The 72,089-nt window shown below is 37.5% G+C and overlaps 1 protein-coding gene across 5 annotated transcripts; it reads right to left on the reverse strand.

Annotated features, from left to right (window-relative positions):
- Positions 1-15,918: 15,918 nt before the first annotated feature.
- Positions 15,919-53,148, reverse strand: NUF2 (NUF2 component of NDC80 kinetochore complex). Of its 5 annotated transcripts, none has more exons than XM_081493892.1 (14): positions 53,026-53,148; positions 51,353-51,487; positions 49,845-49,919; positions 48,824-48,900; positions 48,263-48,324; positions 38,714-38,811; positions 37,478-37,551; positions 35,270-35,366; positions 34,080-34,142; positions 30,082-30,219; positions 27,974-28,114; positions 26,782-26,957; positions 25,704-25,839; positions 15,919-16,319 (listed from the first exon to the last, which is right to left on the reverse strand). In XM_081493892.1, the coding sequence occupies exons 2-14, from the start codon at positions 51,473-51,475 to the stop codon at positions 16,182-16,184; spliced, it is 1,398 nt and encodes a 465-aa protein (XP_081350018.1). In that variant the 5' UTR covers positions 51,476-51,487; positions 53,026-53,148; the 3' UTR covers positions 15,919-16,181. The 5 variants fall into 5 exon arrangements, with proteins under 5 accessions (XP_081350018.1, XP_081350019.1, XP_081350021.1 ...); XM_081493893.1 differs by having other exon boundaries at positions 53,022-53,148; XM_081493895.1 differs by having other exon boundaries at positions 52,884-53,148.
- Positions 53,149-72,089: the final 18,941 nt, after the last annotated feature.

Here is a 72,089-nt window from a genome sequence, read left to right on the forward strand (position 1 = left end):
TTCAGGATTGTCTGTCCAGTGAATATTCAGGACTGATTTCCTTTAGGATGGACTGGTTGGATCTCCTTGCAGTTCAAGGAACTCTCAAGAGTCTTCTCCAACACCACAGTTCAAAAGCATCAATTCTTTGGTGCTCAGCTTTCTTTATAGTCCAACTCTCACATCCATACATGACTACTGGAAATACCATAGCTCTGACTAGATGGATCTTTGTCATCAAAGTAATAGCTTTGCTTTTTAATATGTTTTCTAGGTTGATCATAGCTTTTCTTCCAAGGAGCAAGCATATTAGTTTCATGGCTGCAGTCACCGTCTCCGGTGATTTTGTGGCCCAGAAAAATAAAGTCTGTCACTGTTTCCATTGTTTCCCCATCTATTTGCCATGAAGTGATGTGACTGGATGCCATGACCTTAGCTTTTGAATGCTGAGTTTTAAGCCAGCTTTTTCACTCTTCCCTTTCCCTTTTTCATCAAGAGGCTCTTCAGTTCCTCTTCACTTTCTGCCGTAAGGATGGTGTCGCCTGTATATCTGAGGTTATTGATATTTCTCCTGGCAATCTTGATTCTAGCTTGTGCTTCATCCAGCCCAGCATTTTGCATGATGTACTCTGCATATAAATTAAATATGCAGGGTTACAATATACAGCTTTGACATACTCCTTTCCTTGTTAGGAACCAGTCTGTTGTTCCATGTCTGGTTCCAACTGTTGTTTCTTGAGCTGCATACAGATTTCTCAGGAGGCCGGTAAAGTGGTTGGTATTCTCATCTCTTGAAAAATATTCCACAGTTTGTTGTGATCCACACAGTCAAAGGCTTTGTCGTAATCAATAAAGCAGAAGTACATGTTTGTCTGGAACTCTCTTGCTTTTTCGATGATCCAACGGATGTTGGCAATTTGATCTCTGGTTCCTCTGCCTTTTTTTAAAACCAGCCTGAACATCTGGAAGTTCACGGTTCACGTACTGTTGAAGCCTGGTTTGGAGAATTTTGAGCATTACTTTGCTAGTGTGTGAGATGAGTGCAATTGTGTGGTAGTTTGAGCATTCTTTGGCATTGCCTTTCTTTGGGATTGAAATGAAAGCTGAACTTTTTCAGTCCTGTGGCCACTGCTGAGTTTTCCAGATTTGCTGGCATATTGAGTGCAGCACTTTCACAGCATCATCTTTCAGGATTTGAAATAGCTCAACTGGAATTCCATCACCTCTACTAGCTTTGTTCATAGTGATGCTTTCTAAGGCCCACTTGACTTCACATTCCAGGATGTCTGGCTCTAGGTGAGTGATCACACCATCGTGATTATCTGGGTCATGAAGATCTTTTTTGTACAGGTCTTCTGTGTATTCCTGCCACCTCTTCTTAATATCTTCTGCTTCTGTTTGGTCCATACCATTTCTGTCCTTTATTGCACCCATCTTTGTGTGAAATGTTCCCTTGGTATCTCTAATTTTCTTGAAGAGATCTCTAGTCTTTCCCATTCTATTGTTTTCCTCTATTTCTTTGCGCTGATCACTGAGGAAGGCTTTTTCTCTTCTTGCTATTCTTTGGAACTCTGAATTCAAATGGGTATATTTTTCCTTTTCTCCTTTGCCTTTAGCTTCTCTTCTTTCCTCAGCTATTTCTAAGGCCTCCTCAGACAACCATTTTGCCTTTCTTTTTCTTGGGGATGGTCTTGATCACTGCCTCCTGAAAAAATGTCACAAACCTCTACCCATAGTTCTTCAGCCACTCTGTCTATCAGATCTAATCCCTTGAAACTATTTGTCACTTCCACTCTATAATCATAAGGGATTTGATTTGGCTCATACCTGAATGGTCTAGTGGTTTTCCCTACTTTCTTTAATTTAAGTCTGAATTTTGCAATAAAGAGTGCATGATCTGAGCCACAGTCAGCTCCTGGTCTCTTTTTTTTGGACTGTATAGAGCTTCTCCATCTTTGGCTACAAAGAATATAATCAGTCTGATTTCGGTATTGACCATCTGGTGATGTCCATGTGTAGCGTCTTTTCTAGTATTGTTGGAAAAGGGTGTTTGCTACGACCAGTGCCTTCTCTTGGCAAAACTCTGTTAGCCTTTGCCCTGTTTAATTTTGTACTCCAAGGCCAAATTTGCCTGTTACTCCAGGTATCTCTTGGCTTCCTACTTTTGCATTCCAGCCCCTATGATGAAAAGGACAGCCTTTTTGGATGTTAGTTCTAGAAGGTCTTGTAGGTCTTCACAGAACTGTTCAACTTCACCTTCTTCAGCATTACTGGTTGGGGCATAGACTTTGATTACTGTGATATTGAATGCTTTGCCTTGGAAATGAACAGAGATCATACTGCCATTTTTGAGATTGCACCCAGGTACTCCATTTTTGACTCTTTTTTTGACTATGTAGGTTATTCATCTTCTTCTAAGGGATTCCTGCCCACAGTAGTAGATATAATGGTATCTGAGTTAAATTCATCCATTCCAGTCCATCTTAGTTCGCTGATTCCTAGAATGTCAACGTTCACTCTTGCCATCTCCTGTTTAACCAGTTCTAATTTACCTTGATTCATGGACCTGACACTCCAGTTTCCTATGCAATATTGTTCTTTATAGCACTGGACTTTTCTTCCATCACCAGTCACATCCACAACTGGGCATTGTTTTCACTTTGGCTCCATCTTTTCCTTCTTTCTGGAGTTATTTCTCCACTCTTCTCTAGTAGCATATTGGGCACCTGCCAACCTGGGAATTTCATCTTTCAGTGTCATATCTTTTTGCCTCTTCATGGTGTTCATGGGGTTCTCAAGGCAAGGATACTGAAGTGGTTGCCATTCCCTTCTCCAGTGGATCACGTTTTATCAGAACCCTCCATCATGACCCATCTGTCTTGGGTGGCTGTACATGGCATGGCTCATAGTTTCATTAAGTTAGAGAAGACTGCCGTCCATGTGATCAGTTTGATTAGTTTTCTGTGATTGTGGTTTTCATTCTGAATACATTCTGAAGGATAAGGTTAAGAGGCTTATGGAAGCTTCCTGATGGGAGCCACATCTCCTGGTGGCTGTTAAAAGGCCTGTCATAGTGCAGGATGACTGTCATTCTGCAAAATTTGTTAAACACCCAGCATGAGAAAGGGCCTGTGCTAAGCATGGTATAATGCATTCAACATACCTCTTGATAATAACTGTGTATAGTTATCCAAGGATATGAATAGGATGCTCTGGAAGCCAGGGATGTGGAGTGTCCCACTCCCTAATTGGTTAACAATGACAATAAACAGTAACTGGTTGTCTCTGTGCCAGGCACTGTACTGGATATTGGAGATTAAACGGTGAATGAGCCCAAGAACTCACAGATGATGATGAAGTTATTCATACAAAGAAATGATAATAAGACATGATGAGGTAGGTAAAGGAGTTACAGGACTTGGAAGAGATAGCTGATGTAATAGTCTAGAACACTATGGAGAGGAGCTGATGAGCTTAGTCCAAGGTTTCAGGCCAAACACCTAACCTTGGGACAGGTTATATCATGTAATTTTAATCTTTATCAGTACTTGAAAAAATAAAGCCCTTAAAACTCCTTACAGTTCATAAAATACTGGTGGGTATTATGAATCTATTTTCAAACACTACAGTAATGAGAGCTTTATATGGTACTGATGCAAAATAGCTTCGGTAATATCAGTTCACTACTACCTGGTACAGGTCAACTGAGTGAATGGTGTCTAAGTTTTAGGGTAGGAAAGCCAGAGACCGCTACTAGGAACTGCTGGTCATTTGCTTCTTTTCCTGAGCTAAATGTGTGATATTAAGCTGCTATGACCTAAAAGTCCCCCATCTGTAATCTAGTTCATGACCTGTGACTACTGAATGTTTTGAGGATGAATGTCATGGTATCCAAGAAGCATATGGCTCAAGATATCTAAGTATTCTTATTACACCTGGTGACACTAATATGTACTTTTAGATTTATTTTTAGGACAGGCATTACATTTGAAGTACACGGGACTAGGCTTTACGTCTTGGGATATCCCTTGATATACTCAACAAATTAGCAACATCATCTGTACCAATCATGAATAAACTTACTGAAGACAAAGTATAACCAAAACTACATTATTGGTGGAGCAAGTCAGAATCCCCATTTGTCTGGGGGACAATATATAGAAGCAGGACTAAAGTTGAGATTAATGAACTGAGATTAACCAGAATCAGGTGATAAATTGAAACTACTTGAGGGTAAACAGCTGTTTTTAGTCCTAACACTGAATATTATTTAAACTGGATAACAATTCTGTTTGATGCCATCATTTTAACACTAAAATATGCCCTTCACATGAATTTTCAGTCCAGACTTTCCAAATAAATCAGGACATCTGTTGATTAACCTCAACATTATGTTTTATTTATTGTTGCACTAATAGCCCACTCAAGTCAATGGTCTTAGTCACAAAGAGAAGGAGATAATGCCAGCTTTGAGCACATAGAAAAGCTTGACAAGGGACCAGCCAGTCTTCATGATATCAGGCAGTAAGCTAAGAGAATAAATGTGAGACTGAAAGTTACGGCATTAGGTGGAAAGTCCACAAAGCATTTAGGATAGAACATGTCCCTAGTAGAGACTGCCCAGTAGAGAGAGGAATCTTCTGCAACTTTTTGAACAGAGAGAGCTCAGATCATCTGTACTGCCCTATGGGCTGAATGTGGAGTTAAGAAGTGTCAGAACAGTGTTCCTCACTGTCCAACTCCTTTGGTAAGAGATCTTCACTGAGCAGTGGAAATCAGGCAGGAAAAGTTTGTTTCTCCTGAGTCCTGGGCTATATTTCTCCTCTGGCTGCCTGCTCATGAGCCATTGGAATCCAGATAAATAGTGGTATGCACTGCTTGTTCTTGGACTTCCCTGGTGGCTCAGTGATAAAGAATCCATATGCCAATACAGGAAAAGCAGGTTCCATCCCTGGGTTGAGAAGATCCCCTGGAGAAGGAAATGACAACTCACTCTAGTATTCTTGCCTGGGAAATCACCCGGACAGAGGAACCTGGTAGGCTACAGTCCATGGGTTTGCAAAGAGTCAGATATGACTTAGTGATTAAAACAAAATCCACAAACTTCTTGTTCTAACAGGTCAATAATGTAAGCCTCCAACAGCAAAACCAAACATTTTATCTAGTACAAAAATGAAGCATTTTACAACATATCTGTTACAAGGTGACCTACCACATTGTGAATAATAATGAACATCCGTGTTCCAAGACAGTTCAGTCGCTCAGTCATGTCCAACTCTTTGAGACCCTATGGACTGCAGCATGCCAGGCCTCCCTGTCCATCACCAACTCCCGGAACTTACTCAAACTCATGTCCTTGTTCAAAAGCCTAACTTAAAAAAGAAAATTTAAAGAATACAACTGAAGCTCTTCCCGGTAGCCCTCCAAATGACAGCTCTCTCACTGCTCTCAGGTCAGCATTACATGAAATTAAAGTGTGAAATGGGTCACCAGTCTCAGTGGGGCAAGATGTGGTATGAAAACTTCAAGGCAGGCCTAGTGCAAGGGCACAGTTTTCCCTGAAACCAGGCCCTCTGAAGGCTGGCAGAATCCCCTCCCACCTCTGTGTAAATCCCTGTTGCCAAGTAATGCCAACGAATTTCAAAAATCTGGAGCAAGCAAGTATAGTTTAGTACATTTTAAAAAATTCAAATTCATTACCATAAAAATGAGCCTCTTCTCTGTCACAGCTTGCAATTCTCTCTGACATTCAATTGACTGATCAGCAGACCTGGGCTTTATAGTAGGAGACTTTTTGCATTCCTCTTTGATCTGATTTCCCCCTATTTAATAGACAATTATAGGCTCTTTAAATCCCAAAGGTTCAGAGACAGCAAATAATTACCAGTAGCAATTTTAGAATAAAGCCAATCTAAATGAGCTCAGTTAAATTATGTAATACTAAGCAGTGGCGTTTTTTTTTTTTTAAACAAGGACAGTGAACCAAAACCCCAAACAATCATTATACTGCCTCAAATTCCTCCTGACAGCTGCCTGTTAAACTTCTGACCTGTTTGTAAAAATCTGCACACCATCTACCAAAGGGATACACACGATTGCAAACTTCTGTTCTAAGGACATTAAATAAATTATTTCTTTAAGATCATATGGCAGATCTATAATTAATTAAACCCACCATGATATTACAGCAAAATAATTTAGCTTTTCTAAAAAGGTAAATGCAATTTGCCGATCTAGTATTTGGAAGAATGCTTTACCCAAAATCAATTCCTTTAGTTTCTAGAGAATAGAAACTAGAGGCAATCTCATTTTAATTATATCTCTTTATTGCTAACAAAGGAATGATTTATGCAATTAAATTAACCGGCTACAAAATTATTCTCAGCTGGGCTGTCCTAATTCTTCGCTTTCTAAATTGCAGGTTCTTACACTTTCCTATGTAGATTAATTTTTCTGATATGCAAACAATGCCTCTTGTGTTTGTCTTTTCTACTTTTTTTAAAATTCAAAAGTCTCCTTTTCTTCTTGCTGCAACATGAGTAATATTTGTTGAACTGCTGGGCTTTGGCTAGATCTTTTTTTAAATATGTTAAAAAGAAAAAAAATCTTTTCCAATCTCATTATTCCAGAACAGAGCAAGGTTTGAGGGATTTCTTATCTGTGATACTAGAACAGCAGCAAAGACAGGGAAAAATTGCAAAAATGTCAAAGGCTGCAAAATTTGAAAATGGTTTCAGCAGCCCTGGGAGTTGTAAATTAGCAAATGCTTTTTGAACCATCTTTTTCCATTGCTTCCCTCTGTTCCTTTTGCCTGCCCCGCACCCATCCCACACCTGTCTGTATGCCACAATTATTTCTTACAAAATATAATCAGGTAAATACAGGCATGCTAGTATCACCAGCCACAAGTCAGCATTTATGGAGTGACCTCATTGAGCAGAACACTGAACAAGGGGCAGATGGAGAAGGGCAGGGGAAGGGGTTATAGAGGAATCTGAAGACATCCCCTCTGTCCTTCAGTAGTTGATGGTCTAGGAGGTAATTTTTGGTAAACATTTTTATGAAATAAGATACATTTCTGTACTGACCGATTAAAGACAGAATGATAACATTACTTTCAGGCTGATAGCATTATTTGGGACCTACACTAATTGAGATTATTTTAAAATATTCTACATAGTTTGCTATTCATTCTTTTAAGATAGGATTAGGTAAGAAGTCATAAAATACAGTCTGGCGATGTGAAGAAAGTGACAGAAAAGAGATGAGGTGCATGTTTTCTTTTGAAGCATAAATATGTGGCTTCCCAAGTGGCTCAGATTATAAAGTATCTGCCTGCAACGTGGGAGATCTGGGTTTGATCCCTGGGTTGGGAAGATCCCCTGGAGAAGGGAATGCCAACCCACTCCAGTATTCTTGCCTGGAGAATCATGGACAGAGGAGCCTGGCAGGCTACAGTCCATGGGGTCACAGAGTCGGACAGGACTGAGCAACTAACACTTTCACTTCATACAGGCATGCTTCTCGTGCGTCCACATTTATTTACCAGATCAGGGGGGTAACCCTTCTCTGTGAAGGGCCAAATAGTAAATATTTTTGGAAATGTGGGTCATATTGTTTCAGAAAGGGGACCCCTTCCAGGGCCCAAAAGGGGGCTCTTGTCTAACACCAGGAAATGAATTGTCCCAGGAGACACTTGTGCTGAAAAAGCAAGAGATTTTATTGGATAGGGGAGCCTGGGAAGAGGGCAGGAGGGTAAGGGAACCCAGGAGGACTGCTCTGTCATGTGGCTCCCAGTCTTGGGTTTTATGGTGATGGGATTATTTTCCGGGTTGTCTCTAATCAATCATTCTGGCTCAGGGTCCTTCTTGGTGACGCACACATTGCTCAGGCAAGATGGACGCCAGTGAGACGGATTCTAGGAGGTGATAGGACGTGTGGAATCTCCTTTAACTTCTCTTCTGGTTGGTAGTGGTTTGTTAGTTTCATGTTCCTTACTAGGACCTCCTGTTGTGAAATAACTCATGAAAATGGTTGCTAGAGTGCCTGGACAGGGTGGGTGGTTTCAGTGTGCTTCCCCTAACAACATGGTGTCCGTCACAATTACTGAACTCTGCCATCTTGGCTTAATCACAGGCATAGACAATATGTAAACAATGAGCCTGGCTTTGTTCTAATAAAACTTAAAAATCAGGGAGCACTTGGGGGAATTCCAACCCAAATCCCAAGGTTTGCTTCTTTTTTTCCTTTTCATATATCTACAGAGGGGAGGGGGTAAGGGTGACTTTGGGGCTGAGTGTGTAGAAAGGAGAAGGGCTTTTACCCTGGAATGCCTTGGCTTCCGCAGATGAACCAGGTGTTGGGGGAGAGAGGTGTACCTCTGAGCAGATGCCCTGTAGTGTGGGTAAGGCATGTGGAGCTGATTTTTGTTCCCCATCCACCTTTCTGAAAAGTTGAAAGAATAATCACTCAGAACATAAAAGTTAAGCAAAAAATAAAGAGAAAAAAGTTATCCCTTCTCTGTATGAGCACAAGGCAGGAGAGTTTTCTTCAGAACTCTCTGGAGCCTGGTAACCTAATTTGTTACATAGCAGTGGATAACTAATAAAGGATTTGGGCAAAAAGGAAAGCATAACATTTGCGTGGAGAGAAAGCTCTTAAGAGTTGACAGTGTCCATGGATACTTCTTGACAGCAGAAACTGTCCTTTTCACTTGACCTCTTCCAGTGTATATACTCATATTGCATGTGGTATAATGACTCTTAGTAAATGACCATTGTATTATTGGTTGAAGTGGACACCTAAATTCTGTGAAAGTAAATGAAGCCCAACCATGGATATGAGTAAGGGAGCAAATAGGGCCACATGTATAGCTATATATACGGGCTAAGTCGCTTCAGTTGTGTCTGACTCTGTGCCCGCCATGCTCCTCTGTCCATGGGATTCTCTGGGCAAGAATACTGGAGTGAGTTGCCATGCCCTCCTCCAGGGGATCTTCCTGACCCAGGGATCAAACCTGCGTCTCATGTTTCCTGCATTAGCAGGTGGGTTCTTTACCACTAGTGCCATCTGGGAGGCCCATATGTATGTATGTATGTATGTATGTATGTATGTGTGTGTGTATGAAGATATATATATATCTTTCACATATTTAGGGAGACCAATCATTCTGGCTTGCTCTGAACTGAGGAGTTTCCTGGAATGTGGGACATTCATGGTTAAAAACTAGGACAGTGAGAGAAATAAAGGAACCCTTATAATAAAAATAGAAAATGGGAGAACCTGAGGGACAAATGATTACACCTTTGAATACAGTAGGGTTTCTCCATTTGTTTCTTCAACAAATATTAGTTTGCTTCTATTGTGTGCTAAATTCTGTAGATTAAAAAATTATGGTCTCTGACTTGAATGAGCACTTATATAAAGTTGCCTTGATTTACATTAGGACAGATTTGCCTCTAAGATAAAATACAATTGATTACTGAGAACTTTTTAAAAGATATTAATATTTTCATAACTTTTTTTTCAAATCTAGTCTAAAAGATGGCTTTAAGCATCTCACTGTTTTCTTTTTTTTTATTTATTTTTTTTCTGAATCCTTTCTCAGGTATGCCTGGTGACATACCTGAGAGCAATAAACATTAGTAGTGGGTAGGTCACAGTCGCGAGTAACACATGTTTTTTTTTCTGGTTAGATTCTATTTCTTTCAAATTGTAAAAGCTCACCTAGCACTTCTGGCAGCTATTTTTGTCATCTCTATTTCTTGGGTTTTACTAGTAATAATAGCCATTTACAAAGAGTGATAAGAAGCTCATATTTATTTTCTGATTTAATTTTACAACAACTAGGTCGAGTAAAGACTACTATAATCCCTAATTTACAAGTGAGGAACCTGAGGCTCCGTGACATTCTATAACATGACCCAGTTCACATGGCTGGTAAGTTGCAAACATGGAATTTCAAAGTCTCTCCAAACCCCACATTCTTCACCTCTATGCTAAATAGCTCATCCTAATAATTGTTAACATAATGTAAGGTGCTTGCCTATGCACAGGGTGCTGTGCCATGCACTTTACACATACCATCACTTCCTTGAAAAGTAAAGGACTTGGTGATATGAACATGGAATCAATGATGAGAGGCAAGGAGTGATATTGACTTTGGTGTTCAAAGTGTTGTCGGGAGGCCCACAACGTGTTTCACCCAGATGCTGTTTAGAAATTCAGGATCTCAGTTTTTTGCATGCGTGCTCAGTAGTATCTGACTCTCTGCAACTCCATGGACTGTAGCCCACCAGGCTTCCCTGTCCATGGGATTCCCCAGGCAAGAATGCTGGAGTGGGTTGCCATGCCTTCTTCCAGGGGATCTTCCTGACCCAGGGATTGAACAAAATCAGAGTCTCCTGCATTGGCAGGCAGATTTTTTACCACTGAGCCACCTGGGAAGCCCTGCAGGATCTCATATCCCACCCAAACCAGCTGAATGAGAATCTGTATTTTAACAAGATTTCTAGGTGACTTGTAAGCACATCAATGTATTTCAATTACTATAGAAGACCTATGAAAAAACCTATCCCCATCTGTGAATCGGAGAAGGCAATGGCACCCCACTCCAGTACTCTTGCCTGGAAAATCCCATGGACAGAGGAGCCTGGTAGGCTGCAGTCCATGGGGTCGCTAAGAGTCGGACACGACTGAGCAACTTCACTTTCACTTTTCCCTTTCATGCACTGGAGAAGGAAATGGCAACCCATTCCAGTATTCTTGCCTGGAGAATCCCAGGGATGGCGGAGCCTGGTGGGCTGCCATCTATGGGGTCGCACAGGGTTGGACACGACTGAAGCGACATAGCAGCAGCAGCAGCAGTAGCAGTAGCAGCATCTGTGAATGGATTTCTCTGTTGCAGTGATTCTCTAAGTGGGATCCCTGACCAGGAGTTTCATCTTCACCAGGGAATTTGAAATGAACATTCTAGAACCCCACCCCAGACCTTCTGAATGAGAAATTTCGAGGCAGTAATATGTCTTAGCCTTTCATGTGATTCTGATGAAACCGGCGATTTGAGAACCATCCTTCAAATGCTGTACGATTCTCACACCTGTGCTCTACTTGGAACGAGGAGTCAGCAGTGACACCCTGTGGAGCCAAGGGAAGCTTGCATGTTTTCTACGAGTGTACTTGCCTTTTTCCCCTGGTAAGATAAAATCGTCATGATCTAAGTTCTTTGTACTAAAAATACAAAGCTGATTTCTTACCCGGTAAACTATATGCTTTAGAATCCTCTGCTCATTTTGGCCAAGCTGACAAGATCCTTTAATTCAGCAAACATTCATTCATCACCAAGTAGGTATAAAAGACTGCAAATAGAGGTAGTGCAGAAAATAGAAAGATTGCTCCCTAGAGCAATCTACTACCAGTTATGTTTATAACAGCACCAGCTACAATGTATTTGCTGTGTAGTAGGCACTGTGCTGTTTTTTTAAAAACTCACTCAATTCTTATGAGCTAAAGATGTATTTATTACTCCCATTTTATAAGAAATATAAATACTGACTCTAAAGTGTATGCTTTTAATCACACAGCAGAGATTCTTAAAGTGATCTCCAAAGATCAGTTATAAGCGCTTAGTGCACTAGTTTTAAGTGTAGCCTCCCAGAGATCCCTCAAGGCATATTTAATAAGCACCCCAGGCAGATGTTATACACAGTATAATTTGGGAACTACTGTGTTACACCACATTGCCTCTGTCAAAGTATACTATCCTTCAAAGTATTATGGATCATATCCTGAAATAAGTTAGCATCAAATATTTGTAAAGCAGTGGCAAAGAGATGATTAAATTTGTATTTTAGGGAGATCTATGTATTGGCAGAATGAATGGATTAGAGGAGGATGGCAGTAGTAGAGAATGACTTTATTATCTTATCATGAAGACAAACAAACAATGTCACACTAAAAGCCAGGTGGTGGTCTAGGTTAATTTCCTGAGTGACTTGTTCATTCTTGTATGGGTATCTCAAATTAGTGTGCAGGAAAGTTCAGTTTTAAGAGCTGCATGGAATCTAAGCTAGAAATCCTGAACCAAGTTCTAGAAGGATAATTTAGGTAATCTAAAGAAAGATAACGACATAGGGTCAGAATTGGAGCTTTGACAGTCATCCTCTTAGCAAACTTTTAAAATAATTTAAAGTTACTATTTAGAACCTACTTCAATTCCTAAATAGATTGTCTATAAATTCTGATACTTTTTTTTTTTTGAGTTGTTACTATCACTTTAAAAATTTGCAGCTCTGCTGTTTCAAATCTTAAAATTGAGTTATTCTATTTAATATCATTGGTTATACAAGTTGTGTTATGACCCCTGGTGGCAATAAGGATAGGAAGATGAGAAGCATATTTCAATCAAAATGAGAGAGCAGACTTAATTGAAACAGGGGACAGGCCCTGAACTTGAAATGGAATTTCATATACGACTTTTCTGGTCTTACTAAAAATAGGAAACATCCCGTTAAAACTAAAATCAGATGTGTTAACTCCTGCAAGGTGTGTATTTCAATTTTCCTTCTTTTGTATAAAATGGATTAGCTCCTTGAAATATGTCAGTTGAACTTGAAATTAAATATTTGCTCTACATATAGCTAATAAGTAGCTGCACTCATAAAACATAACTGAAGTCTATATAGATACAGAATTTCCTTCAAGATCAGACTTTAGCATATGTCACATATACACAATACCATTGCCTTCTTTCAGAGCATTAATTTCCCTCTATTAATAAACTTTTAAAGGTTACATAGGTCCAAGTAGTCATTTTCAAGGTGTTGGAAAAAAAGTTCTAAATTTTATAATTTGCCCTCCAATCAAAACAGCCAAATAATGGTTTTAATGGGGATTATACTGACAGCTTCTTGATTAAGGCTTTTATCTGTTTGGGGACAAAAAAAGATGAGTGAAGATACTGAACTACTAGAACCTATGCTGATGTTTGGTGTGAAAAAAATGCATGAAAGATAAATGTGTCTTCTTGAACTAAGAGAACTTGGCCTTAGTGGATATATTATTTGATCAAAGAGGAAAAAAAAAAAAGCCTTGAGTAAACAAAGTGGCTACCAGGTGCCTGGCACTATACTATCCTATTAGTACTAAACAGAGACAGTCTCTGGTCTCAAGAACATTAAGTCTAGGCAAGTGGAGGATGTGTAAAAAATTACAATATGATACAAATTATAGTGAAAGTAATAACAAAAAAAGAGAAGAAACCTGACCTTTAAAAATGTACTACAGCTATAGTTTGGGTTGGAGACTTGAAAAATGAGTATTATATGTTCAGTTGGACATACAAAAAAAAAGAAAAAAAACAACTATGACAATAAACATGAAAACACATGGAAGTGTGAGGTGCTAAGAAAGTAAAAATAGGTGTTACTTGTGGATAAAGTTCACATGAGAACTGGCAAGAGAAAAGGCATGGGAGTCTAGAGTACGAAAGGTCTTGAAATTCATGCAAATTTCTCCTGTAAGTGACAGGTCCTAAAACTTTCTCAGTTCAAGAAGCTCTTAGTGTATCCGAAATTCTTTTAGTATGCCCCTTGGCCAAGAAAACAAAAACAAAACCCAAAAGCTGAACAGTTCCAGTATCAAGTAGTTAGGTTCAAACAACTTAATAGGTATTGATGCCCTAGCAATGTTCATTTAAACAAAACAAAACTGAAAGAGTATTTTCTTCTGTTGGATAGCAATTATTAACTGAGTGTGCACACCAATTCGGCACTGTACAAATCAGATGGGATACTGGCACTCTCATTTCTTATTCCATAATGATTTTCATGGGATACTTGATTTGTATTGCAGCAAACCAGTGAATGCCAAAAACCAAAACCCAAAACCCAGCTTCGTAAAGAGGTATCATTGAAAGGAATTGAGTGTGATCTAACATTGAAACTGTGAACTACCTTGAGTTAGTAGTTTGCATTGGTGTCCAATAGATAGCAACGATTACTCTATTTCCTTTGCAAACTTAAAATATTGAGTTTACTATGACACCCAAGCACAATTTGAAAATCTAAAAACATTTGTAAAAATAATTGACATAATCTAATTAGCATGTTTAGAATAACCTAATATTTTTGAAGAGGTGGATTAGAGATTGTAAACCTAGTGAAAAAGGTTACTGCAAGTACACCAGCTAAGAAATGAAGATGATATAAATTGCAACATGGGCAAAGATGTGAGAGGAGGAGACTTGGGTACATCAATCCACAGCTCTTGCTAACTAAATGGATATAAAGGAGTGAGAAGTAGTGGCGTAAGAGAGAAAGTTGGCTAAGTTCCTTTTCCAAACATACTTTTGAGTATTTTGATAATATTTAAATTGGTTCCACCTGCAAACCTGTATTCTATTTTATGCACGAAAAACATTACGTTACTCTGAAAAGGTCCGTTAGGCTTCACCAGAATGCCACAAGGTCATCTCTCAGTATCCGCAGGGGACTGGCCCCAGGACCGGTGGTGGTCTCAGATTGTGTCTGCTGATGCTCAAGGGCCATAGTGGTCCTCCGTATCCACAGGTCTGCATCCATGGATTCAACCAACTGTGGATCATTTATTCAAAACTTCTATTGAAACAAATCCATGTAAAAGTAGACCCTTGCAGTTCACAGCAGTGTTGTCAGGGTATACTGTATTGGCTACTGAATACCCAAGTCTGAAATTCAGGAAAAATATGACAAATGTTAATAATGTATATAATGCAGTAAAAGTTGCATGGATGTTTAATTCATGATTGAAGTGGTGGGTGTAGATGAAAGTTTTCAAGGAGGGGTATAGAGGTTGAGAAGAGAAGGAGGGTCAAGGGCTGATGCCTAGAGAACACAAACACTCTAGGGAAGAACAGAGAATGAGACCCTCATGGGAAAACATCTGAAAGGAAACAGACAATTGAGAGAACCAAGAGAGTAGCGTTACTGAGACACAGGGGAAAAAATATTGGACAGGCAGAATGTAAGGAAGATAGATTAAAATGGTCCAGGGAATTTTGATAACTAGTAAAATGATTTTAGAAAGTTCAGTGAACCAGTATGAACAGAAATAACAATACTATTATGGGCAGGGAAAGAAATAAATATAAATTTATTTATATTATATAAATTAGGTTTTCTGGAAATTTGGATGTGGGGAAAAAAAAAAAGCAAGAGCTAAAGGTGGAGACAGGTCTTGGTGGGTTAAAATTTTTTTAAATATAAAATGAGAGACATGGTCATGTCTACGCCTCTTACCCAGCCTCATAAATAGGCCTTTCTATGGGCTGAACTTATTTTTTTAAAAAGCAAGAAAGGGACAGGGCAATAGCTCAATTTTGTGCCCTAACTATTCCTCCCCTGGACACCTAGCCCTTTCCACTCCTCCTAGGACTTTCCCTCTTACTGAAAGCCTACTCTCTACTTACTGTAGTATTTTATATTTCTGTCAAAGAGAAAAATAACTGGAACTCTAAATACCATTAATTAATATGTATTGTCTACCAGGCACTGTTCTAAGCAGTTTGCACATTTTATTTTCCTCATAAAAATGTCATAGCAAAAGAAAAAAAAAAGAAAAAGAAAAAAAAGAAAAAAAAAATGTCATAGCATAAGACCACCACACTCATACTTCCTCTTTGAAATAATTACATTAGGAAGTATGGTATAGTAAAAACATTCCAGACTTCAGTATTATACAAAGCACAGTTCAAATTTTGGCTCAAGTATTTACTCTTTCAGGACCTTCATAGTTACTTCACCCATCAAGTAGTTATAAAAATGTCTACCTAGAGCTGCCTGAGTGAAGATCAAATGAGATCCCACAATGCTTAGTGTAAAGTCAGGGCTCAATAATACTATACCTCTGTATGTTGACAAACAAAGCGACAAAAGCCATGAAAATAACAGAAAAAAAAAAAAATTTCAAAAGCAATTGTTTGTTTTATTTCAATCACTACTTACAACAAGGAGCAGAGACATGAATATCTGCACAATTTAAGTTCATAGACGTCTACAATAAATGTATTACCATACAAAATAATAATCTATGAGAGTATATAAAAAACGACTGAGCCAACATTATTTGGTATTTTCGATACTTTCATTAACTTCAACTTAACTGTTCCCTTTCAGAATATAAAATTAAAAATTGACAAGCTATTTATAAAAAGATGTGTAATTCTGTTAATCAGGTTGAGTTCTGAACATTTTCTTCTTCAGTTCAGTTGTTTTCTCATCTATTTTAGCATGACAGTCCTCTGTTGCTTTTTCAATGCCTTCGTGGTATTTCTCCAAAGCAGCTTTCAAGCTGAGAAATATTTCCTAAGTAGAAAATGAAATACAATAAGGATTATTCCATGCAATGACCAAAACTAAAAGTGAGTTATAAGAATTCCAACAGTCTCATTCATATTTATTCATATTTTAAAGCCTAAATTATCTTATGCACATGCACATACAGACACATGTGTGCCTACTCTTATTAAGTCACACAGATGCATCAAAAAGTCAGCTACTTAGAAAGAACAAAGCAGAGACATTGACAATGGCTTGAATTCTAAGACATTAAGGACATATTTTTAATAACCAAAGAAAAGTTTTTACTTTGGAGCTTTTCATGTTTACCAGGCAAATACCTAGATTTCTGTAAACAGCTATATCCTCTGCATTTGACTCTGATCATCATTTAAATTACATGTAAACAGGTTTAATAAGTAATCTACAGGACTGAAAAATATACCAATAACTTTGTTTTAATAAACTGATCAGGCAGTCCTACTATAAGCAATAATGACTTTTCATATAAACCTATATGGATATGTTAAGAATTAAGAAAAAACTACAAAAAAATTTTTATAGATTGAATAAAATAATAAACCAATTAGTCTGTATGCATTATCTTTTATCTCATGCTTATCAAATACAATTTTGATCCATTTATTATTGATTTTTCTTACACAAAACAATTCTCAAATCTTGATACAAGAAAAAGTAGTATTCTGAAGGATTATAAAATGTGTTCTACCACTGAAATAAAACAGTGGAAGGAAAAAGCAATAAATGGGTATAATGGTTATAAATATTCTCAATTTTAACTGCTGCTCCCATTAAACTTTTCTTAAATCCATAGTATGGCTAGTACTTATCTTAGTTTAAATTCTAGTGTAGATACTATCTGATTTTGAGCAATTATATAGATCATAATTAAATATAGTATGAATTCAAAATGTTTCAAAAAAGAACAACACTATTTCCAGAGACTGCCACCCATGCAAATTTGAGAACTATTGCTCTAGATTAAGTGAATATACATAGATGGTGAAGGCTAAACACTTTCCTAAAATCTAAACATGGATCATTATTAAATCATAATACAAAAATAGAAGAGTATACTTAGATTCCCAACATCTAATCAGACATAAAATTACTACAACTATTATGGAATATAAATCATAAGGAAAATAAATAAAAAAAATTTGACACCTTTATTTCTTAAAGCTTATACGAAAAAGAAAGTGAATTAGTTGCTAGTTTATGTAAACACCATTTAAAAAAAATTGGCACAATCAGCAGCTACAGATCAATTTAATTTCATGGTTCTATATAGGAATATGCATTTATTCATATTAAAAGAAAGCTGAATAAATTTGGTAGAAAGACATCACTCAGGAGAAACTATTAAAATGAAGTGTAGCTAAATAAAGATATATAATCTGTAAATATCTAAACCAACCATTTAGACACACTCAGAGGAACAATTTTCTCCTGAGGACAACTACATTCTCAAGGAGGAACCAAATCTGGCAGGTAGAGCCACAATGAATGAATGAAATATTAAAGCCCAGTTCCACCGGCACATCCACAGAAGCAAAGGAACATCTGAAGTTCTAAGCCAATCCTCACAGGATGTTAACAGCAACAGATCAGAGCCCTCACAAAAGCTACTTATTTCAGTTTCCAATTAAACTCCGTATCCAAGTGGAATTTTATATTAACTTGCATAATAAGTAAGTCTTACTGTGATGGCTTGGCTGAAGTTAAATACTTTTAAATTCAAACTCTAGTTCTACAGTGTCTAACATGACAACCACTAGGAACATGCGATTATTTAAATTTAAACAGCTGCATGCTCTTCAGCTGCATTAGCCACACTTCAAATGCACTGTAGCTACATGTACCTAATGGCTACCATACTCAGTAGCACAGAACATTCCCAGTAGTAAGTTCTATTGGACAGCATTGGTCTAGGTAATTATCTCACTTTCCAAATCAGAGATATCAGTATTATATAATATCCATGGAGTTTTATGGCCAATATAGCCATTTATCCACCAAGTATGTATTAACTCATCAACCAACATATTATTGAGTGCCTTCTACAATAGCACTGTAAGTAGCATAACAGTACAATGGAACATGAAGTTATGCTTTTCTACCTGATGAAACATACAATCCAGACTAGTTTGGATACTCAGCACTTGAAATATAGCTAGTATAAACCAGGAACTAAATTTTAAATTTTATTTCATTTTAATTAATTTAAATGTAAGTGTAAATAGCTACAGGTTGCTAGTAGCTATGGACAGCACAGATCAGAATAGACTAATAATGCTGTAGTATTTGAGGAGAGAAATCAACGATATCTGAAAGGAGCCACAGAAAGTTATACGGAGAATATATTTTTCATTAAACCTTAAACAATGAAAACGATTAGCTTAGATACAAAACTTTAATAATCTTAGAAGGTAGAGATCATAGCTTCTTTGTTCACACTTATTCTCTGAATCAAATATAAAGGCTACTACCTAGTAGATCCCTTTCATGGATCAGAGCTTTGTCACAGCACAGAGGCTTAAGTAACTCAAAGAAGCTATGAGCCATGCTGTGCAGGACCAAGATGGATGGGTCATAGTGAAGAGTTCTGACAAAATAGTTCAATGGAGAAGGAAATAGCAGTCCACTCCAATATTCTTGCCTGAAGAACACCATGCACGATATGAAAAGGTAAAAAGATACTATGCCAGAAGATGAGTCCTACAGGTCACAAGGTGTCCAACATGTTACTGAGCAAGAGCGGAGAACAATTACTGATAGCACCAGAAAGAATTAAGCGGCTGGGCCAAAGCAGAAACAATGCTCACTTATGGATGTGTCTGGTGGTGAAAGTAAAGTCCAAGGCTGTATATTGTCATCCTGCTTATTTAACTTATATGCAGATAACATCAGGTGAAATGCTGAGCTGGATGAATCATAAGCTGGAATAAAGACTGCCAGAGGAGAGGGTGAGATGTATGGAAAGAATAACATGGAAACTTACATTATCATATGTAAATTAGATAGCCAACAGGAATTTGCTGTATGGCTCAGGAAACTCAAACAGGGGCTCTGTATCAACCCAGAGGAGTGGGATGGGAAGGGAGATGGGAGGGAGGTTCAAAAGGGAGGGAATACATGTATACCTATTGCTGATTCATGTTGAGGTTTGACAGAAAACAGCAAAATTCTTTAAAGCAATTATCCTTCAATTAAAAAAAAAAAATACTGCCGGGAGAAATATCAACAACCTCAGACATGCATATGATACCACTCTATAAAGAACAATACTGCACAGGAAACTGGAATGTCAGGTTCACAAATCAAAGTAAATTGGATGTGGTCAAGTAGGAGATGGCAAGAGTGAACATCAACATCTTAGGAATAAGTGAACTAAAATGGACAGGAATAGGCAAATTTAATTCAGTCGATCATTATATCTACTACTTGGGCAAGAATTCCTTAGTGAAATGGAGTAGTAGCCTTCACAGTTAACAAAAGAGTCCGAATAGAGTACTTGGGTACAATCTCAAAAATGACAGAACAATCCTGGTTTGTTCCCAAGGCAAACCATTCAATATCACAGTAATCCAAGTTTATGCCCCAACCACTAATGCAGAAAAAGCTAAAGTTGACTGGTTCTATGAAGACCTACAACACTTTCTAGAACTAAAAAAGACATCCCTTTTCAACATAGGGGGTTAGATTGGAAGTAGGAAGTCAAGAGATATCCAGCATAACAGGCAAGTTTGGCCTTGAGTACAAAATGAAGTAGGGCAAAGCTAACAGAGTTTTACCAAAAGAAGGCACTGCTCATAGCAAATACCTTCTTCCAACAACACAAGAGATGATGCTACACATAAACATCACCAGATGGTCAACACCAAAATCAGATTGATTATGTTATTTGCAGCCAAAGATGGAGAAGCTCTATACAGTCAGTAAACAAAACAAAACAAAAAACCCGGAGCCGACTATGGCTCATTATTGCAAAATTCAGGCTTAAATTGAAGAAAAGTAGGTAAAACCACTAGACCATTCAGGTATGACCTAAATCAAATCCCTTATGATACAGTGGAGGTGATGAAAAGATTCAAGGGATTAAGTCTGGTAGACAGAGTGTCTGAAGAACTATGGACAGAAGTTTATAACAATGTATAGGAGGCAGTGACCAAAGCCAACCCAAAGAAAAAGAAATGCAAGAAGGAAAAATGGTTGTCTGACAGCTCTAACAATAGCTGAGGAAAGAAGAGAAGAGAAAGACGAGGGAGAAAGGGAAAAATATACCCAACTGAATGCAGAGTTCCAGAGAATAGCAAGATAAGATAAGAAGGCCTTCTTAAATAAGCAATGCAAAGAAATATAGGAAAAGGATAGAATGGGAAAGACTAGGGAGCTCTTCAGGAACATTTCATGCAAGGATGAGCACAATAAAGGGCAGAAATGGTAGGACCCAACAGAAACAGAAGCGATTAAGAACAGTTGGCAAGAATACACAGAAAACAGAACACAATACAAGAAAGGTCGTAATGACCCAGATAACCACAATGGTGTGATCACTCACCTAGAGCTGGACATCCTAGAGTGTGAAGTCAAGTGGGCTTTAGGAAGCATTCCTACGAACAAAGCTAGTGGAGATGACAAAATTCCAGCTGAGCAATTTAAAAATCCTAAAAGATGACGCTGTTAAAGTGTTGTACTCAGCATGTCAGCAAATTTGGAAAACTCAGCAGTGGTCACAAGACTGGAAAAGGTCAGTTTTCATTACAATTCCAAAGAAGGGCAATGTCGAAGAATGTTCAAACTACTGTACAATTGCGCTTATTTCACATGCTGTCAAGGTTATGCTCAAAATCCTTCAAGCGAGGAGTCTGCAGTATGTGAACAGAGAACTTATAGATGTACAAGCTGGGTTTAGCAAAGGCAGAGCGTCAGAGATCAAACTGTGACATCTGTTGGATCAGGGAGAAAGTAACAGAGTTTTTCAGAAAAAACACCTACTTCGGCTTCATTTGACTTTGTGGATCACAACAAACTGTTGATAATTCTTAGAAACGGGAATACCAGATCTCCTTACCTGCCTCCTGAGAAACCTTTTTGCGGGTCAAGAAGCAATAGTTAAAACCAGACATGAAACAACTGACTGGTTCAAAATTATTCAAGTTAAGGTTGTATATTATCATCCTGCTTATTTAACTTATATGCAGATAACATCATGCAAAATGCTGAGCTGAATGAACCACAAGCTGAAATAAAGACTACCGAGAGAAATATCAACCATCTCAGACATGCAGATGATACCACTCTAATGGCAGAAAGTGAAGAGGAACTAAAGAACCCCTTGACAAGGGAGAAGAATAAAAAAGCTGATTTGAAAATCAACATCAAAAAAACTAAGATCATGGCATCCGGTCCCATCACTTTATGGCAAATAGAAGGGGAAAAAGTGGAAGAAGCAACAAATTTTATTTTCTTGGGCTTCAAAATCACTGAAAATGGTGAATGCAGCCATGAAATTAAGACACTTGTTCCTTGGAAGAAAGCTATGACAAACTAGGCAGCATATTAAAATGCAGAGACGTCCCTTGGCTGACAAAGATCTGCCTAGTCAAAGCTATGATTTTTCCAGTAGTCATGTACGGATGTGAGAGGTGGGCCATAAGGAAAGCTGAGTGCTGAAGAACTGATACATTCAAATTGCGGTGATAGAGAAGACTCTTGAGAGTCCACTGGACTGCAAGGAGATCACACCAGTCAATTCTAAAGAAAATCTCAACCCTGAAAATTCATTGGAACGACTGAAGCTGCAGCTCCAACACTTTGGCCACGTGATGCAAAGAGCTGATTCATTGGAAAGGACCCTGATGCTGGGAAACATTGAAGGCAAAAGGAGAAGCCAGGGGCAGAAGATAAGATGGTTAGATAACATCTCCAACTCAATGGACATGAATTTGAACAAACTCCGGGAGATATGGGGCTTCCCTGGTGGCTCAGATGGTAAAGAATCTGCCAGCAATGCAGGAGACCCGGGTTTGATCCCTGGGTCAGGAAGATCCCCTGGAGAAGGGAATGACTACCCACTCCAGTATTCTTGTCTGGAGAATTTCATGGACAGAAGAGCCTGCTGAGCTATAGTACATGGGGCCACAAAGAGTCAGACACGATTTAGTGACTGAACAACAACAATCTTGTAGGTATATAGACCATTTGCTGAATGGTTGACTAAATGCAGGAATAACTATAGGAAAACAGGGAATTTGGGTTTTAAACAAGAAAGTATAGCAATAAGAGTGATATTTTAACAGGATAAATTTGCCCATACTTAGGATTCAGGGCAGATTTGATGCAGGAGAATCTTAAGGAACAAATTTGGCAAGTTTTTGCTGCAATTCATGAATATTAGAAAATTATGTGATATAAACATGATTAGAAAACAGTTGTTATGAATAGTTATCAATGAGTTTTTACAAGTCATGACATTAACTTGGTGACTGTTTGGATATCAGGATTATCTAAAGAAAATCCAAAACTGCAGCTCTTTGTGATATTTTGAAAATGATGATGCCATTGAAAAATATGAGGGAACTAAATGAAAAAGAGAGGGGAAGGGGAAGGAGACAGAGGTAGAGGGGGAAGGAGAAAGTGAGGGTGAGGAAGAGGAAAGACACTGAAAGATGTTGAATTTCATAAATGTTATTTTGTAATGATAAGCTTATCCACTGATCAGGCAGCTAAAATAAGGAGTACAGTTGAGGTGGACAGAATAGGAAAAATAGATTTTTGAAAGCTTTCTAAATAAAGATGACAAGTGAAGCTAGAAGTGATGAAATGTCTATGGAAAAGAATATTTAATGAAAAAGAAGGATAATGAAAAAGAAGGATCATTAGGATCCAACAAAATTACGGAAAGAAAAATTTGGCAATTTTAACACATGCTTCTTTCCTTTTCATGAAAGATGATTATAAGGTAAGCTGCTGCTGCTGCTGCTGCTAAGTCGCTTTAGTCGTGTCCGACTCTATGCGACCCCATGGACGGCAGCCCACCAGGCTCCGCTGTCCCTGGAATTCTCCAGGCAAGAAATAAGGTAAGCTAAAGGGTTTTTTTTTTTCTTTTCTTTTTTTGACAAAATGTGTCTCAATGTCATCACAGGATTTAGAGACTCCCCCAAGCTATTTTGGAACAAATGGATATGACAATGTCATCTGGGTAAAGGTATAGTGAGAACAACTTACCAAGCTGAACAACTAACTGCATCGAAAGTTTTGCTGCTGCTAAAAATCCAACTTGATATTATGCTTCATTCAACAAAAGCATTGTGCTCTGGGGTTGGTGACACCATTACTTGGAAGACTATGAACTGAACTCTATATATTAAGCAGAATAAAAAAAAGCAGGAAACAGCAGAGGACAGTAAACAGAATGAAAATTAAACTATATAAAGCATGGCTGGAAAACTAGCACTAATTAACCTGATGAGAAGGCTAAAAGAACCCATGATCTTTATCCTCAAATATCTTAAGTACAATTTTATTAAGTAGAAGAGATTTGTAGATTTGTTCCAGAGAGATGATCTTGGTCCACTAGAGTACAGAAATGAAAATTTTTAAACTCAAAACAAGAAGTAACATTTTAATAACTAAAGCTGTCCTAGTAAAACAGCTTGCGTGGTGATGAGCTTTATAATACTGAATCAATGAAGCAGAATACATCAGTGGTTCTCAAGAGTCATGCTAAAAAATTTAGGTTCATGGGCCCCACTGCTGATGGTTCTAATTCAATATATTTGGATGAGGGGTTGCTCATCTTTAATTCTTTTGAATTCTTTATTGAATTCTAATACACTGCTAGTTTTAAGAAACAGCATGCTACAAATATTTATGGAAAGCATACTACAATATAAGGCACCATTCTAGGCAGGCATGACATACCAAGGTAAAAAATTTGATCACTATTGTTAAGAAACTTAAAATGTTATTGGTGAGACACATATGCACAAAACTAAAAGAAATTTAAAGCAGGCACAGGTACCTTTTATGACCACAGACAAAAGGTACTTACATTAGTAACTGGTTCATTAATTATATCTGATAGGTGATAATAAACCTGCTCATACAATTTGGTTAAGAAGTAGGATTAAATAAGGTTTTTCTAGCCCCCATTCCTGAGATAAACTGAGGGCCAAAGGCTTGGCAAATATCCAGTTGAAGGAAAGTAGTTGGAATGTAAAAGAAAAGTAATTGGAATGTAAAAAGAAAGAAAAAAATCAGGACAGTGTACTGGGCAGACCATGGAAGAGGAAACCCAACTATTTCCTTTTTCTTTCTTTCTTTTCTTTCTTTCCTTCCTTTTAAAGCAGCCTTGAGATAATTCTCAGCTGTATATATATATATACTTACATGTGCACGTGCTAACAATCTAATGTTTTGGAGGATAAAAATTCCTGAGAACAGGTGTGGGGATTGTTTACTGTGATTCTTTCCTTTAGTATTAAGAATCCTTGCAAATTAAATGTGAATGGTGAAAGGTAATGACAGCATGTTTAAATATCTTTCAGGTTTCAGAGGTTTTAGGACATCAATGTAGGCATGATGAAGCAAAATGAAAAAAAAGAGGCCAAGGGATTTTACCTGATAAAGGGCTATTTTTAGTGTTTCCTGATAGAGGAGTTTGGGACCATCTTGAGGCTACCGGACAAACTTTAAAGGTTAAAGAGAGAATGATAATGTGATAAACAGAGTAGGAATAGACTACTTCTTTGGGTCTTTGGCAGTTAAAAAAAAGAGAGCAACAGGTAACATGTTTGGCAGTATACTGATATTTTGGAAGATAAAAATGTAGAAGATGCCTGTTCACATTAAATTTGAGACTGTTTATGAAACAATAAAATAAATATACTTAAAACAGGCAAAGTAACTTGGAAATTATGATAAAATGATCATAAAAAAAATCTCAAAATACAGGAACAGACCTAAGCTACTTTGTTTCAGGTAACAACTCAAATACATCTAAACTGATCATAAGAAACACTTTTGAGATTATTTTATCAGAAAAAAAGATACAAAAATTTTTTGGAAGACTTTACTTTAAATCACCATCTAAGTTAATTTATCAAAAAAATTCAGAAACTTTATGGAGCTCCTACTCTTACTGTAAAGCACGATTCTAGGTGCTGACAGGGGAAAAAGGTGAGTAAGGAAAAGGTGTGAGGAGACATACATGCAAACTATCCCAGGGTAATGGAAAAGATACTACAAATGGAAATAAAAGCAACTGACCTGAGGGGTCAATTTTTACTCTGAAGAACTGACAAAATCTTCAAAACGAGGGTGACACAATTTACATTTTAAACCCATGAGATTATCTGAAATTATTTCTTATAAACATATACTCACCTGAGACTTCAGTTTCTCCCTTTCAGCAACATCTTTTAGTTGCTGAATCCCAGATTTAATTTTTTGGATTTCTTGATTAATTGTGGTTACTCGCTCATAGACAGCACCTCTTTTTTCTTGAACTTTATTACAGTCTCTAAAGGAAAAGAGAGACGGGTGAAATCATAATTCCACTTAAGCATTTAAACAGTCAAACATTTAACTCTAATTTTGATTCCAAAGAGATTATTTGTATCAATATTTGGCCGACACACCTACATCTCAAGATTTAAAAGCAAGCAGATGAGAATCACAAGGTGGTGCTATAAGCAGGTCTTTGTGTGGAGGAGTAAGCTCTTCCCCACAAAGCTGTTATTTAAAAAAAGTCACCTCTCCTAGCTGCACTCACTCATGACTGTTGGTGGGAGTGTGAATTAATACAGCTTTCCTGCAAGGCAAGTGACAAATTAAAACCCTCAGGTTCTGCCCTTTTTCTTCATCTGCATGAGGAAGAGGAAAGGAAATCTTCAGATCATCCTAATACACTTTTGGAAACTGAAATAGTGTCATCTCATAGACATATCTGGGGCATTTATTCTAAAAACATATATTTAGAACTGATGGGAAGAAGATTCTACCAATGAAACATCCAAACATACTAGCCAACAACCATGATGACAAAATTCTTGCAAAGTACTACTTTGTACTTAAATAAAAAAGTGAGACTTTTTCTCAAAATATGCTATAATGCTATAGACTAGCTGAACAATAACATGAACTAGTTGATTTATTCTAGTACAACTCTAGATCGCTGGCTCTGAAATGCACTGAAATAAGCAATAGCACTAGAACCCTTCTAACGAATTATGCAAAGGATTTAGAATTGTGATTATCAGGAAAATAAATTAAAAAACTAATACCTAAAACATCTCTATACATTTAGATGTAGCAGCATTATGAGTCATAACTAACTGCTCTAGTCACCCAAAGGTGGAATACCTTTTTGAAATTAGAGGAGGTTTGGAATATTAGGGAAGATAAAATGAATTAGGCTTTTCTAATTACTTTCTAATACATTAAATTGAAAATAAGTTCATACTCAATCACTGTGCGTTTGTACTGCTTGACATCCTCATGCTTCTTATTTATTCTGAACTGTGCTGTGGCAAGTTTTTCCTTCTTCACAATCATCAGTCTTTTGAAGGAATTTTCTTCAGTCTTCAACTTCTTCAATTCTGACTCATCACTCTCAATTTGGTCCTCCAAGTTCAGGCTCTATATTTTATGAGATGTATTTAAAGTCAATACAACAGATTAGAATTTACAAACAAAATAAAAGATTGTCTTTGAGGATGAGCTGTAATAAAATACAATTTCAAAATGTGATAAAACTGTTTAAACACTGAAAGCCCAGCACAAGAATGCAGACTCAACAAAAGAGACAACAGGAAGGCTCTAGGGATGCTGAGAAAGAATGTGACACCTGGAGAGGTGTGTTCATTGCGTCACTTTATCAGCAAGGACCAGAGCAGAGGGCCATCAAGACCAGCCAACAGGCTAAGTCTGAGGGGGCGAGGGTCTGAATTAAAGCAGCAGTAATAAAGAGGAAAGGGTAGACCCTAGAAACAATTAAAAGCAGTAGATCGCAATCCTTTTTTTTTTTTTTTTTTTTTGCTGACTCTTGTTGGGAGATAAGGGAAGTATGTAATTGGGAAAGAATATCCTATCCCAGACAATCTCACCTTCCAACCCTTTCTTCCCTCAAAAGAGAAATCTTTCATTGAAATCTATGTTAGTGATCCTGGGGACAGTCTGGATTGGGATGATGAAGTGAAAAGGATTTTCAAGTTTCTAGCCTGAGAAACTTTAAAAAACATTGGCATTAGCGGTCCATCATCACTCAGGGCAGGGTCTGTATCATAAACTTCAAATCTCTATATATCCTAGCTATAGTGTTGGGCAGTAAGTTGGAACTTTATGCTTACGGACTAGAAGATCATTTCCAACTGTCAGAACAAGTTTAAAATTCCATTACTTTTTCCCAAAATATACATGGCAATATGCTATGTTAATTTATTATTCATTTCATCTGAAGGTAATAATGGGTCTACTACTGCTATGTTTAAAAAGAATAGTGTTTTATTCCTGAGCATACATTGCCACATCTATTCTACTGTAGAACGATCCTGCTTTTCTGTAAGAAAGTAGCAACAGAAAGTAAAAGCAAATCCAAGGGACTATAGTAAACTACTACATAATAAAAAGGCATAAAAATTCCACACAATACAAACCTCCTTTAAGATAGTGGTTACTTTTTCTCTATTATCTGCAAGGTCCTGTATTTTCTTTTGATATAAGTGCACTTCCAGCTGACATGAAGGCAGGCAGTCAACAGAGTCTCGATAGATTTCATATTTTTCCATCACTTCTTGCTTTGAAAGAAAAAAAAAAAATACACAGAAACCAGTTTGACACTCTCCTTTATGAAACTGCAGTAATGTCAATTTGTTTGCTCTTAATTTCTGTACTTAATACTGAAAGCTTAAGAGCAAAGAACAATTAAGTTTCTAGGTCCAGTAACAAAGCACTATTACTGACATGTGTCTAAGCGCATATAATTAGGTTTCCTAATTGTTAAATATCCTTGAACAAAGAAAATATGCCATAATTTTACTAAATCACTCATTGAAGTATCTTCCAAAGGTTATTCATAATGATTTTAAAAGAGTTCACTTCTGCTAATACTCAAACTACTTCCAATTACTCCTGGGCAATTATATTACCAATTATAATCTTCCTATTCATTTGTATAACTATTACTACAAGTTATTCTTTCAAAAAGATTAATTCTTCTTCTAAAATTAGGAAATGAGCATATGTTTACCATAAACACTGCAATAATATAAAGGCTTCTTTCCGAGTCTACCCCGTCTTCCCACTTTATACCAGTTGGATTTTGTCTTCAGTGAAATGCTTAATCCTAGCACTGCTCATTTTTCCATTAAGCTGTCTTTTTCCTACTAATTTGTAAATACTCTTTTGTGTCTTTGCATATCATGGATATAATCCCTTTACCTACCATATGCACTATACATACGTTTCACAGATCTACTTTTTTCTGCAGCTTTTGGGTTTTCAATCTTAATTTTAAAATTCTATCTAAGATAATATCAATGTTCACCTAAAACTGTTAAATTTCAGTACAATTAGAATGTATCTTTGTAAATGGTACAAGGTATAGACCCAACTTGCTTGTCTTCTAGATGAACAGCCAATTGAACCAAAATTGCTTATTAAATAGACCTCAAATACTCAGATCTATTTCTGGGCTCTCACTTCTGTTCTATTAATCTTTGTCTATTCTCTGGGATAATTCTCAATTATCACAAATGACTTAAATAACAAATTCAGAAATAACCAGAAACTTTTTCTCAATTAATAGTTTTAAAACCTTTCCTCATAAAGGATGCTAAATTGTCTACCCACTTCTACTTCTATCCCCTCCTAAATCTATCTCACACAGTAACTCATAATCTTTTTAAACATAAATCATACCATGTTCCAACATTCCCGACTCATAAATTAGCCAATGGTGCACTCCTGCTCTTATGGTAAAATCCAGCATCCTGAAAAACCTGCCCGTTGCCTATTTTTCTATCATCATCTCACACCATTCTCCTTCTTATATATCATACTTTCTTCCTTGAATATAACTTCCTCTCTACTACTTACCTCATACAATTGGCACATGCTGTTCCCTTTGCCTTGAATGCTCTTCAAAGTATACATTTACTAAGATAACTTCTGTTCATCCTTCAGATGTAAGCATAAAGTTCTACTTCCTTCCCATCTTTACCTCTAACTTTCACAATACTAAACTAGAGTACTCTCATTATGCTTTTTTGAAGCACTCTATGCTATTTTTTATTTGTTTCTCTTTTTGGTGATTTAAAAAAAAAACAGTTTTTAGAGCAGTTTTAGGTACACTGCAAAATTAAGCAGAAGGTACAGAATTCCCATATACTTCCTGCCTCCATACATGCATATCCTATACTTTTTCATAGTATATATTACAATTTAAAATTATATAACTGATTATAAAATTAACACCCTTCTCCCTTAAGATATAGTGACTAAGTCTCATGAGGACAAATCACTTCTGTTTTTGATCACCCAGGGCAAAAAAAGTTTGTTGCATAATTTAAAAAATGTCTTGAAATTATACTTCTTTTCTTATATCCACTTTAGAGAAGAGCTGAAAATTAGAGACAAGGGCAAAAAGTCTAAGACAGAGAGATGTTAGATAATTTGGAGATTAGAAAATTAACACATGATTAAACAAGAGTTGCTAAAAAATAAAAGAGGGACAGAAAAGCATTAAAATAAAGAGAAAACTCACTCTGGAATTTTTAAGCTTCTGGACTGTATCTTTCATTTTTTCTTTATAATTCTTAACTTTCTCTGGAGAATCCACAATTTTTGTTTTCAAATTCTCTTGTATTTCTTTCAAAGAAACCACTGACAATTTTAGTTCATTCTGTTGAAAAAACATTTAAATATATTAGATATAATTATAAAACTAGTGATTTGCCACTATAATAATGGAAAAGAAAAAAGAAATTGGGTCTGTTTTTGCTGTCGTCAGAACAACATATTAAATTCTGACCATATCACATTCCTGCTTGACTGCTCACATTTGTCTACAGGCCAAAGATCAGACTCCTGTGCACATTACATAGCTCTTACTCTCCTGTCCAGTGTCATCTTCCACCAGCTTCCTACTATACCCTACAAGCTGGTAATTCTAGTCTGCCTTATGTCTGGACAGTTACAAGTGATCTCTTTCTGATCTCGGAATACTACCATCCGATTCCTGTACTGCAAATGAATTTCCATTAAACTTTGAAAATCCTGTTCCTACCTACTCTGTATTCTTTCTATAAACAGCATAATCATGTACATGATAATTACAATTATGTATTTAATATGTGTTTCTGAATCAACTGAGCAACCTGGGGTTGTATACAGTTATTTTTGCTCTCCCACAACCCAAAGAAAGTAATAGCACTGAGAAGGTACTTGGTATATGGCTATTGAACTAAAACAAATTTCCTTCTCCTGAATTCCAGACTATCTGGGGAACTGAATGAACGGTCTCTGAGAACTCCCTTACATAACACAAATTCAGTCCTATGAAATCAGAACAAAACAGCAACAATTAAGTATATGCATCTATGCATGTACATGTAATAGCATAGAAAAAGGACTGGTAAGGTATAACCACTAGGTAAGGTTGGCTGAGAGAAGAGGGTCTTTCATGTCTCTCTCTCTCTAAAGATATATATATATATATATATATATATACACAACAGGAATGTATTACTGTATCACTTGTATAATTTGTCTAAATTATTTTTAACTAAAAAATTTTTTAAAAGTTCTTACTTTTTCATCAACTAACTCAGAAGCCAAATTCAGACTTAAATTGAAGAAAGTAGGGAAAACCACTAGACCATTCAGGTATGACCTAAATCAAATCCCTTATGATTATACAGTGGAAGTGACAAATAGATTTAAGGGACTAGATCTGATAGACAGAGTGCCTGATGAACTATGGACAGAGGTTTGTGACATTGTACAGGAGACAGGGATCAAGACCATCCCCATGGAAAAGAAATGCAAAAAAGCAAAATGGCTGTCTGAGGAGGCCTTACAAATAGCTGGGAAAAGAAGAGAAGCGAAAAGCAAAGGAGAAAAGGAAAGATATTCCCATCTGAATGCAGAGTTCCAAAGAATAGCAAGGAGAGATAAGAAAGCCTTCTCAGCGATCAATGCAAAGAAATAGAGGAAAACAACAGAATGGGAAAGACTAGAGAGCTCTTCAAGAAAATTAGAGATACCAAGGGAACATTTCATGCAAAGATGGGCTTGATAAAGGACAGAAATGGGATGGACCTAACAGAAGCAGAAGATATTAAGAAGAGGTGGCAAGAATACACAGACTGCTGTTGCTAAGTCGCTTCAGTCGTGTCCAACTCTGTGCGACCCCATAGATGGCAGCCTGCCAGGCTCTGCCATCCCTGGGATTCTCCAGGCAAGAACACTGGAGTGGGTTGCCATTTCCTTCTCCAAAGCATGAAAGTGAAAAGTGAAGGTGAAGTCGCTCAGTCGTGTCTGACTCTTCGCGACCCCACGGACTGCAGCCTACCAGGCTCTTCTGTCCATGGGATTTTCCGGGCAAGAGTACTGGAGTGGGGTGCCATTGCCTTCTTCCAGAATACACAGAAGACCTGTACAAAAAAGATCTTCATGACCCAGATAATCACGATGGTGTAATCACTCACCTAGAGCCAGACATCCTGGAATGTGAAGTCAAGTGGGCCTTAGAAAGCATCACTACGAACAAAGCTAGTGGAGATGCTGGAATTCCAGTTGAGCTATTTCAAATCTTGAAAGATGATGCTGTGAAGGTGCTGCACTCAATATGCCAGCAAATCTGGAAAACTCAGCAGCGGCCACAGGACTGGAAAAGGTCAGTTTTCGTTCCAATCCCAAAGAAAGGCAATGCCAAAGAATGCTCAAACTACCACGCAATTGCACTCATCTCACACGCTAGTAAAGTAATGCTCAAAAGTCTCCAAGCCAGGCTTCAGCAATACGTGAATAGTGAAATTCCAGATGTTCAAGCTGGTTTTAGAAAAGGCAGAGGAACCAGAGATCAATTGTCAACATCCAATTGATCATCAAAAAAGCAAGAGAGTTCCAGAAAAACATCTATTTCTGCTTTATTGACTATGCCAAAGCCTTTGACTGTGTGGATCACAATAAACTGTGGAAAATTCTGAAAGAGATGGGAATACCAGACCATCTGACCTGTCTCTTGAAAAATCTGTAAGCAGGTCAGGAAGCAACAGTTAGAACTAGACATGGAACAACAGACTGGTTCCAAATAGGAAAAGGAGTACGTCAAGGCTGTATATTGTCACCCTGCTTATTTAACTTATATGCAGAGTACATCATGAGAAACGCCGGGCTGGAAGAAACACAAGCTGGAATCAAGATTGCTGGGAGAAATATCAATAACTTCAGATATGCAGAGGACACCACCCTTACGGCAGAAAGTGAAGAAGAACTAAAGAGCCTCTTGATAAAAGTGAAAGAGGAGAGTGAAAAAGTTGGCTTGAAGCTGAACATTCAGAAAACTAAGATCATGGCATCTGGTCCCATCACTTCATGGCAAATAGATGGGGAAACAGTGCAAACAGTGTCAGACTATTTTTTGGGGCTCCAAAATCACTGCTGATGGTGATTGCAGCCATGAAATTAAAAGACGCTTACTCCTTGGAAGGAAAGGAGTGACAACATATCTATGACATAGATAGCATATTGAAAAGCAGAGACATTACTTTGCCAACAAAGGTCCATCTAGTCAAGGTTATGGTTTTTCCAATAGTCATGTATGGATGTGAGAGTTGGACGGTGAAGAAAGCTGAGTGCCGAAGAACTGATGCTTTTGAACTGTGTTGCTGGAGAAGACTCTTGAGAGTCCCTTAGACGGCAAGAAGATCCAACCAGTCCATCCTAAAGGAGATCAGTCCTGGGTGTTCATTGGAAGGACTGACGTTGAAGCTGAAACTCCAATACTTTGGCTACCTCATGCGAAGAGTTGATTCATAGGAAAAGACCCTAATGCTGGGTAGGATTGGGGCAGGAGGAGAAGGGGACGACAGAGGATGAGATGGTTGGATGGCATCACCGACTCGATGGACATGGGTTTGGGTAGACTCCGGGAGTTGGTGATGGATAGGGAGGCCTGGTGTGCTGCGATTCATGGGGTCGCAAAGAGTCAGACACAACTGAGCAACTGAACTGAACTGAACTGAAGATAAAAAGCAGCCTGGTGGGCAAATATACATGTACATGTATAGGTGTGTAGCACATATATACTACTGTTCAATAGCAAAAAAATTAGAAGCAATGTGAATGTCTATCAATAGGACACAGGATCAACATTAAGGTGCAGTTATCAAAATAATGGATATCTATATAGACATGATAACTATTTACACTATAAAGTAAAAAAAAGCAGGTTTGAGTCACATAGAGTATAATATCATTTATGTAAAATTACACATATATATGTATATTTGCTTAGAGAAATGTAATCTGTGACATGTATCTGATTGTGTGGTGAATTTGCAGGTGATTTTCACTTTTTCATACATTTCTGTGTTTCTGCATTTTTTAAAACAATAGTCATCTAGTCTATTGGAAAAAGTTAAATTAGCTTCACTTAAAGGTAAGAAGGAGAGAAATATTTAATAATAACACACAGTTGAAATACTTCTGCACACAAGATTCAAACCTTAAATGCTAGTTAAAAGAAAAGATGCTTACCAAACGCTTGGTTTTCTCTGAAATATCTGATTTCTTTTGTGAATTTCCCTCTTGCAGCACTATCTAGGGGAAAAAGCAAATAACTATTTTACAGTGATTCAAACAGATTTAAATTTAGTCAATGCTTTTTCACAAAATAGAAGTCATAAAGTAGAGGAATTAAACAGATTAGACTAGATATTCTCAAACTTTCTCTGTTCATTATGACCCTAAGGCAAAACTAAACGCCTAACAGATCCTTTATTCGGTCATTAAACTCAAATAACTGAGTATTTATGTCCTAACAACTTAGTAGCCCTTGAAAAAGTAATACATGCAAATTGAAAGAAAAATACTATTTTTATTTTATTCTTAAACAGCTACAACTACTTCCAAATTAGATGGGTATGGGTATACTGTAAAAACTCAGTACTGGACACATCTAGAATCATGGGTCACAGGCAATCATCATTTCCTATCGCATGAAAATATTCACACAGCACTTGCTTTTTATTATGGCAAAAGCCAAAAAGCCAGGTTCAAAAGATATGAAAGGAAGGTAACATGAGTTCATGTTGAAACTGTGAACTACCTTGAGCTAGATATTCAAGCAGTGCATGACAGATGCTGAATGTTGTTTTTCTTTAAAATTTAAAATGTCCTGAAGCACCCTTGAGGGCTTGCTATAGCACCCCGGGTGCCTCAGTGCACAGTTTAGAAACATCAGGATTAGATACAGGAAAAAATCTTAATTCTAGTCAACAAGATAGCATATACCTTTGACACAATCAATAATCAGTTATTAAAATTCTGTTGACCTGGACAACAGAAATATATATTCATTATAAGGTGAACAAATGGACGCAGTAATACATCCTATTTGTTTAGTAACTGAAAGTAATGTGCTATTAGCCCCTCCACATCACATATAAAAAAACTTTTGAAAAAGATTTAAGGTGTCTAACAATAGACACCATTTTTATTATTTTTTATATATGTAAATATATTAAAAATATATATTTTTTATTATTTATTTAATTGGAAGATAATTACTTTACAATATTGTGATGGTTTTTGCCATACACCAGTATCCATCGGCCATAGATATACGAGTGTCCCCTCCATCCTGAACCCTCCTCTCATTTCCCTCTCCACCCTATCCCTCCAGGCTGCATACCCAGGCACCAGCTTTGGGTGCCCTGCTTAGATACCGTTTTTTGACGAAACTCTTGATTCAGTGATTGCTGCAGCTCCTGAATATCATCTGAAAGCTGCCTGAACTCTGCTTGCTCTTCAACTGGAACAGAACTGAACACAGCAAAGTAAGTTAAAATAAGATGTTTCAAGCTCTTAACCTTGGAAGTCCAAAAAAGGTCTCTGCTCTTCAACAACTTAAATGAAAAAAACTATCTGCTTCCATGTTTCTGAATTCTCATCCTTCCAGATGACAATAATTTAAAATCCATGACCTGGACTCTACTACCCAGCAAAAATAAAAATCAGATGAGCTCTTTAAATTCCTGCCACCAACCTATGTATGGACTCATCTGCATACACATCTACCCTAACTCCACTCCTAATTTTAGTGCTGATTCCATCTTTCTCTGGCTCTCACTTCCTCACATCTCTCTACTGTATCACCCATTTGTTTTGCTCCACAAATCCTTCCTAAGAGCACGTTCACATGTTCTAGTCTCTTCCACATGAATGCTCTCAACTTTAGTATTTGATATGTGGTATAGAATTGTTACTTTAATTTTCATTTCCTTGACTGGTATTGAGTTTAATGATTTTTACATATTTTTAATTAGTATTTGCACTTAATCCTCTGTAAATTCCTTGGCCATTTTTAAAATTAACTTTTCCCATCAGTTTGTAGTTCTTTGTATTTTAGGAATACTACATGGGCATTATTAGAGATAGAAACACTTTGCTGCAAATGTTGCAAATTTCACTTCCAGTTTGCCATTTCTCTTTTAACTTGGTTTATCATAAATTTTGTTGTTGTTCACTCATTAAGTTGTGTCCGACTCTTTGAGACCCCCCTGGACTGTAGAAAGGCAGGCTCCTCTGTTCTCTACTGTCTCTTGGAGTTTGCTCAAATTCACATCTATTGAGTCCATGATGCTAACCATCTCATTCTTTACCATCCCCTTCTCCTTTTGCCTTCAATCTTTCCCAGCATCAGAGTCTTCCAATGAGTTGACTCTTTGCATCATGTGACCAAAGTGTTGGAACTTCAGCTTCAGCCATTCCAATGAATATTTGGGGTTGATTTCCTTTAAGACTAACTTGTTTGATCTCTTTGCAGTCCGAGGAACTCTCAGGAGTCTTGTCTAGCACCATAATTTGAAAGCATCAATTCTTCGGTGCTCAGACTTCTTTATGGCCCAACTCTCACATTCACACATGACTACTGGAAAAAACATAGCTTTGACTTGACGAACATTTCTCGGCAAAGTGATGTCTCTGCTTTTTAATACTCTGCCTAGTTTGTCATAACTTTCCTTCTAAGGAACAAAAATCTTTTAATTTCATGGCTGCAGTCACCATCCACAGTGATTTTGGAGTCCAAGAAAATAAAGTCTGTCATTGCTTCCATTTTTCCCCTTCTATTTGAAATGAAGTGATAGGGTCAGATGCCATGATCTGTTTTGAATGTTGAGTTTTAAGCCAGCTTTTTCACTCTCCTCTTACACCCTTGTTAACAGGCTCTTTAGTTCTTCACTTTCTGCCATTATAGTGGTATTATCTGCATATCTGAGGTTGCTGATATTTGAACACTGTACAAATTTGCCATCTTAAATTTTATTATCTGCCTCCTACTCCCAGTCTTTTCAGTTTACTGCTATTTCTAAAGGCAATTTATGCCAGAGTAGGCTAAAAACAAAGTTTTTAACTGAAACAGAAAAACCCAAAACATCAACATATTAGAAGGGATAAAAAAATCCTTTTGTTCAAAATTGATATTTATAAAGCCAAGAAATTATAACCCTTGAATGATTTCTTCTCCTATCTGACCCTTAAGTCAAAACAAAACAAACCAAACAACCTCCATTGAAGGAATAAAAATTTTAAAGAATTAACTGATCTGAAGGAAGAAAGAGAATCCCGTTAGTTACTGCTTACTACATAAGAGAAATACCACTAGATATAATTTAGGAGAGTAAGTTAATGGCTTTAAACATGTCTGGCTAATGCGCTAACAACAAAAAAAGAAATAAAAGAATACACTATGTGTATATTAAGAATTAAAAGAAGCAAACACTAGCTTTTCTTCTTCAAAAAAGGTCAACTTAAATACTCTATTTAGTAAGGAAGATAAAAGAGATGAAGTAGACTGTAGATTGTAAAATACTCTTTACCTTCATTTTGCATTTTGAAATTGCATTTATTGTATTTGTAAATTTCCTACTTACTCAAGTCTCTCCAATTTCATTAATGCCTCCTGGTGTGCAGTATTTAACTGCTGCATTTTGTCCACAGAAGATTTCTATTAAAGCAATTTTAACAATTTAATATTAGCATTTTTCAATATAATCAGTGATGTGTTTAAAAAATATCTACCAGTACTTGCACATTCTACAACTTTCACCATGAGAATTAAGAAATTTAAGAAAGAATTAGGCTCCTATGATAAATGAGTTAGGCATTTCTTTACTTATTCAACAAACAAATGTTGAGTTCTTAACACAGTTAATCATGGTGCTAGGTACCAGGAATAACTCCCAAGAAGACTAACTTGTAGTTCCTGGACTTACATAGTTCAGTCTCTTTAACGAGTCAGAAAAAGAAATATAAAACTACACAACTTGTCATAGGACTGAATGTAATGACATTCAGCACAACTTGGGTAATGTCTGGGAAGGAGTATCACAGAGGGTTCACAGAAATGATAGAAGTCTGAACCATATCTTAAAAAAAATGAGAAATTAGCCAAGCAAAATTGAATGTCAGTATGTGTCGGCACAATCATCTGTATGCTTTGGAGAGTATTTGATGTTTAGATGGTATAGGTTGATCATGATTTGTACAGGGAAATATTTATCTATGTAGCTCAGTCGTTTAAGTACTAATTCTCTGGTGTTAGCCAAGTGCTTTTCTAAAAGTATGGTACCCCAAACTGAGGGCAAATGGGAACAAGTCACACAGATGACCCAAAATCTTTCCAAATTCTATAAACTGTTGCTAAAAGGAGTTTAAAGTTTAAAGTGATTTACTTGATTCTTACAATGCAATTCTGAGCAAGCAGATGAACAGAACAAAACACCTAATTAGGCCATTATTTAGAAAGCAAATATAAACTTCAAATTTCTCAATTATTTAAAGAACATTACACTATCTATTAAACTCTAAAGAAAAAGAATTTGATTATCACTATTGTCTTCCCCTCCATTTCCTAATAAAGGAAAAGGAATCTCTGGTACAAAATTAAAATAAAAAACCCAGCCTCTCCCTAATGATACCAAATATAAAAGAAATTCTCATTCTGAGATAAGCTTACTAATTTGAAATTTCATATAAATATATTTAAATTTGATTTTAATGGCCATAAAAAATTAGTTATCTGTGACAGCCATTTCAAGACATATTATTGGTACATAAATGATGTTATTGATCTGGTATATGACCCCCAAAATACATTTGAATCTTACATATTGCCAGAGAAATTCCATATATGTCTCACGGCATGCTTCTCGGAAGTGAATAAAGTTGATAATGCCACTTAAAAACCGAGTTGTCCGTTTTGCCTCTAAAAATAGAAAGCAAGCCTCCTTAAATAAATCTTTGAAACAATAAAATGAAAATTTATCTTCTCTAACCATGTATTCTACTTATAGTATACAGAACAAAAATATTTGTATGCTAATTAACCAAAGTACAGAATATCTGCTCTAACTTAATGATCACAATTATCTTAATTAAAAAAAAAATACCTCAAAAAACAAAAAGCATTTCTGGCCATGAGAAAACAGAGACCAGGTATACTATCCCATCCTAAACAATCAGAAAACCAGATAAAAAATATAAAATAACAAGTTTTAGACACTGAACTATAAGTAATATACAATAGCAATTTCCAAGAAAGGTAAATGAGGTGAACCCTACTAATACATTAGCCTACCACTTGAGTCAATTTTCAGGCTGTATCCTGGGGGAGATCACAAACAGAACTCTTGGGTTTTGCTTAGACGTGAAGACAGAATTTACAGTTTGGAGAGAACAAAAAAATTAGGATTTTTAGAATTTAAAGAGGCCAAAGAAGCTAGAATATATAAAAACTCTATCTTCTTGACTCAGCCTTCATGAATATAGTCTATAAATACATTCTGTTTGTTCAGGAAAGTTTAGAAAAGCAACAGCATTATAAGGACAGAAAGGAGAGACCCAAATCAAACTTTTACAGTTGAAAAATAAAATATCTGAAATGAAAAATACACTAGATAGGATTAACGGCAGATTATATCTACGGATAAAAGGATTAATGCAACTGAAAACATAGCAATAAAAGCTATCTAAAATGAAAGCCAGAGAGAAAAAAATGAATAGAGTATTTAGGGACTTAAGGACAATATCAAGCAGCATAATAAATGTGTAATTAGAATCCTACAAAAAGGAACAGTAGAAAAAATTTTTGTAGAATAGCTAAATATTTTCCAAATTTGACAGAAACTATAAACATATCCAGGCTTCCCTGGTGGTTCAGATGGTAAAGAATCTGCCTGCAATGCAGGAGACGTGGGTTCAATCCCTGGGTCAGGAAGATCCCCTGGAGGAGAAAATAGCAACCCACTCCACTATTCTTGCCAGGAGAATTCCATGGACAGAGGAGCCTGGAGGGCTACAGTCCATGAGGTCACAGAGAGTTGGACATGACTGAGTGACTAACACACACACATAAACATATCCAAGGAACTATAAACATATCTAAGGAAGGGGGACAAAAATAAAATCTTCAAAAGCACATGATAATCAAATTGCTGAAAACTTGTGATTAAAGTCTTATTAAAAACAGCCAGACATGAGGAGAATCAAGAGAGAATAACTCCAGGCGCAGTAGGCAATTAGTTTGGATTATTAACTTTCATGAAGAAACAGCTGATCAAACCTTGGACTCACATGACACAGGGCATTGGAGCTGAGGTCCCTATAAGATGTGGGACTCTAGAAAGGCTACATCCTTAGTGAAATGGTAGATTAAGGGGAAAAAATGCAGGGAAATGACCAAGTTAGTAGTTTTTCTACATTGTCTCTGTAAGGAAATAATCTCTGAGAACTCTAACTCTTGGACCCATTGCCATAAGGATTTTTATTTTAAACTATATATTTGATCTAAGAACTATCAAAATTAGGCATTTAGATAAAAAGTCGTCTTTGACCAATGATAATCCTGAAATAACTTCCAAAAACAAAAGATATCTCAGAAGGGGTGTGGCCTCAATTCCTGAAGCCAAAGAGTCACGGGACTACTCTGTTGAAGATAAACTTAAATTTATAATCACAAATACATGTGTGTGTGTGTCAAGTACAGGGAGGATGTAGAGGAATTGAAACTATCACACAAACATCTATAATAAGTTCATGGGATGCAGCTAAAGCAAGGCTAGAGGGAAATTTATAGCACTAAACATCTATGTTAGGAAAGAGGAAAGGTCTCAATTAATGGCCTCAGCTTCTATCTTTAAAAGAGAAGGAGGTAAAAAAAAGAAAAGCAAACACAAAGTAAGCATGAAAAAAGAAGGAATAACAATGAGCACAAAAACCAATAAAACAAAAAACAGAAATAAAATACCTAAAAATTAGTGAGACAAAAAGCTGGTTCTTTCAAACGATCAGCAAAATTGATAAACCTCTAGCCAGATTGATCAGGGAAAAGTAAATGAATGAAGAACAAATTACTAATGTTGAAATTAGAGAGGGGACATCACTACTGACCCCAAAGACTGTTAAATGATAAAGGAAAAATATGAGCAACTTTATGTTAATAAATTTGCCCATTTAAAGTAAATAGATGAACTCTCTGAAAAAGGTAACATACAAAAGCTCACTTAGTAGCTGTGGAAATAACCAGCATAATCATTTATTAAAAAAATAAATTAATTAATAATTCACACCTTCCCACAGAGAAAACTCCAATCCCAGAGGGATTCACTGGTGAATTCTGTCAAACATTTAAGAAATAATACAAGTTTTGCATAACTATTTATGGAAATGAAAGAGGGAATCTCTCTAAACTCATCCTGAAAGGCCAGCAATATCTTGATATCCAAATTTGTCACTGCAGTGACATTACAAAAAAAATACAGACCAATAGCTCTCATGAACATGATCACAAAAACACAACAAAATATTAGCAAATCAAATTCAGCAATATGTTAAAAAGCACTATATCATAACCAAATGGAGTTCATCCTGAATATAAAGTTGACTTAACATTCAAAAATCAAACAATGTAATCCACTAGACTGAAGAAGAGAAAGCACATGGTTTTCTCACTAGATGCAGAGAAGAAATTTAACAAAAGTGAACATCCACTCATGATACAAAATACAAAGAGAAGTTGCTTACCCTGATAAAGGCCATCTAAGAAAATCCTATAACTAACATACTTCCTGATAAAAGCCTAAATGCTTTCCCCTGAAGAATAGGAATAACACAATGATGCATACTCTCAACCTTTGATTCAACATTATGCTAGAAGTCCTAGCCACTGCAGAAGGAAAGAAAAATAAGTAAAATACATCTAGATTGGAAAGATGTAAAACTGTCTTTGTTCTCAAACAATAGGATTGCCAGTGTAGAAAACCCTAAGGAATCTATTCTAAAAATCTATTAGAAATAAGGTCAATATATAAAAATCAACTGTCTCTCTACACTAGTAATGACCAATCAATCCAAAATTTAAACTGAAAGAAATATACAACATCACTAACATATAAATTTAACAAAATGTATATGACCTGTACTCTGAAAATTATAAAACATAGTCATGAAAAATTAAAGACAACCTAAATAAATGGAGGTATTTACACTTGGATTACAATACCTAATATTATCAAGTTGTCTCAATTATCCACCAAACGAATTATACATTCAAAGTAATCTCAGTCAAAAAAAATTCCAGGAGATTATGGAGGGTAGAGGGGCATCAAAGTGACAGGCTAATTCTAAAATTCATATGAAAATACAAAAGACCAGAATAACTAAAACAATTATGAAATAGAGAACAAAGTTGGAGAACTTAAACACTGTCTGATTTCCAGACTTACTATACTATAAAGGCTAAAGTAATCAAGGTAGTATGGTTGGTGCAAAGACAGACATATAGATCAATGGAGCAAAGAGTGATGCCAGAAATATATATATTAACTGACTTTTTAATGCAGAATTTTTAGAGCACGTTAGGTTCACAGAAAAATTAAGCAGAAAGTAGAGTTTCCATGTATTCTATGTCCTGATACAGCCTACTCTGCTATCAACATCCTCCACTTGAGTGGTACATTTGTGACAAAAGATGAACCTACACTGACATGTCATTATTAGTCAAAGTCCACAGTTCACATTAGAATTCACTCTTGGAATGTACGTAGAAATTGTACGTTCTACGGATTTTGACAAAGGTATAATGACACAAATATAACACTGTATAACTACAGTATTATACAGGATAGTTTCACTGTTGTAAAAAACCCTCTCTGCCCTGGGTATCCATTCTTTCTCCTCCCGCAGTCCCTGGTAAACAAGGATCTTTTTACTATCTTCATAGCTTTTGCCTTTTTTCAGATTGTCATAATTGTAATAGTACTGTAAATAGCATTTGCATGCTGACTTCTTACACTTAGTGATACACATCTAAGATTCCTGATGTCTTTCTATTGCTTCATAACTCATTTCTTTACAGCACTAAGTAATATTCCCCTGGCTTGATGTACTAGTTTATCCATTCACCTACTGAAGGATGTCTTGCTTGCTTCTAGGTTTTGACAATTATGAATTAAGCTGCAAAAAGATGTTTGCAGGTTTTTGTGTAGACATGAGCTTTCTAGATGTTTGGATAAATACCAAGGCACATGACTATTAGATCATACAGTAAGAATACACTTAGCTTTGTAAGAAACTGACAACTGTCTTCCAAGTTGCTATACTATTTTGCATTCCCACAAGCGATAAATGAAAGTTCCTGTTGCTCCATATCCTTCCTCATCAGCATTTGGCATTGTCAGTGTTTTAGATTTCTGCCATCCTAATAGATGTGCAGAATCAATTACTTTTGATAAAAGTGCCAGGGTAGTTCACTGGCAAAAGGATAATCTTTGCAATGAGTGGTGCTAGAATAATTTGATAATCATATGCCCAGAGGAAAAAAATTAACCTTACCCTTTGCCTCACATGATATACAAAAATTTAGGCATTAAATAATAAAGGTTGAAACTATAATATGCTTACAGCAAAATAAAGGAGTAAAATTTAGCCAAATAAATCCTTGAGGCCAAGATTTTCTGATAGAATGCAAAAAATAGTTTTATGAATGACAAAAGAAAAAATATCAATTCGAATATTCAAAACTGAAATATATTTTGTTTTTGAAAAGACATGGTTATGAAACTGAAAAAGCAAGTAACAGCCAAGGGAAAAATCTGTATTACACATATTTTATAAACTACTTGTTTCCAAAATATCTGAAGAAACCTTCCAACTCAATCACAAGACAAACAATTCAATTTTTAAAAAGTAGTTAAATGATTCAAATAGATACTTCACCAAAGATATATGGATAGCAAATAAGAATATGAAAATTTGCTCATTATTATCAAGCCATGAGGGAGATGTGAATTGAAACCATGAAACATAACTAAACAGTCTTTGTGTGCATGCGGGCTCAGTCATGTCCCACTTTTTGTGATCCATGTACTGCAGCCCACCATGCTTCTTTGTCCATAGAATTTTCCAGGCAAGAATACTGGAGTGGGTTGTCATTTACTACTCCAGGTGATCTTTCCTGAACCAGGGATCAAACCCATGTCTCTTATGTCTCCTGCATTAGCAGGTGGATTCTTTACTACTGTGCCACCTGGGAAACCCAGAGACAGCCTTTAGCATGTCAAATTAAAAACCTACAGTATCAAGTAGAAGGAGGATGTAGAGGAATTGAAACTGTCACATATTGCCAATGGCAATGCACTAGAGTTTATGATACAGCCACTTAGAAGAATAGTTTGGCAGTTTCTTAAAAGGTTAACCATGTCCTTATTATGTAAACCAGCATTTCTACATTTAGTATTTATCCCATATGAATGCAGAGTTCCAAAGAATAGCAAGGAGAGATAAGAAAGCCTTCCTCAGTGATCAATGCAAATAAATAGAGGAAAACAATAGAATGGAAAAGATTAGAGATCTCTTCAAGAAAATTAGAGATACCAAGGGAATATTTCATCAAAGATGGGCTCAATAAAGGACAGAAATGGTATGGACCTAACAGAAGCAGAAGATATTAAGAAGAGGTGGCAAGAATACACAGAAGAACTGTACAAAAAAGATCTTCACGACCCAGATAATCATGATGGAATGATCACTCACCTAGAGCCAGACATTCTGGAATGCCTTAGGAAGCATCACTATGAACCAAGCTAGTGGAGGTGATGGAATTCCTGTTGAGCTATTTCAAGTCCTAAATGATGATGCTGTGAAAGTACTGCACTCAATATGCCAGCAAATCTGGAAAACTCAGCAGTGGCCACAGGACTGGAAAAGGTCAGTTTTCATTCCAATCCCAAAGAAAGGCAATGCCAAAGAATGCTCAAATTACTGCACAATTGTACTCATCTCACACGCTAGTAAAGTAATGCTCAAAATTCTCCAAGCCAGGCTTCAACAGTACGTGAACAGTGAACTTCCAGACGTCCAAGTTGGTTTTAGAAAAGGCAGAGGAACCAGAGATCAAATTGCCAACATCTGTTGGATCATCGAAAAAGCAAGCGAGTTCCAGAGAAACATCTATTTCTGCTTTAGTGACTATGCCAAAGTATTTGACTGTGTGTATCACCACAAACTGTGGAAAATTCTTAAAGACATGGAAATACCAGACCACCTGACCTGCCTCTTGAGAAATCTGTGTGCAGGTCAGGAAGCAACAGTTAGAAATGGACATGGAACAACAGACTGGTTCTAAATAGGGAAAGGAGTATGTCAAGGTTGTGTATTGTCACCCTGCTTATTTAACTTACATGCAGAGTACATCATGAGAAACGCTGGGCTGGATGAAGCACAAGCTGGAATCAAGACTGCTGAGAGAAATATCAACAACCTCAGGTATGCAGATGACACCACTCTTATGGCAGAAAGCGAAGAAGAACTAAAGAGCCTCTTGAGGAAAGTGAAAGAAGAGAGTGAAAAAGTTGGTTTAAAGCTCAGCATTCAGAAAACTAAGATCATGGCATCTGGTCCTATCACTTCATGGGAAATAGATAGGGAAACAGTGGAAACAGTGACAGACTTTATTTTTCTGGGCTCCAAAATCACTGGAGATGGTGATTGCAGCCATGAAATTAAAACATGCTTACTCCTTGGAAGAAAAGTTATGACCAACCTAGACAGCATATTAAAAAGCAGAGACATTACTTTGCCAATAAAGGTCCTTCTAGTCAAGGTTATGATTTTTCCAGTAGTCATGTATGGATATGAGAGTTGGACTATAAAGAAAGCTGAGCGCTGAAGAATTGATGCTTTTGAACTGTGGTGTTGGAGAAGATTCTTGAGAGTCCCTAGTTCTGCAAGAAGATCCAACCAGTCCATCTTAAAGGAAATCAGTCCTGAATATTCATTGGAAGGACTGATGCTGAAGCTGAAACTCCAATACTTTGGCCACCTGAGACGAAGAACTGAGTCATTTGAAAAGACCCTGATGCTGGGAAAGATTGAAAGCGGGAGGAGAAGTGGACAACAGAGGATGAGATGGTTGGATGGCATCATTGACTTGATGGATATGAGTTTGAGTAAACTCCCGGAGTTGGTGATGGACAAGGAGGCCTGGTGTGCTGTAGTCCACGGGGTCGCAAAGAGTCAGACACGACTGAGTGAGTGAAATGAACTGACCTGAAAACCTCTGACTGTGTGAATCACAACAAACTGTGGAAAATTCTTAAAGAGATGGGAGTACCAGACCTTACCTGCCTCCTGAGAAACCTGTATGCAGGTCAAAAAGCAACAGTTAGAAGCGAACATGAAAAAACAGACTGATTCAAAATTGTGAAAGGAGTACGTCAAGGCTGTATATCGTCACCTTGCTTATTTAACTTATATGCAGAGTACATCATGTGAAATGCCGAGCTGGATGAAGCACAAGCTGGAATGAAGATTGTCAGGAGAAATATCAATAACCTCAGATATGCAGATGACACCACTCTTACGGCAGTAAGTGAAGAGAAACTAAAGAGTCTCTTGATGAAGGTCAAAGAGGAGAGTGAAAAGCTGGCTTAAAACTCAACATTCAAAAACTCAAGATCATTCCATCTGGTCCCATAGCTTCATGGCAAATAGATGGGGAAAGGATGGAAACAGTGACAGGCTTTATTTTCTTGGGCTCCAAAATCACTGGAGATGGCGACTGCAGCCACAAAATTAAAAGACACTTTCTCCTTGGAAGAAAAGCTATGACCAACCTAGACAGCATATTAAAAAGTAGACAAAACACTTTGCTGACAAAGATCTATATATATATAGTCAAAGCTATGGTCTTCCCAGTAGTAACGTATGGATGTGAGAGTTGGAACATAAAGAAGGCTGAACACCGAAGAATTGATGCTTTTGATTTGTGGTGTTGGAGTAGACTCTTGAGAGTCCCTTGGACTGCAAGGAGATGAAACCAGTCAATCCTAAAGGAAATCAGTCCTAACTATTCATTGGAAGGACTGATGCTGAAGCTGAAGCTCCAATACTTTGGCCACCTGATGTGAAAAATCGATCCATTAGAAAAGACCCCAATGATGGGAAAGATTGAAAGCAGGTAGAAAAGGGGATGACAGAGGGCGAGATGGTTGGACGGCATCACTGACTCCATTGACATGAGTTTGAGCAAGCTCTGGGAGATGGTGAAGGACAGGGAAGCCTAGCGTGCTGCAGTCCATGGGGTCACAAAGAGCCAGACAAGACTGAGCAGCTGAACAACAACAGCAACCTTTATCCATAGATATGAAAATATGTGCATACAAAGATTTGTACGCTAATGTTCACGGCAACTTTATACACAATGGCTAAAACTGGAAGCAATTCAAATGTCTTACCAACTGGACAATGGATAAGTAAACTGTATACTTATGATAGACTGCTACTCTAAAATAAAAGGACAAAGTACTAATAAATGCAATAACATGGACAAATCTCAAAAGCATTATGCTAAGTTAAAGAAGCCAGACACAAAAGACTATAGACTATATGATTTCAATTACGTGAGGTTCTGAAAAGTCAAAATATTATAGTGATAAAAAGTAGATTAGTGCTTGCAGGTTAAATGCATGACCAAAGAAACCTGACTGCAAAGGGATATAAAGGAACTTTGAGGGGTCATGACTGTGGTACTGGTTATATAACTATATACATTTGCTAAGATTTATTCAGCTATGCATTTAAAATTAGTGAATTTTTATTTTGTATAATTTATATGCCAATAAATAACAAAAAAAGTAGGAGATCCAAAATGGGATAAAAAATAAATTTTTATATAGTACACCTAAGATCTTGAAACATAAAATAACTTGATTTGTAAATGCCAAAGAGTCAAATAAATTAAGGGACACAAAATTAGAAGAACTTTACATTTTAATACAATATCATGATGATCATGATTATCAGTGTTAAAAGGTGTTTTCTTCATGGTAAAAAGTAATTATGATATTTGATAAAACTGGTATGATTAATTCATTATGCAACATCACAGCTTGCATATTGTTTGTATTCATAATCTCAAATTTACAGAACATTTTCAAACGTAAGGAGTTAAGAAAAACTGATCAAAAAAAACAGCTTTTATGTGACTTTACAAAGGAAAAATTTTCAATAATGGGATATTAAAAAATTCATCCTTGAGAATCAAGACACACTTTCTAAATCCAAGTTCCTTTAAGTCTTTTCTTTTCTCACATTATTGATAGAAAGGTAAAATGTTAGATTAAGGCCAAACATTAAAAATTATTTTAATTTTCACTTACTTGGATATAGAATATCAGCAATCTCAAAGTCATTCACCCGACAGATGGGCAGAAATGAGTCCCTTGAAGATAAAGTGGAGCAAGCATATTGAAAATTATCTTTTGAATTACATACTAAGTCAAAGAGTATAAACATCTTTTTATCAAAGAAGATTTCTGGATATATTTCTCAATGTCAAAGGACTGAGTCAGAAGTCTACTACAATACATAATCATATAGCACTGAAATCTACTTTTTCTGTATATTACACAATTAATCATGTAACACCATGGTATAGTTATAGATTCTAATAAACAACACACATTCTTGGAGGTACCAGGACTCTCTAAGATGCAAAACTCAACAATTTTAGATTCACAGTATCTTAATCCATCAACTGAAAGAACTGAAGTCGGGGCAGTTAGCTGTGTTTGCTGGAAATGTACAATTTTGAATATTTACGGGAGGGAGCGGAGAGAAAAATGGTAGAAATTCCTTTCCAAAGAAAATCATGTCTTTAAGAAAGCCAAATGTAATGTAAATACGAAATGGGACTAAGAAAATAATGACTCTTTACTTACAAATGAATAAACAAATTGCTGACTGGTAGGAAGCCTTCCATTATATGTGGATACATGACTTCAGAGTTCACTGGCATCTAAACATAATAAATCACAAAATCCAAGTTACAAATTGATTAGACAAAATGAGAAAAATGTTCAACCTCAAGAAAGTTTAATCACAGATTAAAATCAAAATATATTAACTTTCTATCATTAATTTAAACAAACAATGCAGATCCTGGCACAAAACTAGACATGTCATTAATATTAATAATGCTCAGTTCATAGTGAGTGCTCAATAAAGACTTTTTAAATGAGTGAAAAAATAAAGGGGTAATGGTTAGCATTTGCTAAATATCAGGTACTCTGCTAAATTATATAAATACATTCTTAACATATATTCCTTCTTAAGTTTTATAACAACAGTAGGACAGAGTACTAACCTTATTTTATAGACAAAGAAACTAAGCCTTAACAAGGTTTCATAGCAAATAAATGAAAAACCCTTGGATTTTCAAACAATATATATTGAGATTCTACAGATATTGCATTTTTGTACATCTTCAGTTGATGGCCTGATGATTTAACAATAACAGCAAAAAAAGATTAAGAAAAATAATCTTTCTACTAGAAATACTTAGTTTGCTAAAAGCTCAACTGCTTTATTTCAACTGTTTTCAATCTCAGTGCATATCTCTTATTCTAATTTGGAAGTCCTTCCTGAGAAGAGAACAGTATCTGTGACGACTTTGCTATTGGTTATTGTAGTCTCTGAAGACAAGCCTGGAAATCTGTGAATAACTGCAGAGAATCAATAACCTGTGTCATTTAGGTCTTCAGTAGTAGTCTTCATCTTAGTAAAGCTATCAATATAAATCATTACTACACCTAAGATTCCTTTGTAAATGACATTAATTTTAAATAAGCCTTTGATTTTGCTAAAAATAAAGTCAAGAACTTCCTATCCTGAAAACCCATACTCAATGTGAACAGGAGAAATGCAGCAAAAGAACATAATTTTGCTTCATCTTAAACCCACCATGTAAAAATGCTCCAGTCGAATTCCATATACGATCTGTAAAGCTCTCATGTAGATCATATGCAAGACTTCAGGCTATAACAGAAAAATAACTTTTAATACTCTGTTGTACCACTATCACCATTACTGTCCAATATTGTAGTTAATGGATAAAAAAAAGTAACAACATGACTGTGTTTCCCTTGAAATGTTTTTTGCCACTTTATTTTTTAATTGAAGGATAATTGCTTTATAGAACTTTGTTGTTTTCTGTCAAACATCAACAAGAATGAGCCATAGGTTCACCTGTGTGCCCTCCCTCCTGAACCTCCCTCCCAATCCCACCCTTCTAGATTGTTACAGAGCTCCTGTTTGAGTTCCCTGAGTCATACAGCAAATTCCCATTGGCTATCTATCTATTTTATATGGTATTGTAAGTTTCCATGTTACTCTCTCCATACATCTCATCCTTATTTTTCCATATTTTAAACACCTTATATACTCATCAGTTTGCTCATATGTGCTAAGTCATATGTGCTGGTCAATAAGATCAGTTGTTTAGGCTTATACACAGAATGATAACAAGAATATTCAAATCCAATCCAGGCAATCTATCCACATTAGGGAATGGAAGAATAGGTTAGTCTTTCAAAACATGTCATCAAACATACGACAAAAATAATGAGGGTGTATTTTTTTTTTTAAAGAACATGGGAAACCTTGTTTGATGCCTCAGATGTTAAGATGCCTTAGCTGTTAAAGGGACTACTATGATCCAGGAGGTATACATTTAATAGGATACTATGGGATTTTTAACTTTTATCTTCTAAATCAGCAGTTCCCAAACGCTGGCCTACAGAACCTTTTCTCATCCATATACAAACAAGTTTGTTTATTCTGAGATTATCCCTTCCATTTTAAAGAATTAAAGAGTCATCAAGATCAAAAAGTTTAAGTTCTACATCATTAAACCAGGTTTTATTATGTTATCACTTCAAGATGAACACAGGAAAATGGAAGGAGACTTTGGGATTTTCTGTGACACATGAATAGTTAATTTTTCCGTTTAACAACTAAAGACATAAAAAAACACTATCTGTCAAAACAAGTCAATTCCCCGTTGGGGCATAATGCAAGAAAATTAATCTGTAAACTTCCCAAGAAGATTGTTTCTAAGCATTTTTTGTGATTGGAAACCACCTGGAGTAAGTTCCTTCAAGCCTTACCAAGAAATGATACCCTCAGACCACTACTCCAATAATAAAAAGTTTAATATACTGTAATACATGTATGGTTTAGAAGCTTTTATTAGAAGAAAACAACTGCATTAAAGACTTGAATTCCTAATGGGAATGCAGAAGTTGCCCTATATTAAAACAGTGTTATTTTAAAGTAACTCTAGTTGAGAGATTTTCTCCGGATTAAAATTACTAGCCTATATCAAACAGTGATATACATGCTTTTCCCCACACATTACAGACCTAGTGTAGCCTGTATATTAACCACATGCAAAAAGAGCCACATTTTACCTTGGGATTTGGAGAAAGATCATTCTTGGAGAGGTTTTTACCATCAGCTCCTGTTAAGATTTTGTTTCGAATATGAACCACAATTTCAGCTGCATTATATCTGGGAAAAGACAAAGTTTCCATCTTGGGAGTCTCCTGTTGGTTTGAAGGAATTAAAAACAAAGATCAGAAACATGGCGCAACCAGCAGTTCTCACTACCTGGAAGCTGACAAATATAAGGACAAAATTAACAAGCCAAGGTTGAACTAAATTTATGGTAGTGCTCTCATCAAATCATTAAACATCCTAGTACGATGACATTAAAAACAAATATATATACACATATATAGACACACACACACACACATACATATATTCTGAAACAGCTTTTATTCTAAAGCAACACAGTCATTTTCTAATTTAACTAATACTGTTTTCTTTTTCATGGGAAAGAGGACTTAGGTTGAACAGACAGATGAGAAACTATGTTTTGTTTTGTTTTGTTTTAAGTTTGAGAGGCAGAGTTCAATAAGATCCTGAGATTCAATCCCCAAAGTAAAATACGTAGGTAACACTATCAGCAGAATCTATACACAAACAACAGCAACATAGGGTAAATAAATAATAAGCTGTACTGTACTCTGATTTGACAATTCAAATGTTTCTGCTTGGCTTTTAAAAACTTCCACAATTTAATAACCTAATCAATCTTCTGCTACTAGTTAGTCTCCTCCAGGATGTTTCCCAAACTTCCAATGTTTCCTTTTGAAATCACCTCTCCTATCTAACTTCTATCTTTCTTTGATAGTACAATTTCAGTTCCAATTTATTCACGAGTGTGTGGAGAGAGGGAGGGAGAACGGAACAGGGAGGAGAGGGAGAGAAAAAGACAGAGGTGGAGAGGCCTTCCAATCCAGTTTGAGCTCTCCGGTGAGATAAAGTGTATAAATGACCTAATATGCAAAGTACTCAGGCCATTTACTGCTAATCACCTCTCAGTGTCTCATTATCTGCAACACCACAATCCAGCGCACAGTAGGTTCCTTTTTCTAAAATAAACTAGATCGTGGAAATCAAAAGCCCAGGGAGCCGATGCTAAACAAAGAGAAGAGTCCCAACCTCAAAAAATTTAAAGTTTCCTGAACTTATTCAGGGAAAAATGATCGTGCCTTGCATTCAAAGCGCTGTATATACACCGCCCACTTCTTCTGACTTTTGGATTAAGCTTAACGAGCTGCGGTCCAGTTGATCGCAAAGAACACGACCTGGCGACTGAATAACAACATGATATTTTAGCCTTTCGATTTTTGGCTTTGACTTTGGTTAAGCTATGTTTGAGTAACGGAGATTTATGACAGCATCTGGAACCCCATTATCTTCTCAATAAATCGGTTAAAAATATAGAAATACAACCTTCAACTGACCAGCTGGACCTCAAGTTTCTTCTCGCGTAATCTTTGCTGTACCAGACGACAGACATTCGTTGCGTAGGAAATGAGTTCAGATTGTTCTGGGGACTAAAATCTAACAAAAACGACCTATGGAGCTCACCCGCACCACCCAAAGGCGGGCTTCTGCAGCCTCCTCCCCAGCGCCGCGTGTAACGAAAACACTGTCAGGCCCGTGGCTCCAGAGCGAGAGAGCACACACGGTCTCGGACTCCGTCCACGCGCGTTTCTTTGCTCTCACCTACCGCGGCAGCCGCCGACAGGACGGAGGCGAGTCCGTGGAGCAGCTACACGCGAAGTCAAAAGTCAGCAGACATCGACCGTTGTTAATTTTCAAACCAGCCGCCTCCTACTGGAAGTCCCTCCCCGTCCCGCCCACTTCCTGCGCTCCGGTCGCGCCGAGAACCGGCTGGGCTCAATATGCGTGGAGCGTTTGGTGCTGGCGTTGCGAGAGAGAACGCTGGGCTCTAGGCGGAACTATTTTTCGCGGAGTTGACGTCCAGTCGGAAGTGGATTCCGCAGGAAGTGGGAGAGCCACGGTTTGGGGAGGTAGTCGGGCATTGCCGCGGAATTCCCGAGGTCCGTGCGTGTGTTTGGATTCAGAAGTGAAGAGCGAAAGTGAATAGAGGGTTTCTGGAGACTTAAGCTAAGCTCAGGGTAACAAGGAAAGGAGGACTTGGGGCTGTCAATGGGGCAGGGTAAGTCATAGAGTCTGAGTGATAATAATGCTGATGTTTTTTGAGCAGAGCCCCCGGGTTCTGTGTTGGATGCTTACAGGTATTATCTCTTTTCAGTTCACGTCAGTTGATCAGTCGTGTCCGACTTTTTGCGACCCCATGGACTGCAGCATGCCAGGCTTCTCTGTTCATCACTAACTCCCCGAGCTCGCTCAAACTCATGTCCATTCAGTCAGTGATGCCATCCAACCTATCCCATCCTCTGTCGTCCTCTTCTGCCTTCAGTCTTTCCCAGAATCAGGGTCTTTTCCAACGAGTCAGTTCTTCGCCTCAGGTGGCCAAAGTATTGGAGTTTCAGCTTCAGCATTAGTCCTTCTAATGAATTTTCAGGACTGATTTCCTTTAGGATGGACTGGTTGGATCTCCTTGAAGTCCAAGGGACTCTCAAGAGTCTTCGCCAACACCACAGTTCAAAAGCATCAACTCTTCGGCGCTCAGCTTTGTTTATAGTCGAACTCTCACATCCGTACATGGCTACTGGAAAAACTTTAGCTTTGATTAGACAGACCTTTGTCAGAAAAGTAATGTCTATGCTTTTTAATATGCTGTCTAGGATGGTCATAGCTTTTCTTCCAGGGAGCAAGTGTCTTTTAATTTCATGGCTACAATCACCATCTGCAGTGATTTTGGAGCCCCCCAAAATAAAGTCTCTCACTGTTTCCATTGTTTCCCCATCTATTTGCCATGAAGTGATGGGGCCGGATACCATGATCTTAGTTTTTTGAATGTTGAGTTTTAAGCCAGCTTTTCACTCTCCTCTTTCACTTTCATCAAGAAGCTCTTTAGTTCTTCGTGTTCTGCTGTAAGGGTGGTGCCATCTGCATATCTGAGGTTGTTGATATTTCTCCCAGCAGTCTTGATTCCAGCTTGTGCTTCATCTAGCTCGGCATTTCACATGATGTACTTTGCATATAAGTTAAATAATCAGGGTGACAATATACAGTCTTAACGTATTCCTTTCCCAATTTGGAACCAATCTGTGCCATGTCCCGTTCTAACTGTTGCTTCCTGACTTGCATACAGATTTCTCAGGAGGCAGATAAGGTGATCTGGTATTCCCATCTCTTAAAGAATTTTCCACAGTTTGTTTTGATCCACAATATCTCTTTTAGGATTCATTAAAAAGGAAAAGGGGCTAATAGATACCATCATCAACTTAGGGATTAATTCAGGGAAATTATGCCACTGACTTAAAGCTATGTGCAGAAATTCATGCGTGGGTGCTAAGTCACTTCAGTTGTGTCCAACTCTTTGTGACCCTATGGACTGTAGCCCACCAGGATCCTCTGTCCATGGGATTTTCCAGGCAAGAATACTGGAGTGGGTTGCTGTTTCCTACTCCCATGTAGGGTAGAATCCTGGTCTTTCCTTCTGCCTCTCTTCTTTCATGCTGCCACAAGAACCAGGCACTGCTGATGCCTTCCAGCCCTGAACTGCTCCCTGAGCACGCAGGTCTCTTAGTGAGCTCAGTTGATGCCTGAATGAGGGGCAGGCACCTCATACCTAGTCACAGATCAAGGCCTTGCCGCAGAAGATGGGACGATAGGATGGCCTAGTTGTCAGGGAGAGTGGGGGACAACTATTTAGTTTTATTATGTATTGGGACACTGGAAGATATAATAGAACTGGCATCTGACTGCAGGGTACAGTATTAATTAGTGAGGGTGATGTACTGGTCAGAAGTCTGGACTGAATCAAGTGAAAAATAATGCTGGAAAGATTGTATTGACAATAGACACAAATTCTTGTACTTTGCTGTATAGGGGAGTGGAGGCTCTACCTATTAATACAGAAATTTATGCTGATTTGAAGTAAAAGTATGTTTCCTACTCAGTAGTTAACGGCTTTCTTTTCCCCTTTCTGTGTCCATTTACTGATGTAATTCTCAAAAGTCAGAATCTAATAAAACTCAAAAGTTAGTTAGCAAATAGATTTTTTAAAAACATTGAGAGTCTGAAAAAAAGAGACCTTTCTCATTGGCACTTACCAAATCAAGCTGATTACTTGTGAATGCACGTAACTCCACTAGGCCGTATCTTCTTAGAAACAGAGAAAAAATATAGATAGCATAATGGCTGAGAGCTCAGCTCTTGACTCAGAAGAAGCTGTCTTTAAATCCCTCATCACACTGCTTACCATCCTGTGGACTCAGGCAGCTTGCTTAAGTAAACTGGTTTCTGCATCTTTAAAATAGCGATAATATCTGATTTATAGGGTGTCATGAAGATTAGATAGATTTATTCATGTAAATTATTTGGCAGAATAAGTATTAATATTATCAGTTATTTTAACTACTATTATTTATACACTGTCCTAGTAAAATATCCTTCAAATGTTAAGTTCAACCATTGTTAAGAGTCCAGACAAGGAAAGATGACCTATTTGTAAACTAAAAATATAATGAACCATATGGAGAGAGAAAAATGAGGTGAAAGAAAAGCAGAATGACTGTATTTATAGGATAATAATTGTGTATTTGGAGGATAATTTTACTGTAGACATGGCAAATTGATAGTTTATTAGAATTAAAGTTAAGAAAAAACTAATAGGTATTTATTCAGGTTGTCTTGATTATAAGGGTAGGTCTGATTTTTCAAAATTTAGTTGTCTGTTACTGGTGGAGTAGAAGGCAGAACATCAGAAATACAGAAATCCCAACCTAGACTTTCTACAGTTTTGTCATCATTCATAAAGACATTAACTACAGCAGAAAATTAGATTCCATTACTCTTTATGGCTGTAACATCTTTTTCCCCTGCACCTATATACCCGCACATGGTCCATATCTGCTCTTATATTTCATTTTCCCTCTCAACCTTCCTGCCACAACCTCCCTTCCCAGCCTAGACCACATGATTTATCAATATCCAGATGCCCTTTGTTTCCTTGCCTCAGAACCCAGTGCCTGTCAAAACCTTAATCTTGAATCTGTCCCATAAATCTCCAGCCAAGCACCTTGGAGGAAATATCACAAAGTGACATACAACAGATTCTTGGTCTGAAGCTTCAGCTTACCCCAACTCTTGACACTCCTTTACCATTTGTCAGTTCCCTGTCTTATAACTTTCAGTGATAACTACCTCCTCCTTCCTCAGCTTCAACTTCTTTTTTTATTAGAAGGTGACTAGAGTAGTCTAAAAGGTATTTTTCAAGCACTTAACACACATTCACATGTGCCAGCAATTTTTATGCCAGTTCCTTTTTTGATTCGTGTTCTTTTTCTATTATAGATTGCACTTTAGATCCCAGATGACAGACCTGTAAAGACTGAGCAGACCTTTGACTGACAAGATGGGATGCTCAGTGAGACCATCACAGCCTGCAACTAGGACTTTATCTTTAACTCAGGTGGTGTTCCTGTGGTAGCTAGTGGTTTTGGTTAAAATTTTTTAAATCTCTAAGTGACAAGATTTCCAAATTGTTTCTGCTTTTTTTTAGTGGGTTAGTAAGGACAAAAAATTGATTCACTTGGTCTATTGTGGTAGGAATAGGTGAAATACTAAGACCTGGTCTTATGCCCTCCTTGCCATCAAAGACCCACTCATTTGAGGATGGAGATTTCTTAGGGGCCACAAACATTTCCAGCAACCCTGTACCTAGTTACTTGAGAAAATTCAAGCCCTCATGTAACGTATCTTAATTTCCTGTCCACCCCACATTTATCTGCCTCTCTCGTATTGATCTTGGAAAATGAATAGCACCCACTCCATCTGTGCTATTGATCAGTGCCTCTTTCTAGACCTCTCTGTTACCTTTGACACCATTGATCAGACCCTTCTTGAAACCTAAATCCCTTTGCTTCTCTCCTGTTTGTTCTAATTATCTCATGCTTCTTAGGGGCTCTTTCTCTGCCTGTCCTTTAAATAGTATAAGTTTAAACCTTGATTTTTTCTCTCTCTCTTTTTTTTTTTTTTGCATGAATATTCCCCTTTAGAGTACTATCCATGCTCATTGTTTTAAGCTATTGTTTTAAGCTCATTGTTTTAAGGATCCTAAAACTACTGCTATACCTGACTTCTTCCTTGAGACTCAGACTTTTATTTGCCTACTAGATAGATCCATTTGGGAGGGCTCATGAGCCATTCAGATTCTAATTTATCCCTTCCTTTTATTTCAGCTACCAATCTATCTCACTGTTGCCTCCAGCCTTACAACCTTCACCTATATCCCCCAATTTGTCTTTTCAGTAGCAGCCAGAATGATCAGTCTTAAATGTAAATCTGACCATTTTACTGGTCTGCTTAAATGTCTACAACCCTCCCCCACCCCCTGGCACCACCACCATCACCTACAAGGTAAAGTCTACCTCCATAGCCTGTATCCTAGGACCTCCATAATCTCACCACTATTTATGTTTCCACTATCATCTTCCATCACACCCACTTCCCATTCATGATGCTGTTTTACACTTAGAGAACTTTTCCTATTCTTATTGACACTGTCTGGACTGTCTTGATTTTCTTTGCCTAACTCCTACTTTCTTTACTTATTTTTCAGATTTCTTCTAAAAAGCCTTTCCCTAATCCACAGACTGAGCTAGTTGACTTTCCTTCTGACTTTCTGAGTGTTGATTGATTCATCCAGAAAATACTTAGCCACTTATTTTATGCCAGACACTGAGGTAGATATGGAAATATAATAATGAACAAGTAAATGTAAAAATCAATCTAATAATTGACCTGACAAAGCTTATATTCTCATAGGAAAGGGAAACACAAATTTTAAAAAAAAATGTAGTTCAGTCTAAATGGTTCCATGCTTGTGAATAGTCAGGAATTAGCCAGATTAAAGGCTGGAGGGCAAGATAGAGATAACTGTAAAGGCCCGGACATGAGAGGAGAGCATAATCCAGAAACAGAGATTTTAGATGCAGGGCTAGGGAAGTAAACAGGCCCAGATCATGAAGAGTATTGCTGATCATATTAAGGCATTTGACCTTCTTCTAAAGATAATAGTAAGTTTGAAGGGTTTCAACATGATTAGGTTTTTAGGTGATGACTCTGGCTACTGTGAGAAAATGGAATTGAGGAGTGGCAAGACTAATGGAAGGAAAACCAGTTAGGCCATCATTGTAGTAATCCAAGGAAAAGAAGATGGCAGCCCGTACTAGGGCATTGCCAGTGTGGATGGAAATATAAATCCCAGAGGAATTCAGGAAGTAGACCTGGCAAGATTTAACAACTGAATTGGGAGGGCAGAGGTGAGAGAAATAAAGGGTGGAGTTCCATAAACAAGTTTTAGTGAAGACCCTATTTGCTATCATATGTTCATAGCCTGGAAGTCCTTAGGCATTGTAGATGCTTGATAAATATCTACTGAGTGAGAGTTTTCTGGCTTGAGCCTAGATAAATGGAATGCCATTTTCTGATTTAGGAAATGTAGAGGTGAACTCATTGGGGGAGGTGACTGGTGATTGAGTTTTGGATGTGTCTAGCTCAAGATGCCTGTGGGAGATACACGTGAACATGACAGATACGATGCAACTGGGAGAAATCTCAGACATATTCTTTGTATACTTTAAAAAAAGTAAAGGTTTATATTTTATTGAAATGATCTGTTTTGTGTCTGTCTCCACTACTACACAGGACTGATTCTTTTTTTTTAACTTATTTTTCAATTGGAGGAAGGTTGCTTTACAATGTTGTGTTAGCTTCTACTGTACAACAACTTGAATCAGCCATGATTATATATATATCACCTCCTTGGGCCTCCCTCCACCCCACTCCACTGCCTCCCCCATCCTGTCCCTTCAGGTTGTCACAAAGCACCTGGCTGGGCTGCAAGGGCTGATTCTAAATGACTTGATTCCCTAGCACCTTACACTATGTCTGGCACAAACAGGGCACCCAGTCGTTGTTGAACTGAACTACTCCTTTTTAAACACGGTACATTTAACAGGAGAAATTAATAGTAGTAGTCTCTGAGGAGGGAGACTGGGGCTCAGAGTGAAAAGGTTTTATTGTATATATTTTGGTTCTTCATGCCTTTTCCCTCATTTGCTTATATTTCCTATGAAAAATAAAAATGATGAGAAAGAAGTGCTCAATTTATATGAACTTTAAACTGAAAACAATACTCCACCTATGATCTGATACAGAGTAGAATATTAATGCTATATGAAGTCATACTGTTAATAGCGTTTTTTGACCACATCACATTATCAACTTGTTTACAAATTTGATGATTGTATCATTGTTGCTGTTGTTCAGTTCACTTACATAAATAATTAATATTTATGTCTTAAAAGTGAAATTATCAGCACATACTTTATATTAAGGGCATCAGAAAATCTTTGAAACTATGTATTGTGAGGTATAGTTAAAACTTACTAAGCCAAAGGAGTATGGTACTTCTATATCTGCCGAACAATTCATATGAGAGAAAACAGTGCCTCTCTGACCTGTCAGCTAACATTTACTGTTTGCTAACATTACAAGTAGTATCCAACATGCAAAACCCTTTCTTTACAAGTGTTGGAATGTTCCTTTTACACCTTAACTGTAGTTAATTATGAATGAATATGTAATATTGCTTTTATATATTATGAATCGGCATTTTAGTGTATAATTTTATTTAAAAGGTTGGGGTTCTGGTGTACTATAGATGCACTAATATTTAGAGGTAAATTCTAGTAGCATTTTTGTTTCCACAGCATATTCGCTGGGTGGCGCTGTTGCATTAATGTTGACATTACACAATTTAGAAGTTTTCATTTTCTTTTACATAAGTAAATAGAGCAATGAACATTGAACGCAGTGTTCTAGGTGGGAAAGTTAGATTCTGAATTTGTTGGCTTTAAGATACATATTTCAAGCTTAAGAAGACAAACAGGATTGAATTCAAAGTAGGTGTCTGTTTTTGTATTGCCTTTTAGTCATTCCAAATCTGTTAATCTACTTCATTCCTCATCTGTGTCCATCTTTATTAGTAGATTTAGGAACTCTTAGTAGATTTGAGTTACTTTAAACAGTATCTTTGTTTTGGATTCAAATGAAATTCTTAGTCTGAAACCATAAAATATATGTCCTTTGCTAAGAACTCTAAACCAGATGTAAGGAAGCAAAAATTTGGTATATTCTACTTTAACCTCCTAGTATCCTATCCTCAACTTTCACATCAACCTGTATTGTTGTAACATAGCATAGAGAACCTTGGGCTTCCCAGGTGGCGCTGGTGGTAAAGAACTGGCCTGCCAATGCAGGAGACATAAGAGTTGCCGATTTGATCCCTGGGTTGGGAAGATCCCCTGGAGGAGGGCATGGCAACCCACTCCAGTATTCTTGCCTGGAGAATCCCATGGACAGAGGATCCTGGTGGGCTACAGTCCATAGGGTCTCAAAGAGTCAGACACGACTAGAGCAACTTAGTAGCAGCAGCAGACAGCCTAAGAAATCAGTAGGCCATACAAATTGAATATTGATAAAAATATTTGTCTTATGTGACTTTTTAAAATACGATTTTTATACTCTGGGTATTTCTGATTTGGTTATTGTAATATCCTATAGTGCTACCAGTTATTTCAAGGAAGTTTAAGAGATTCTTGGAGGAGGAGGGGTGGGAAACGTGAACACTTAAATGTTAATCATTTATAACAAATTTTGGAAAAGGAAGTTAAAAAATAGAACCAATAATGATAGTATCAGAAAACTCTGGAGATAACTAGCTTTTTTGTCAGAGTTTTAGTGTCATGTCATTCCAATAGATTCTTTTATGCTAGTGACTTCTGTTATCTAGAGTAAATCTTCTAGTACGGACTTTATTTAATGAACTCTTAGAAGAAAGTCACTTCTAAGTTCTCAACATCTTCTTTCCATAGCCCCTAATCTTATTTCTCTCAAAAAGAAGGCTGTATCTGTGTGTTTTATCAAAACATTTCTACATAAGTACCAGGTAAGAGTATCTAATTTCGTCGTTAGTATTTGAAAAAATTACCCTTCAGTTTTCACTGACTGTTAAGCAGGCAACCGATAAAAAAAAAATTGACCATATAAATTCAAAACTGATATCTGAATGTTGTCCCTAGGATAACCCGTTAAGACGATTTCCATTTATATACCTTTTGCATACAGTATTTAAATAATAATAGTTCATATTCATAGAAGATATTCTAGGTGCTAGGTCCATGTATTTTCTCATTAATTCTCATAACTGCATGAAGTAGTTTCCATTCCCATTTTTCAGATGTAAAACCAAAAACTTAAGTCACTTAAGAAAACTTAAACAATTTGTTTATAGTCATATATCTAGAAAAAGAGCCAAACTTTGAACCCATGCAGTCTAACAGTGGAAGCTGTCTTTAGCTACTCTACTGTACTGCCTAATCGCAAACCCTTATAACTGGTAGGGGCAGTGTTAATTTTTGTAACAGACTCCCTTCTTATGTTCCTCAAGTTGTGTCCCTTGGTCCTCCTAGGAAGAACTGTATCCTCAGCTACCTTCCACCCTTTACCACCTCCCTACAATACTCACACAAAAATCAGTGTTGTTTCTGACACTATCTACTTGGCATTAGTGCCAAAGCCCACAAGTTAAGGGGGAGCTCTCTCTCACAAGACTGCTGCTGCTTCAGCGGCCAGTTGCAAGTCCCACATTGTCATCTGTACTTCTGACTGATGGACTATAAATTGGAGTTACCACAATTCTGTCCTCAGGTTTCAATAATTCGTTAGAATGACTCAGAACTTGGGGAAGCAAGTCTACTGGTTGGTTACATAATAAAGGATACAAAGGAGTAGCCCGATGTGAGACACATACGGCAAGGTCTGGAAGGGCCCCAAGCACAAGAGCTTCTACCTCCATTGAGTCAGGGTGCTCCCTGGCACGTGGATGTGTTCATCAACCTAGAAGCTTTCTGAACCCCATACTTTCACCCTGTAGACATGATTGATTATTGACTCAGTCTCTAGCCTCTCGCCTCTGGCCCCTCTCCAAAGAATGGGGATTGCAGCTGAAATTTCCAAGCTTCTAATCATGGCTTGGTCTTTATGGTGATCAGCCTTCATCCTGAAGTTATCCAGGAGCTCACCATAAATTGCCTCAGAGCAAAGGATGCTGGTATTACCCAAGGTGTTTAGGTGCTCTGTGTTAGGAACTAGGGTCAAAGACCAATTATTAGAACAAAAGATATTCCTAGCACCTTTATCAGTTTGCAAATTACAGAAGTTTTAGCAGCACTGGCCAGGAGCCAGGGTCTAAGGTCAAATTTTCTGTTATATCACAATAGCACAGTAAGAAACTACAGTGTCCTTTTATCTGCTCATGTTTAGACTCATTATTTCAATCCTAGTGTGTTTCTCACATCATCCAGTCCACTTTTCTTATTCAACTTATTCTTCCACTACGTGTGTTTTATTTAAGTGTAGTTAATTTATAATGTGTTAATTTCTACCGTACAGCAAAATGACTCAGACTCAGTTACACATATATATGTGTGTGTGTGTATATATATATTCATATATACACTTTCCTTTTTATATTCTTTTCCATTATGGGTTATCCCAAGACGTTGCTCTCTATGCTATACAGTAGGACCTTGTTGTCCATCCATTCATATGTAATAGTTTGCATCTACTAACTCCAAATTTCCATTCCATCACTCCCCCACCTCTCTGACCCAACCTCCCCCTTGGCAACCACAAGTCTGTTCTCTGTGTTTGTGAGTCTGTTTCTGTCTTTCACTATCTTTTAAAACATACCCTCTGTTCTCATCAGACCGGTCTCCTTACCATAATCCCAGCTCCCATCACTGTCAGCCCTTTGTAGCTTATTTCCACACTGGTGTATTTTGTTCCTTTTCCATTTAGAGTTCTCTTTCCTCTATTTCCTGTCTAGCCAAATTGAATTCAGCTATCACTTCTTTCACCCATCCTTCACTTCCTGCTCCAGTCCACACAGATCTCTCTTTTATTTGTTCTCCTAGTATGTACCACATAGTAACATACCATGTTATAAGCTCTTGGATCATTCCATACAGGTAAATTTGATTATCTTAATTAAATTGCAAATACTCTTAAAGTCAAGTCCTAAAATTTCTTCTTTATACATCCTGTAACAGTGAACTCCAGTTGGTCTATAAATATAGTCTGACCCATGGACCTAGTTAGATCCCTGATAAAGTTTTATCAATTTAAATGAGAGAAATAAGACAGTAGTGAGTTTTTCATAAAGCTAGATTTATTTGGTTTAAAAATCAACTTAATATTACATAATGTCTTTTCTGTATTTTTTGAGTTGAATTATCACTTTTTTCCTAAGGTGATTGTAATGATAGATGGCTGTTTTCTAAATGTCCTATTTGTCAAAGTACATGATTGTCAGTCCTGTGTCAGTACCTCACTTTTGCTTGTACTGCTTCAGATAATCCAAAAGTCAGAGCATCACTGCCATCACATAAGAATTTAATGATTTAGTTACTGTAATTCATGTTGCACGGCTCATTTATTCAAGAAGTTTCAGTTGAGTACCAACTCAATTTAAAATGCATTAAATATTAAACACATTGAGAACATGCTGGTAAACACTATAATGAGGAGAGATTCTTTTTATTCAGTTGTTGTCTGGCAGACCATGTTCTCTGGTAATGTGATCTGAACTAAAGGTTAAGAATCACTCTCACAGAGAATTTTCTTTTTTTAATGTAGTTCAGTAGTCAAAATCATTTGTGATGGTGAACTTGTTTGAAATTCAAATTTTTGGACCCTCTCCCCCAGACCCACAGAATCAGGATCTCTGGGTTTAAGAATTTTAGCACTTTAAAGTCATTTCCCCTAGTGATTCTGATGCAGTTCATTAGAGTTGAGAACAACTGCTAACCTAGCAGACTAATTATAGATCTAGATTCAGGACCCAGTTCTGCCAGTTACTAGTCATCATTTTTGGGGGAAAGTTTCTTAACATCTATAAATCTCAGCTGTTCTAGAAAATACGGTTAATAAGTCTGCTGAGATGAGGATTAAGTGAGATAGTGACTATAATGTAGTGGTCCAATGAATATGGTCAATAAATACTAGTTAACTTCCTTTCCTTCCTTTGAAATTCCTTTACACTTTGATGAGTAGAATAGTTTCTGATAATTTATTTGACATTACCCTTTTTTTTTTAATAAATTTATTTATTTTAGTTGGGGGCTAATTACTTTACAATATTGTAGTAGTTTTTGCCATACATTGCCATGAATCAGCCATGGGTTTACATGTGTTCCCCTTCCTGGACCCCCCTCCCACCTCCCTCCCCATCCCATCCCTCTGGGTCATCCCATTGCCCCAGCCCTGAGCATTTGTCTCATGCATCGAACATGGAATGGTGTTCTGTTTCACATATGATAATATACATGTTTCAATGCTATTCTCCCAGAATGTCCCACCCTCACCTTCTCCCTCAGAGTCCATAAGACTGTTCTATGCATCTGTGTCTCTTATTCTGTCTCATATATAGGGTTATCGTTACCATTTTTCAAATTCCATGTATATGCATTAGTATACTGTATTGGTGTTTTTCTTTCTGGCTTACTTCACTCTGTATTATGGGCTCCAGTTTCATCCATCTCAATAGAACCAATTCAAATGTATTTTTTTAATGGCCGAGTAATATTCCATTGTGTATATGTACCACAGCTTCCTTATCCATTCGTCTGCTGATGGACATCTAGGTTGCTTCCATGACATTACTCTTGACTGCAGCCAGTTGTGTGTTACTAATTTTTTTTCGTTCTTTTTTCTTATTGTTGTAGAAGCCAAGGTCATCCTACTTGTCATTAAAGAGCAGGAATATAGTACTTTCTTAATCCCCATGTTCCTGCTGCTCCTTTTCTTACCAGCAAGTAACCAAATGGACTAGAAAACATTTGGGTATTGGTTTCTGTCTGGGGAAATTCTCCTTAACTCACATTCACAATACTTCTGACACCAGATGTGAGGGAAAGAGGGGGAGTGCAGTTTCCATCAAGCAATTATTCAACAACCAGCTGGGTGTCCCACAATTCAGTTCAGTTCTGATACTGTCTACCTGGAGTTCACATCAGATCCCACAAGTTAAGAAACTGAGTCCGAAAGACTGCCCCCATTTCTTATGTCAATCACAAATTCTAGGTTGTTACCTATACTTCTGACCAATCACCTATAAACCAGGGTTTCCGTGACCCCTCCTTGGGTTTGATAATTTTCTAGAATGGCGCACAGAACTCAGGGAAATTCTTACTTGTGTTTACCAGTTTCTTAGAAAGTACATAATAAAGCGTACAGATGAACAGTCAGCTGAAGAGATACCTAAGATGAGATCCAGAAGGGTCCTGAGCATAGGAGTTCCTGTCCTTGTGGAGCTGAGGTGTCCTGCCCTCCTAGATGGGCGTCCCTGGTGGCTCAGATGGTAAAGCATCAGCCTACAATGCCAGAGACCCGGGTTAAATCCCTGGGTCGAGAAGATCCTCTGGAGAAGGCAATGGCAACCCACTCCAGTATTCTTACCTGGAAAATCCCATGGATGGAGGAGGCTGGTGGGCTACAGTCCATGGGGTCTCTAAGAGTTGGACACGACTGAGCGACTTCACTTTCACTTTCACTTTTTCACCTTCCTAGATGTGCTCACCAACCCAGAAGCTCTCTGAACACCATACTGTTGGGATTTTTATCACGGCTTCATCATGTAGGCATGATTAATTATTAACTCAGTCTCTAGCCCTTCTTCCCTTACCAGAGAATAGGGATTGGATCTAAAAGTTCCAAGCTTCTAGTCATGACTTGCTCTTCCTGGGGACCAGCCCTCTGTGAAGCTATCCAGGAGCCCACCAACATTGCCTCATTAGAACAAAGACACACTCCTATAACCCAGGAAATTCCAAGGAATTTAGGAGCTCTGTGTCGGAAACTAGGGTCAAAGACCAAATATGAAAGCAAAAGATGCTCCTAGTGCTTTTATCACTTAGGAAACGCTTCAATTATAAAGGTTTTAAGAACTCTGTTCCAGGAAGCAAGGGCAGGAAACAAGGACATTGTTTCTATTATTTCAGTTTCCTACTCAATAAAATAGGAACTTATTCTAGATAATTTAATAGATTCTTCCTGCTTTAAAAAAAAAAAAAGACAAAAATTTCTAATTTTCATTTTGTAAATAAAAACTGAGAAGTCTTTATTAAGTTCTCCAACTATTACCACTTTGCCAATGTAGAATGCTAGACTTATATTGGAAAAAACTATTTTATTTCAGGGAAAATGAAGGACATACTACAGTCAATTTTTATATAAATGATGACATCCCTTTGACTTAGAAAGGAGATGTGGTAAGGAGAGATAGCAGGGGCTAGAGAGTGGGAAAATTCCACTTTGAGTAGCCTAGTCATATCAAAATCCCATAGCTCTTTCCTCTGTTTTAGTGTTACCCCTTATAGGAATTGCTCCCAAATATGAGATGGGTTCTTTTGTATATGAATTCAGAAATTAAAAGATTAGAAAAAAAGCATTTTGTGTTATTAAATAATTTTCTAGGGCTGCTATAACAAGTACCTCAAACTTGGTATCTTTAGCAACCAGAAATTCATTGTCTCATAGTTCTGAAGACTACAAGTACAAGATTTGTAACCAAACAAGGCCGGCACTGAGCCCAAGCTTGGCTGCTTCCCAACTGAAAGTCCAGTATTCAAGAGACAAGTTCTGTTGGTGGAAAAAGAAATGTCATTTTATTCAGGAGACCAGAAATCTGGAAGGTTCGTAGACTAATGTCCTAAGACCACCTCCAAGTTTCAGGTTGGAAGACAAAGGTTTTGAAGACAAGCGTGAGGGAAGGGGCTGCAGAGGGCATGAAGGGCTTGCGCACAATTCTAACACTGGTTGACATCAAGGTGAAGTTTTGAGCATCATCAACATTTTGATTTCAACCAATCTGGGGTCTACATGGTTGAAGTCAGCAGTTTTCATCTGATGGAAGTCCACTTCCTGTAAAAACAACTTAGCAATGTGTGTCTGTACTTTATCTATATCTTTCAGGAAATTGGGAGTTCAGTGACTCTGCCGCTGTGGCTGGTTTATAGTCTAAATTGTTACCAATTTCCTAGCCCAACAGCTATTCTTCGTTTTTACATCTTCAGATTTCCTGGTCATTAACTCTTGAGCCAACATTTGCAGAATCAGGGGAGGCCTGGGACACTAAAGCAAAGCCTTTCACTTCAAAGGACAGGGATATAGGAGCTTGTATGCAGTTTCAATCCCCCTTATACTTGATACTCCTCAGTCTTGAGGGGAGCAGGATCAGGACAAGAAAGGGAGTGCAATTTTGCATAGAGGGGTTAATTATAAACTCTGCAGAAGAAACAAAGTTTGGGGGTTTTGGTCTTGGGGGCATTTGATTCTCAGATTAAGGTGTTGACAGAGTTGGTTCCTTCTGAGGATTCTGAGGAAGAATCTGTTCCATGCCTCTCCCCTAGTTTATGATGAGTTGCTGGCAATTTTTGGTGTTCCTTGGTTTGCAGATATACCACCCCAATCTCTTCCTTCGTCTTCACATGACATCCTCACTATTTTGTATTTGTGTCCAAATTTCTCATAAGGACACCAGTCATATTGGATCACCCGAATGACCTCATTTTAACAGATGACTTCTATAAAGACCCTATTTCCAAATAAGGTCAAATTCTGAGATTTGGGTACTTAGGACTTCAGCATATTTCTTATGGAGGGTGTAATTCAATCCGTAAAACATGATTCACAACACCCTTCCTGAACAGGATCTATAAATAGCCTGAGGGTTCAAACCAGGACAAATGTGCATGCTTTCCTCAGAGCAAAATACAGTCCCCTTTTGTACCTCCTTTTTAAACTGAGTACTAATTGACTAATGTTCTTTGAGTGCAACATGCTCAGTTTATGGTTTCATTTTATTTTTCTTAGAAACAGAACTCTAAAAAAGCACTGTCTGAATATCTTCAAAGGGAACAAGAAAGGTAATTGAATTGGTGGCACTTTGGGTCTTGTCATAGAGAAAAGTAGGTTTCATTCAACAGATCATAGACGGCTGTCCTAATTTACTGAGGACTGACAGTGTCTCTGAATTCTAAAATTGTGCACTTAGTGAATTGTTGTTTCTATAGTTGCTAAGTTGTGTCTGACTCTTTTGCAACCCCTCTTTTGCTACAGTGGGACTGTAGCCCACTAGGGTCCTCTGTCCATGGGATTTTCCAGGCAAGAATACTGGAGTGGGTTGCCATTTCCTTCCCCAGGGAATCTTCCTAAGCCAGGGATCGAACCTGCATCTCCTGCATTAGCAGGCAGGTTCTTTACCACTGAGACACCAGGGAAGCCCACTTAGTGAATACACAAAAATAAAGTTGAAAGGAACATAATAGAGTGAGCATATATCAGTTTAGAAACAACTTTAAAAATATGCCCGAACTCCAACCTGCTGATAGCATAGTAGTTTGCTAACATTTAAAAACTTTGTTTTAATGTGTGTAGTCAGTATTCAATGATCCATGTTACATCCATATCATTCTGAAGGTAGTCATATACCAGCATTGGACACCACAGTTTTGCAGTGTCAGTCACAACTGATCAGCTGAGGACAAGTGACCCTACTTAAAATCTGGATGAGAGGACAAAGTAAGGGGAGTATGGTGCAAGAGAATCACAAATAGAGATGCCAACAAAAGAGAGAGCTTATTCCTTGCTCATCTATAGAATTCACAGACCTGCTTTAGAGTTCCCTTTGGAACACAGTGGGGTAGGAGAGAATTCTTAGGAAAGCTTGACAAGGAATTCAAAAGAGCATGTTTTAAACATGAAAGAAAGTACCTATTTCTTATTTATATATTCTGAAAGCAGAAGGCTTACTAGTGTAGCCTGCACCTGTAAGGCTTAAAGGCACCAAAGTAAGGAATATTTGGGAAGAGAACCCATGGGTTATGAGGCTGCATGAGAAAGGATATACTGGTGGTGTTGAGGAGGGGTTGGGGACAGGATCCCTGAAGTACCTCAGACAGCCATAGGACCAAGAGGCTGAGCCCCCATCCAGAAAAAATATTGCAGCAGGGCTGGAGACACACTAGTCTTAGGACAACTGAACACCTTCAAGAACTAAGCACTCCACCAGCAAAGGACAGAGCCATTCCAAGCCAGGGAAATTCTACAAATGCCTTACACCTTAGTGTATGGATGGTTTTGTAAGATGACCTCTGGTTCTCCTGTCCCTCCCCCTGCCCTGCCCCTAATTTCAGTGAAAATAGACCGAAGAAGGGAGGGAAGAAGTGGAAGGGATGCCATGCTTCACCTACTCTCCTCCCAATTTAAACTAACAAGTCTGGGTTTAGGAACTAAAAGTCACCAGAAAATTACGGAATCTGTCTAAGATACTCTTAAATGAGAGACCTAAGATGGCCTAGTTGGAGGTAATAATTAGAAGAAATGGTACAGTTCAAGGTTTACAATGTTTACACTGTAAACACTCTTGAGTCAAGTCATAGTTCCATTCTCAGAAGGGATCTTCAGGGCTGACAAGCTAGAGATAATTGAAGATGGTTATTAGACCCCAGGGCTTTTTTAAAGGGCTTCCTGCTAGCGATAGTGGTAAAGAACCTGCCTGACAATGAAGGAAATGTAAGAGATGTGGGTTTGATCACTGGGTCTGGAAGATCCCCTGGAGAAGGAAATGGCAACCTACTCCAGTACTCCTGCCTGGAGAATCTCATGGACAGTGGAGCCTGATGGGCTATAGTCCATGGGGTTGCAAAGAGTTGGACATGACTGAAACAATTGAACATGCAGGCATGCATGCAACTGAGCTAAAATAACTAGAGAGGAAGGCTAAAAAAAAAACACCAAAAAGCCTTTTTAGCTATTCTCAGTGTTTGACCTTCTAATCATTAGTTAGTATTTGTTGTATATTTAGGAATCCGCATCTGAGTAAATTCAACAAAACATTTTTTTAACAAATACATATTGATGGCCTCTTACTAGGCAGAAAGCATATTAGGTGTTGGCAGTATAAATACAAAGAAGGAGGCCTTTTCTGATGTTCCAGTAGTTAGGGGTCCACCTTGCAATGCAGGGGATGGAGGCTCAATCCCTGACTGGGGAACTGGGATCCCACGCGCCCAACTTCTGAGCCTGCGAGGCACAACTGAGCCGCCGTGCTGCAAAATATTTAAATAAACATTAAATAAGTGAAAATCAAACAAGGTATTGCCTGTCCTTGGGGAGGTCATTGTGTGTGTATTTATAAGTTCAGTTCAGTCGCTTAGTCATGTCCGACTCTTTGCGACCCCATGGACTGCAGCACACCAGACCTCCCTGTCCATCGCCAACTCCCGGAGTTCACTCAAACTCATGTCCATCGAGTGGGTGATGTCATCCAACCATCTCATCCTCTGTCGTCCCCTTCTTCTCCTGCCTTCAATCTTTCCCAGCATCAGGGTCTTTTCCAATGAGTCAGCTCTTTGCATCAGGTGGCCAAAGTATTGGAGTTTCAGCTTCAACATCAGTCCTTCCAATGAACACCCAGGACTGATTTCCTTTAGGATGGACTGATTGGATCTCCTTGTAGTCCAACGGACTCTCAAGAGTCTTCTCCAAAACCACAGTTCAAAAGCATCAATTCTCTAGTGCTCAGCTTTCTTTATAGTCCAACTCTCACATCCATACATGACTACTGGAAAAACCATAGCTTTGACTAGACAGACCTTTGTTGACAAAGTAATGTCTCTGCTTTTTAATATGCTGTCTAGGTTGGTCATAGCTTTTCTTCCAAGGAGCAAATGTCTTTTAATTTCATGGCTGCAGTCACCATCTGCAGTGATTTTGGAGCCCCCAGAAATAAAGTCTTGTCACTGTTTCTATTGCTTCCCTTTCTATTTGCCATGAAAAGATAGGCTCAATAAAGGACAGAAATGGTATGGACCAAACAGAAGCAGAAGATATTAAGAAGAGGTGGCAAGAATACACAGAAGAACTGTACAAAAAAGATCTTCACGACCCAGATAATCACGATGGTGTGATCACTCACCTAGAGCCAGACATCCTGGAATGTGAAGTCAAGTGGGCCTTAGAAAGCATCACTACAAACAAAGCTAGTGGAGGTGATGGAATTCCAGTTGAGCTATTTCAAATCCTCAAAGATGATGCTGTGAGAGTGCTGCACTCCATATGCCAGCAAATTTGGAAAACTCAGCAGTGGCCACAGGGCTGGAAAAGGTCAGTTTTCATTCCGATCCCAAAGAAAGGCAATGCCAAAGAATGCTCAAACTACTGCACAATTGCACTCATCTCACATGCTAGTAAAGTAATGCTCAAAATTCTCCAAGCCCGGCTTCAGCAATACGTGAACCGTGAACTTCCAGATGTTCAAGCTGGTTTTAGAAAAGGCAGAGGAACCAGAGATCAAATTGCCAATATCCGCTGGATCATCAAAAAAGCAAGAGAGTTCCAGAAAAACATCTATTTCTGCTTTATTGACTGTGCCAAAGCCTTTGACTGTGTGGATCACAATAAACTGTGGAAAATTCTGAAAGAGATGGGAATACCAGACCATCTGACCTGTCTCTTGAGAAACCTGTATGCAGGTCAGGAAGCAACAATTAGAACTGGACATGGAAC

This window comes from Giraffa tippelskirchi, chromosome 5, assembly GCF_054371585.1.
Source record: "Giraffa tippelskirchi isolate mGirTip1 chromosome 5, T2T-mGirTip1v1.2.pri, whole genome shotgun sequence".
Lineage (NCBI taxonomy): Eukaryota > Metazoa > Chordata > Mammalia > Artiodactyla > Giraffidae > Giraffa > Giraffa tippelskirchi.

Excerpts from the sequence above, each read along its gene's own strand:
- NUF2 (XM_081493892.1), bottom strand. The coding sequence starts at position 51,475 with ATGGAAACTTTGTCTTTTCCCAGATATAATGCAGCTGAAATTGTGGTT. Across the intron at positions 48,901-49,844 it reads GACTGGAGCATTTTTACATG|ATGCCAGTGAACTCTGAAGT; the intron begins GTGGGTTTAAGA and ends TATTATGTTTAG. Across the intron at positions 34,143-35,269 it reads AAGAGTTTCGTCAAAAAACG|ATAGTGCTGCAAGAGGGAAA; the intron begins GTATCTAAGCAG and ends TTTTTCCCCTAG.